The 72,089-nt window shown below is 46.2% G+C and overlaps 1 protein-coding gene and 1 long non-coding RNA gene across 2 annotated transcripts in view; both read left to right on the plus strand.

Annotated features, from left to right (window-relative positions):
• The first annotated feature begins 6,664 nt into the window (after positions 1–6,664).
• Positions 6,665–53,341, plus strand: LOC116979343 (interferon-inducible GTPase 5-like). The gene is made up of 2 exons (XM_033030948.1): positions 6,665–6,799; positions 52,141–53,341. Exons 1-2 carry the CDS (start codon positions 6,780–6,782, stop codon positions 53,339–53,341), a joined length of 1,221 nt encoding a protein of 406 aa, XP_032886839.1. The 5' UTR covers positions 6,665–6,779.
• Positions 53,342–71,106: 17,765 nt separating this feature from the next.
• Positions 71,107–72,089, plus strand: part of LOC116979283 — a 16,100-nt gene continuing 15,117 nt past the window's right edge. Inside the window, exons 1-2 of the long non-coding RNA XR_004413670.1 lie at positions 71,107–71,117; positions 71,797–71,805. This is a non-coding gene — a long non-coding RNA (uncharacterized LOC116979283). The remainder of the gene's footprint in view (positions 71,118–71,796; positions 71,806–72,089) is intronic.

Consider the following 72,089-nt stretch of genomic DNA (forward strand, 5'->3'; position numbering starts at 1 on the left):
AGCGGGTGCAGCAGCATCTATGGAGCGAAGGATAGATGCTGCTCCATAGATGCTGCCGCACCCGCTGAGTTTCCCCAGCAATTTTGTGTACCTTCGATATTCCAGCATCTGCAGTTCCTTTTTGAACACAGGTGTTTCCCAGAGACTGTGTTTACACAAGGGGCATTTAGGGAGGCAGTAACAAAATGCTGCAGATCAGGTTTAAACCAAAAATAGACACAAAGTGATGGGGTCACCCAGCGGGTCAGGCAGCATCTGTGGAGAAAAGGAATGGGTGATGTTTCAGAAGTCGGGACCCTTCTACAGACTGAGAGTAGAAGGTGGGGAGGGAACTGGAGGGGAGGTAGGGTGGGGGGGGGGGGGGGAGGTGAAGAGTTGGAGGTGAGAACTGACCAGGACATATCAGGGCTGGTAACAAATGAGCTCAGGCAGGGCGGTGCCCATTGTGTGCCGGGAAAGGTGTGATCTGAAGGGAAACAATGTGAACTATGGAGCTGATGAAACAACCAGGGTGGAGGATGGGGGGAGCGAAGGTGAGAGGAATGTTTGTAGGTTCATTTTAAAGTCTAATTCCTTTATTAGGAGATTAGTGGGCAAAATCAGGGCACATGGTATTGGGGGTAGAGTGCTGACATGGATAGAGAAGTGGTTGGCAGACAGGAAACAGAGAGTGGGGATTAACGGGTCCCTTTCAGAATGGCAGGCAGTGACTAGTGGGGTACCGCACGGTTCGGTGCTGGGACCGCAGCTATTTACAATATACATCAATGATTTGGATGAAGGGATTCAAAGTAACATTAGCAAATTTGCAGATGACACAAAGCTGGGTGGCAATGTGAACTGTGAGGAGGATGCTATGAGAATGCAGGGTGAATTGGACAGGTTGGGGGAGTGGGCAGATGCATGGCAGATGAAGTTTAATGCGGATAAATGTGAGGTTACCCACATTGGTAGGAAAACAGGAAGGTAGATTACTATCTAAATGGCGTCAAGTTGGGAAAAGGGGAAGTACAACGGGATCTGGGGGGTCCATGTTCATCAGTCTATGAAAGTAAGCATGCAGGTACAGCAGGCAGTGAAGAAAGCGAATGGCATGTTGGCCTTTATCATAAGAGGAACCGAATATAGGAGCAAAGAGGTCCTTCTGCAGTTGTACAGGGCTCTAGTGAGACCACACCTGGAGTATTGTGTGCAGTTCTGGTCCCCTAATTTGAGGAAGGACATTCTTGCTATTGAGGGAGTGCAGCGTAGGTTTACAAGCTTAATTCCCGGGATGGCGGGACAGTCATATGCTGAGAGAACGGAGCGGCTGGGCTTGTACACTCTGGAGTTTAGAAGGATGAGCGGGCATCTTATTGAAAACCAAAAGATAATTAAGGGTTTTGACACGCTAGAGGCAGGAAACATGTTCCCGATGTTGGGGGAGTCAAGAACCAGGGGCCAGAGTTTAAGAATTTAAGTAAACCATTTAGAATGGAGACGAGGAAACATTTTTTCCTCACAGAGAGTTGTGAGTCTGCGGAGTCTGCGGAGTTAGAGGGCGGTGGAGGCCGGTTCTCTGGATACTTTCATGAGAGAGCTAGATAGGGCTCTTGTAATTGAAGCACTTACTATAACAGCATTTAAAATACATTTGGATGTGTGTGTGTGTGTGTGTGTGTGTGTGTGTGTGTGTGTGTGTGTGTGTGTGTGTGTGTGTGTGTGTGTGTGTGTGTGTGTGTGTGTGTGTGTGTGTGTTTGTGTGTGTGCGTGCGTGCTTGCGTGCGTGCGTGTGTGTGTGCGTGTATGTGTGAGCGTGTGTGTGTGAGCGTGTGTGTGTGTGAGCGTGTGTGTGTGTGGGTATGTGTGTGTGTGTGTGTGTGTGTGTGAGCGTGTGTGTGTGTATGTGTGTGTTGTTATCTTGCTAAACCGTGCTTGTCTGTACAGGAAACACTCTTTCTCAGAAATATTTGTTTTCTCAGTTGCAGTTTCGTTTTCACTCCGAGGTCACAGTTTTGACCGGAATATCACAGTTAGAAACATGTCCAAACGTGTCCACCACACACACACACACACACACACACACACACACACACACACACACACACACACACACACACACACACACACACACACACACACACACACACACACACACACACACACACACACCGTTTCTTGATCACACCGTCTCCATCACAGGAAATAGACTATCCACTGGCATCTATTCTAATCCCACCGACCCCCACAACTATCGAGACTACACTTCTCCCCACCCTGGTGGCCGATTAGGAAAGGAGGAGATGCAGCGAGACCTGGGTGTCATGGTACACCAGTCATTGAAAGTAGGCAGGTACACAAAAATGCTGGAGAAACTCAGCGGGTGCAGCAGCATCTATGGAGCGAAGGAAATAGGCGACGTTTCGGGCCGAAACCCTTCTTCAGACTGATGGGGGGTGGGGGGGAGAAGGAAGGAAAAGGGGAGGAGGAGGAGCCCGAGGCCGGGGGGATGGGAGGAGACAGCTCGAGGCTTAAGGAAGGGGAGGAGACAGCAAGGACTAGCAAAACTGGGAGAATTCAACGTTCATGCCATCCGGATGCAAGCAACCCAGGCGGAATATGAGGTGCTGTTCCTCCAATTTCCGGTGTTGCTCACTTTGGCAATGGAGGAGACCCAGGACAGAGAGGTCGGATTGGGAATGGGAGGGGGAGTTGAAGTGCTGAGCCACCGGGAGTTCAGGTAGGTTATTGCGGACTGAGCGGAGGTGTTCGGCGAAACGATCGCCCAACCTCCGCTTAGTCTCCCCGATGTAAATCAGCTGACATCTAGAGCAGCGGATGCAGTAGATGAGGTTGGAGGAGATACAGGTGAACCTTTGTCGCCCCTGGAACGACTGCTTGGGTCCTTGAATGGAGTTGAGGGGGGAGGTGAAGGGACAGGTGTTGCATTTCTTGTGGTTGCAACGGAAAGTGCCCGGCGAGGGGGTGGTACGGGAGGGAAGGGAAGAATTGACAAGGGAGTTGCGGAGGGAGCGGTCTTTGCGGAAGGCAGACATAGGGGGAGATGGGAAGATGTGGCGAATGGTGGGGTCACGTTGGAGGTCTCGGAAATGGCGGAGGATTATTTGTTGTATTTGCCGGCAGGTGGGGTGAAAGGTGAGGACCAGAGGGACTCTGCCCTTGTTGCGAGTGCGGGGATGGGGAGAGAGAGCAGCGTTGCGGGGTATGGATGAGACCCTGGTGCGATCCTCATCTATGGTTGCGGAGGGGAATCCCCGTTCCCTGAAGAACGAGGTCCTCTTCCTTTTTCCTTCCTTCTTCAGACTGATGGGGGGTGGGGGGGAGAAGGGTTTCGGCCCGAAACGTCGCCTATTTCCTTCGCTCCATAGGTGATGCTGCACCCGCTGAGTTTCTCCAGCATTTTTGTGTACCTTCGATCTTCCAGCATCTGAAGTTCCTTCTTGAACAACATTAAAAGTAGGCATGCAGGTGCAGCAGCAAGTGAAGAAAGCGAATGGTATGCTAGCATTCATAGCAAAAGGATTTGAGTATAAGAGCAGGGAGGTTCTACTGCAGTTGTTCAGGGTCTTGGTGAGACCACACCTGGAGTATTGCGTACAGTTTTGGTCTCCTAATCTGAGGAAAGACATTCTTGCCATAGATGGAGTACAGAGAAGGTTCACAGACTGATTCCTGGGATGTCGGGACTTTCATATGAAGAAAGACTGGATAGACTCGGCTTGAGATAACACTAGGCAACAACAAACTCTTGTACCATTAAGTTGTAGAAACAGGAAGGTGCACAAGCTGTCAAAACCCGGGGGAACAACTGTTAAACTAAGCGCACAGAAGAGGTGGCTTGAGAAGGGAGAGATCCTGCACAATCAGTCGAGTAAGTGAATGGAGCAGCGTAGGAGCGGTGCCCATAGGCAGCTGCATGGATCGCTGGTGGAAGGAGACGATGGCATCACGCTGGGCCATGCCCAACCCCACTCCAGCACACAACCTACTGTCCACAGCTAGAGTACGATTAGACTGGATCGCACGCACAACAAGCATCTCACCTTGTCTCTGCACACGTGATAACACATAAAGCCACTAACTAAATAATGTCAGAGGTATTTCGGCCCGAAACGTTGCCTATTTCCTTCGCTCCATAGATGCTGCTGCACCCGCTGAGTTTCTCCAGCTTTTTTGTGTACCTTCGATTTTCCAGCATCTGCAGTTCCTTCTTAAACATCTAAATAATGTCATCAGGTCATAAGTGACTGGAGGAGAATTAAGCTTTTCGGCCCATCAAGTCTAATCCGCCATTATTGGGAGAGTCTGGGACTAGAGATCATATCCTCAGATTTTTGATTACCACAGGTGTCAGAGGTTATGGGGAGAAGGCAGGAGAATGGGGTTAGGGGTGAGAGAGATAGATCAGGTATGATTGTGGAGTCGACATGATGGGCCGAATGGCCTACTTTTACTCCGATCACTTTTGGCCTTGTGATCAAGTCTACTCCACCAATCAATCGTGGCTTATGGAAGGCCTGGTGTCAGAGGGAATGAAGCCGTTCCCGAGGGAAAAATGTGTAAGAAGAAACTGCAGATGCGGGTTTAAACCGAAGATAAACACAAACAGCTGGAATAACTCAGCGGGACGGGCAGCATCTCTGGAAAGAAGGAATGGGCGAAGTTTCGGGTCGGTCACCCATTCCTTCTCTCCAGAGTTACTGCCTGTCCCGCTGAGTTAGTCCAGCGTTTTTGTGGCAATCTCCCGAGGGAACGATATCGGTTATTAGAGTGTTGCAGAACTGGCGTCGGGGAGAGGAGGAAAACTTCATCAAAGTCGTAATATCCGTGGAGAACTTTTATCCCTGTATTATGTTCTGTATTATGTTGACATATCCTGTTGTGCTGCAGCAAGCAAGAATTGCATTGTCCTATCTGGGACACATGACAATAAATCCTCTTGACTCTTGTCTCTTGATTTCGCAATGGAGAATAATCCGGTTTCCCCCAAATCCCCAGGAACTTCAAACCAAAGATCCCAGCTTCAAACAGGCGCATTATTGCAATTGGTTCATGTAGGAACATGTGTCCAATCACATGAAAGCTACTGGGTGTGAGAGAGAGAGTGGGTGAGTGAGGCGGAGAGAGAGAGAGAGAGAGAGCTTGTTGTGTTCACCTTTCCCCTCCAGCGCCCACTTGCAAGAAGGCGGAGTGAGGCGGAGAGAGAGAACAACAGCAACCGAAAGCGAACGGGAGGGTAGAAGGAGAGAGAGGCGCGAGCCACACACTGCTTGTTGTGTTCATCTTTCCCCTCCAGCGCCCAGTTAATTTGCTATATTTAAGAGGGAGTTAGATGTAGCCCTTGTGGCTAAAGGGACCAGGGGATATGGAGAGAAGGCAGGTACAGGATACTGAGTTGGATGATCAGCCATGATCATATTGAATGGCGGTGCAGGCTCGAAGGGCCGAATGGCCTACTCCTGCACCTATTTTCTATGTTTCTATGTCTCTGTGGCAGAGAATTCCACAGATTCACAACTCTCTGAGTGAAAAGGTTTTTCCTCATCTCAGTCCTAAATGGTCTTTTTCTTAAACTGTGGACATTGTTTCGGTACCTGCTCATTTTGACTGATATCTATTAGTGGTAGCATTTACTGTACAGAAATAGACCATTCGGCCCAACTAGTCCCTGCCACATGTTGATGGTGGTGAATTTGCCACAGGTAACATTGTTGTCTATCAGATGTTTCAGTTTAGACACAAAATGCTGAAGTACTTCAGCGGGACAGGCAGCATCTCTGGAGAGAAGGAATGGGTGACCTTTCGGGTTGAGACCCTTCAGACTGATGTCAGAGGAGTGGGCGGTACAGAGATGGATGTAACAGGGATTTCCAGTCCAAAACACTGTTTTAACAAGGGGATTGTCACAGCGTTTCCAGTTACACACTAGCCAGTTATTGTATGAGGTTGTCAGTCACTGTTTCAAAGTACTGACCGATTTACAGACTACTTCTGTAGACCGACCCACAGAGACCTTGAATGTCTCCCATCTCCATTCACTACCAGTCTCTGTGTTCAACAAGTCCTCCTTCGATGGGGGGGTGGGGGGGCCCAATTCTCCAAACCTCCCGCTGTCAGGTTGAGGAAGGTGGGGTGAGACATCCCTGCTGTACTCAGGTTGATAAGTGAAAGGAGCAGAATGAGGCCATTCGGCCCATCAAGCCTACACCGCCATCCATCATGGCTGATCTATCTCTCCCTCTTAACCCCATTCTCTGCCTTCTCCCCATAACCCCTTACCCCCATAACGAATGAAGAATGTATCTCTGCCTTGGAGAAATCCATTGACTTGACCTCCTCAGCCTTCAGTGGCATTGATTTCCACAGATCCACCAGCCTCGAATTAAAACAAATTCCTACTCCTAAAGGAATGTCCTTTAGTTCTGAGGCTATGACATTGGGCCCAAGATTCTCCCACTAGTGGGAACATCCTGTCCACATCCACTCTAGACAGGTAAGTTTCAATGAGGTCCCCCTCATCCTTCTAAACTCCAGCACGTACAGGTCCATTTTCAGTAGATTGCATGAAACCCATCCTGATTAAGGGTGATTTTCCCAATAGCCTCAGGGATTTCTGGTATAGAACAAACCATCACTCACTCTCTCACTAATTTCCTCTTGAAGGAGCAGACTCACACATCCACGGACAAAGAGGAGCTCTGATCACCGACCTCACCTCAGCACAGCGCCGGGATCACTGGACCATCACACAGGCCGGCAGCGAGACACAGAGATCAGAAATGGGAGGAAGCAGTTCCAGGTAGGTCCGGACATGCCGCACCTTGTCACCCTGTCACCCCATCACCCTGTCACCCCGTCTCCCCATCACCCTGTCACCCTGTCCCCCTGTCTCCCTGTCACCCTGTCACCCCGTCTCCCGTCTCCCCATCACCCCGGGTTGAGATAGAGATATATAAAATTATGAGGAACATCGATCGGTATGGTGAATGGTCACTTGTCTTTTTCACAGGGCAAGTAATTAAAATCTGGAGGGTTTCCAGTTGAGGGGTAAAGATGACTGGTGGGTATTTGGAACCAGCTGTCAGAGAAGTGGTAGAGACAGGAACACGATCGTCATTTATTAGCCAAGTGGGTTTTGCAACAAACGAGGAATTTAGTTTGCCACACAGTCAAACCTAAAAAGCAACAAGACACACAACTATATACGAATGTGATATAAACATCCACCACAGTGACTCCTCCACATTCCCCACTGTGATGGAAGGCAATAAAGTCTTATCCACTTTACTCCTTTCCTCCTGCGAGCCAACCGCAGCTGGAGATCGAGCTCCAACGTTGGGGCGGTCGAACTCTTGCGGCTTGGAGTTTACGAAACCGGTCCCTAAGCAGGGTCCGCCAGCTTCACGATGTTAATGTCCGCAGCTCTCGCAGGTTGGAGCAACAAAGGCAGATCCCTGGCAAATGGAACGCCCGCTCCAAGATGGTAAACTCCGCAGTCTCCACGGTTTTGGAGTCGAGAAGTCCCAAACCAGAGGCCGACAACTCCACCATGTTAAGCTGCAGTGCAGACGGAGATACGACATGGAAAGAGTTGCATCTCAATGGACAATAGGTGCAGGAGTAGGCCATTCGGCCCTTCAAGCCAGCACCGCTATTCAATATCATCATGGCTGATCATCCCCAATCCTGCCTTCTCCCCATATCCCCTGACTACGCTATTTTTAAGAGCCCTTGCTGTTTCCAACATATTAATTCATGTTCAAATTGTTATATCCTATGAATCCAAAATTAGGAGACCAGTATGAAGAAAGTCACCGACCAGAAACGTCACCTATTCCTTTTCACCAGAGGTGCTGCTGACCCGCTGAGTTACTCCAGCATTAGTTACTCCAGCATCTTTGGCATAAACCAGCAACTGCAGTTCTTACCTAGACGATAGACAATAGACAATAGGTCTATTTCCCAACTTGACGCCATTTAGATAGTAATCTGCCTTCCTGTTTTTTCTACCAAAGTGGATAACCTCACATTTATCTGCATTAAACTTCACCTGCCATGTATCTGCCCACTCCCCTAACCTGTCCAAGTCACCCTGCATTCTCATAGCATCCTCCTCACAGTTCACACTGCCCCCTAGCTTTGTGTCATCTGCTAATTTGCTAATGTTACTTTGAATCACTTCATCCAAATCATTGATGTATATTGTAAATAGCTGCTGTCCCGGCACCGAGCCTTGCGGTACCCCACAAGTCACTGCCTGCCATTCTGAAAGGGACCCGTTAATCCCTACCCTTTGTTTCCTGTCTGCCAACCACTTCTCTATCCATATCAGCACTCCACCCCCAATACCATGTGCCCTAATTTTTCCCACTAATCTCCTATGTGGGACCTTATCAAATGCTTTGTGAACGTCTCCAACGAGGAAAGAGATAAAAACGTTTCCCCCACCACCCCCCACAAATACACAAACTAAAGATAAACTAAAAGATACATTTTACAACAAACTAAAAACACAAAGGATGAAAAAGACAAAGATGGCCCATTGGCGAGGCAGCCAACGTGCGGCGCCCCCTGGTGGTATAGACATTTGACACAGACAGGAATTGGAAAGGTTAGTGGGATATGGCCCAGACGTGGGTGAAAGGGATAAGCCCTGGTTGACATCCTGTTAACAGGGACGAGTTGGGCTGAATGGCCTGTTTCTGTGTTGGATGCTTTATGATTCTATGGCTGTGTTCTGTGTTGGCGCAGACACTCTGACAATCTGACAATTCATTCTTCTTTAGTTGAGACTGGGCATGTTGTGGAAGCCTCTATCACCTTCTGCAACCTATTCATGACTGGATGTACTGAGACCACAGAGCTTTGCATTAGTCCACGGGTTGTGGAGCCACTTTGCTCTGTTCATTGTTTGTCAAGAGCCTTCCGATTCCCTTCATTACAGATAGATGCATTCTTTGTTTGAGAAAAACATTTAAACGCTCCCCTTCTTGAGCAGATGTACCCTCACAAAGCAACTGTTCTCTGACTCTACCCAAACCTCACTTCACCAATTGACCCCAACACCTAAACCTGGGAACATACATGGTCATGTAAGTGGAGGCCTTCTTGGAGTGAGTGGATATTACAGTGAAGACATGCAGGTGAATGGAGGGAAGTGGTAGAGGAAGGATTAGTTGGCCCGATGTGGAAGGACAGCAGCTTCTGTAATGTGCTTGGGGACAGGTATCGATTGATCATGGAGACACCAATGTCTGGAGAAGCTCGGCCGGTCAGGCGGCATGTGTCGAGTGGCTGGGTTTCCTGTAATGAGACCAAGATCAGGAGTTCCATGAGTTAAAGCAAGGGTGACTATTCACAGTCAAAGTATATTGACTAACAGCAACAAATGAACAAACTGCAGGAGGAACTAAGTGGAACTGGTGCAGCCTCGACCCAAAATGTCCATCTTCCTTTTGCTTCCATACATGCTGCCTGACCTACTGACATCTTCTGGCATTTTTGTTTTGCACTAGATTCCAACATCTGAAGTCTCTCATGTCTCCACCATCAAGTGATCCATACCCAGGCACATTCCAGAATCTCACTCTGTACAGAATATCTGTTGCACTTTGTTCTGTTGCAGGAAAAGCATTTCAACCATAACTATATTTAACCTTATCATTGTGCATGTGTACAGAAGTACAGTGAAAAAAGCTTTGTTTAGCATGTTGTGTAATCAATAGGTCAGGTTGACATGAGGATATCTGGTAATGATGCAATGTGCAATGTATTTCGATGCTATTTCAACTGGAAACTATCATGGTTTCTTTCAGTCATGTTCTAACACATGTTTCCTTTCAGTCAACAGGTGGCTTAATCTGAGACCCCCACATTCTTCACACAGGAAGAGCTCAGCAAACTGAAGTCCGACTTCGAAACGGGTGGCGTGGAAAAGGTTCAACGTTTGATACAGAATAAGATCAAAGAACTGGACAAGACCGAGCTGAACATCGCCGTGACGGGAGAGACGGGTGCAGGAAAATCCACCCTCATCAATGCCATGAGAGGACTTTGTAGCGAAGATGAGGGAGCGGCTGAGGTTGGGACCACAGAAACTACAAAGTAGCCAACCGGATACCCCCATCCCACTCTGCCCAGTGTCCGCTACTGGGACCTGCCGGGGACCGGATCCCCACAATTCACCGCGGGTTCCTACCTGAGGAAAATGCAATTTAAAAAATACGATTTCTTCATCATAGTGTCAGCTACTCGATTCAAAGAGAATGATGCAAAACTTGCCAAGGAGATTAAGCGGCTGGGGAAGAAGTTCTATTTTGTCCGCTCTAAGATTGCCGCTGACCTTTATGCTGTGCGGAAGGAACGGAAGACATTTGATGAAAACGAGGAATTGGAAAAGATCTGGAGTGACTGCGTCAGTACGTTGGGAAGGTCAGGATCCCTGATCCCATCGTGTTCCTGATATCCAGTTTTAAACAGGATCAGTATGATTTTGATCAGTTAACTGAAGCACTGGAAGGTGATTTGTGAAAAGAAAGAGATTAGTTAAAACAAATGTAGGTCCCTTGCAGTCAGAAACAGGTGAGTTGATCATGGGGAACAAGGATATGGCGGACCAATTGAATAACTACTTTGGTTCCGTCTTCACTAAGGAAGACATAAATAATCTGCCGGAAATAGCAGGGGATCGCGGGTCAAATGAGTTGGAGGAATTGAGTGAAATCCAGGTTAGCCGGGAAGTGGTGTTGGGTAAATTGAATGGATTAAAGGCCGATAAATCCCCAGGGCCAGATAGGCTGCATCCCAGAGTACTTAAGGAAGTAGCTCCAGAAATAGTGGATGCATTAGTAATAATCTTTCAAAACTCTTTAGATTCTGGAGTAGTTCCTGAGTATTGGCGGGTAGCAAACGTAACCCCACTTTTTAAGAAGGGAGGGAGAGAGAAAACGGGGAATTACAGACCAGTTAGTCTAACATCGGTAGTGGGGAAACTGCTAGAGTCAGTTATTAAAGATGGGATAGCAGCACATTTGGAAAGTGGTGAAATCATTGGACAAAGTCAGCATGGATTTACAAAAGGTAAATCATGTCTGACGAATCTTATAGAAATTTTCGAGGATGTAACTAGTAGCGTGGATAGGGGAGATCCAGTGGATGTGGTGTATCTGGACTTCCAGAAGGCTTGCGACAAGGTCCCACATAAGAGATTAGTTTACAAACTTAAAGCACATGGCATTGGGGGTTCAGTATTGATGTGGATAGAGAACTAGCTGGCAAACAGGAAGCAAAGAGTAGGAGTAAACGGGTCCTTTTCACAATGGCAGGCAGTGACTAGTGGGGTACCGCAAGGCTCAGTGCTGGGACCCCAGCTATTTACAATATATATTAATGATCTGGATGAGGGAATTAAAGGCAATATCTCCAAGTTTGCGGATGACACTAAGCTGGGGGGCAGTGTTAGCTGTGAGGAGGATGCTAGGAGACTGCAAGGTGACTTGGATAGGCTGGGTGAGTGGGCAAATGTTTGGCAGATGCAGTATAATGTGGATAAATGTGAGGTTCTCCATTTTGGTGGCAAAAACAGGAAAGCAGACTATTATCTAAATGGTGGCCGACTAGGAAAAGGGGAGATGCAGCGAGACCTGGGTGTCATGGTACACCAGTCATTGAAAGTGGGCATGCAGGTGCAGCAGGCAGTGAAGAAAGCGAATGGTATGTTAGCTTTCGTAGCAAAAGGATTTGAGTATAGGAGCAGGGAGGTTCTACTGCAGTTGTACAGGGTCTTGGTGAGACCACACCTGGAGTATTGCGTACAGTTTTGGTCTCCAAATCTGAGGAAGGACATTATTGCCATAGAGGGAGTGCAGAGAAGGTTCACCAGACTGATTCCTGGGATGTCAGGACTGTCTTATGAAGAAAGACTGGATAGACTTGGTTTATACTCTCTAGAATTTAGGAGATTGAGAGGGGATCTTATAAAAACGTACAAAATTCTTAAGGGGTTGGACAGGCTAGATGCAGGAAGATTGCTCCCGATGTTGGGGAAGTCCAGGACAAGGGGTCACAGCTTAAGGATAAGGGGGAAATCCTTTAAAACCGAGATGAGAAGAACTTTTTTCACACAGAGAGTGGTGAATCTCTGGAACTCCCTGCCACAGAGGGTAGTCGAGGCCAGTTCATTGGCTATATTTAAGAGGGAGTTAGATGTGGCCCTTGTGGCTAAGGGGATCAGAGGGTATGGAGAGAAGGCAGGTACGGGATACTGAGTTGGATGATCAGCCATGATCATATTGAATGGCGGTGCAGGCTCGAAGGGCCGAATGGCCTACTCCAGCACCTATTTTCTATGTTTCTATGCTTCCTGTAAGGATTCCATCCCCTACTCCCAATTCCTCCGTCTACGCCGCATCTGTGCCCAAGTTGAGGTGCTCCATACCAGGTCAACGGAGATGTCCTCATTCTTTAGGGAACGGGGGTTCCCCTCTCCCATCACAGTTGAGGCCCTCACTAGGGTCTCCTCGGTACCCTGCAGCTCTGCCCTTGCTCCCCTTCCCCCCAGTTGCAACAGGAACAGAGTCTCCCATCCTCACCTTTCACCCCATGAGCCATCACATACAGCACATAATCCTCCAACATGTTCACCACATCCAATGGGATCTCACCACTGGCCACATCTTCCCATCTCCACCCCTTTCTGCTTTTCACAGACACCGTTCCCTCCGCAACTCCCTGGTCAACTCATCCTTTCCCACCCAAACCACCCCCTCCCCAGGTACTTTCCCCTGCAACCGCAGGAGATGCAACACCTGTCCCTATACCTCCCCACTCGACTCTGTCCAAGGACTGAGACAGCCTTTTAAGGGAGGCAGAGGTTCACTCTCACCTCCTCCAACCTCATCTACTGTATCTGCTGTTCCAGGTGTGGACTCCTGTATATCGGTGAGAGCAAGCGCAGGCTCGGCGATGGTTTTGTTGAACACCTCCGCTCAGTCTGCCTAAACCTACCTGATCTCTCGGTGGTGAAACACTTTATCTCCCCCTCCCATTCACACACTGACCTTTCTGCCCTGGGCCTCCTCCATTGTCAGAGGAAGGCCCAGTGCAAATTGGAGGAACAGCACCTCATATTTCACTTGGGCAGCTTACACCCCAGCAGTATGAACATTGACTTCTCTAACTTCAAGTAACCCTTGATTTCCTTCTCTCTCCATCCTTTCCCCTTCCCAGTTCTCCAGCCAGTCTCTATCTCCGACTACACTTTATCTCTGTTTACTTTGTTGTTCCCTTCTCCAGCTAACAATGGTCTATTCTGATCCGCTGGGGGAGACATGTTGGAGTAGTCGCACTTTTCCACGCTCCCGACCTGTTCACCTCCAACTTTTATTATAGCTCAGCCTAAGTTTTATAATTACCCATAAATATTTAAACACCATTGACAGCACCTCTCCACGCCGTAAAGATGCCAGGCAGAGGAAAGAAAGAGGAGCAAAAGACGGAAGACCGACGACCAGCACCGGCATGGCCACGCTAGCAGCCATGTTAACAGAGCACAAGGTATCGCTACTGGCAGAATTCAACGCAGCGTTCACCAAACTGGAAACGATGCTGGACAATATCCAGACCACAATTTTAGATCACCAACACCGTCTTTCATCATTAGAGACATTTGCCAATACCACCAGCCAAGACATACGAGCTATAGCGACAATGCTAACTACGGTGACCGAAGAGAACGCCAAGCTAAAGTCTAAGCTTATCGGCCTGGAACGCAGGAGTCGCCGAAATAACATAAGGATAGTCGGTCTCCCCGAGAACATCGAAGGCCCCCAAACAACAGCTTTTTTCTCTCAACTCCTGCTCGAGACTCTTGGCGAACACACACTGGAATCAGCCCCGGAGCTAGACCGAGCCCACCGTACGCTAACAGCTAAGCCAAGCCCTGGTGAGAAACCCAGAGCAGTTGTGATCTGCTTCCATAGATACCAGACCCGCGGGTTGGTAGTGCGTGAGGCTCGGAGGCAGAGGGGTAAACTGAAGTACAAGGATATACCGATCCACATTTTTGAAGACTACTGTCCCGAGATAGTTGAACAACGCTCCGCGTACCGAGACGTTATGAAGAAGCTGTACAACCTGGGTCTCAAACCCTCCCTTCATTATCCAGCCAAGCTGTTTATCATGGCCGGGGAAGGAAAGAGGCGACGGCTAACATCTCCTGAGGACACTCAGGATTTCATCTCATCTTACCGTCGACGCAGACCGGGACCCACAGACGACTGACTTCGCTCGGTACGTCTATATCCGAGTGGCACAGGGGTCCGGTTAATCTACGGTTACACTTTGGACTAACTTTAGCTTGACTGCTCTTAGCAACTAGCCATTGCTAGCGCTCGGCCTTGCTGATTATACTAGACCCCTGTCTCGAAATGTATGAGGCTGGTAAGAATTCACCACGATTCGTGACTATCTTATACCAACTTTTCCTTATAATGTTTATGTGTAATCATACTTGAAAGGTTCTTCCCCTGCACATGCTATAAAATTGGGCTTAAGGGACCCACTTTGTGGTTCGTGATCTGGTCTCTGCCTTCTTGTTTTTAGCAGCTGGCTGCTAACGCTGCCAGCATTCGGCTGGTTTGTTTACACTAGTCTTCCTAGCGGACTGTCTGTGGCTGATAAGAGCTCATTACAGCCAAGGCTGTGTTATACCAATCTGCTCCTACAGCGTTTTTGTTTAACAATACTTAACTGATGTTCTTTTGCCCTGCGCTTTAATCCAAGAGCCCAGTTTGCAACTCGCTAACGTCTCTAACGCTAACTCTTTCTTTATACCTTGTCGACTTTAAGATATACTATGTAATACCAAAGGAAGCTATTCTTGCTCCACTTATACATTGGCTTGCTTATTCAGTATCACCATTTTGTTAATTTGCTTTGTCTTATTATTACTATCATCATTACTACCATTACCATTAGTGTTAGCAATGACATTGGCAGTGCAACTATTATGGCAATTATTTCAACTTTGTATTTATTTATTTATGTTTATTTTATTTTATTTCTACTTTCTATTTTTCAAATTATTATTATCATAGTTGTTATTATTATTACTACACTCATTCCACTTTATGTTACTTTACTGACATTGAGCGATTTTGTTGCTTTGGGAGGTGGAAATATTGGGAGTTAAGATCGGATATCTCCATGCAGATGCGAGGACAACGCACCTTTGGTGCAATGGGCACTCAAGGTTCAGTTGGGACATGGGGGATCTCAGGTCCGGGGACTCAGGTTTGAAAGATGGTTAAGTGATATGTGTCCCACTTGTTTGTTGTGTGTATACGTGTTTATGTATCCTTTTTTTTCTTCTTTTTTGTTATTCACTCCTGTTCCCCCCCCCCCCCTCCCCCCACATGCCCTACTCTCGGCAGCTGGTTTCGATGCGCTCTTCCGTTTCGACTTGCAGTACTGCAGTGCTCTGCCCACTGGCTTGGATATAGCTAGGTATGGCCAACACAAACGACACTCTTAGATTTGTCCGTGGAACGTGAGGGGGTGGGAAGTCCTACCAAGTCTGACAGGATCTTGGCCCACTTGCAACAGCTCAAAGGCAATATATTTTTTATTCAGGAGACCCACCTTCGCAACAGAGAGGTAACACGTCTTAAGAGAGGCTGGATTAGCCAATTATTTCACTCGAAATTTAAATTTTTTTTTTTTTTTTTTTGGGCGGCGCGACTCACCCGTTGCAGCCTGTCTGTCTTTTTTTTTTTTTTTGTCTAGTTAAATGTAGTTGTTTGTGTTTTTTGATACTGGTTTTAAATGTGTATATGTGGGGGGTGGAGGGGGAAACCGTTTAGAATCTCTTCCCTGTCCGGGAGACCCGACCTTTTCCCTGTCAGGTCTCCGTTGTCGTTGGGGCCTAGCACCGTGGAGCGGCCTCCAACCTGAACGACCCGGGGGCTCGGGAGACTGCGGAGCTGCGGACTACTCACCATCGTGGGGCTGGCCGGCCTCGGAGCGTGGGGAGCGGTGGTGACTCGCTGCTGCGACTCGACTCCTGGGGCTCGGAGGCTCCAGCAACGCAGCCGCAGGTCCGGTGGACTGGGACATCGGGAGCTCGCGGGTCCGGGGGGAGAGAGAGACCGCTTCCCGGAGCCCGTGTCGCGGGGTTGGAACGACCCGGAGCGGTGTCATACATCGCCCGGCACGGCTTCATGGCCGTGGGACATTCCAGCGCCCGCCGGGGGCTCCAACTTCGAGACTTTTAGACCGGGAGCGGGGCCGTAAATCACCCGGCACGGCCTAAAATGGCCATGGGACTTAACATCGCCCGCCTGGGGCTTCGACATCGGGAGAGACATGGAGAACAGGGGAGAGAAAAGACTTTGCCTTCCATCACAGTGGGTCCACTCTGATGGATGTTTGTGTGAATTAAATTGTGTGTATGTCTAGGAAATTGTCTTTGTTTGTATGGCTGTGGAAACGGAGTTTCGTTTGGGCCTCACTGGGGCTCAAATGACAATAAATTGTATTGTATTGTATTGTATTGTATTGTATTGTATTGTATTGTATTGTATTGTATTGTATTGTATTGTATTGTATTGTATTGATAGGGCTAGGGGTACTACTATCCTGATTCGTAAGAACTTTATGTTCGAACCACAGATGTCATGGTGTCTGGCAAACTGCAAGACACACCTGTCATATTGGCCAGCATTTACGGTCCCAACTGGGATGACAGCTCATTTGTAACCAAATATTTTACATCTCTCCCAAATATTGAAAATCACCACGTCATTGTGGGTTGAGATTTTAATCTGGTCCAAGACCCTATACTGGACAGATCTTCGAACAAAGCCTCTACTTTAACTAAATCAGGTAAGACTCTGCATGCTTTTGCCAAACAATTTGGGCTCACAGACCCATGGAGATTTACATTCCCCACGACTAAATTATTTTCATCTACTAATAAAGCCAAGCTACGACTGCTTAAATCTAGGCAACACTTTTTTGAATCTGGGGATAAAGCTGGGAAGCTTTTGGCCCATCAGGCCAGAACCGAGGTGACTTCACGGCTAATTCCAGCCATTAGATTCAGTTTAGGGGAGATTCATACTGATCCTCTTAGAATTAATGAAGCTTGTTGTGGGCTACTATCTCCCTAATCCTGAAAAAGGAGAAAGATCCCTGCTTTGTAGTAGCTATAGACCAATTTCACTCCTGAATGTGGACCTTAAAATCCTCTCTAAAGCCCTTGCGCTCCGTCTTCAACGAGTGATGCCCTCTATTATCTTGTTAGACCAAACAGGGTTCATACCAGGCCGACAGTCTTCCCACAATACTAGGCGTCTCCTTAACATCATCCATTCACCAAGTAGTGAGACCCCGGAGATAGTGGTCTCCCTCGACGCCGAAAAAGCTTTCGACAGGGTCGAGTGGAGGTACCTATATGAGGCGATGGACAGGTTTTGACTCGGTAACAGTTTTATTTTTTGGGTCAGTCTATTATACTCGTCCCCGGTGGCCTCAGTACAAACAAACGGCACACTGTCGCCCCACTTCCCCCTTCAGAGAGGTACCAGACAGGGTTGCCCGTTATCACCACTTGTTTGCTGTCGCGATAGAACCCTTGGCGGTCTGGTTACGCTTAGAGAAGGGCTTTAAAGGTATTACACGGTTCGACACAACTCATAAAGTCTCATTGTATGCGGATGACCTGCTCCTGTACATCTCGAACCCAGTCAGCTCTCTCCCTGTGATTACGAATATTTTAGAACGGTTTGGCGCGTATTCTGGTTATAAACTTAACTACCAAAAGAGTGAGCTATTACCGATTAACTCATTGGCTAAGCATCTCCCTCGCTCTTTAACCTCATTCAAATGGGCAGAGGACGGGTTTCGTTACTTCGGCGTCTTTATCACAACACCCTTATCTGATATATTCAGCACAAACTTTCTGCCTCTGGTTGAGAAAGCCGAAAGAGATTTTGACCGCTGGTCAGTTTTACCGCTATCCCTCGTGGGCCGGATAAATCTGCTCAAGATGGTCGTCCTACCCAAATTCCTGTATCTTTTCCAGCACATCCCTATACTTATCACTAAATCTTTTTTTGATAAATTAGAAAGGACAATATCTAAATTTTTATGGGCTAGAATCCGAAAGGCGATACTGCAGTCTCCTAAGAGTGACGGCGGTTTGGCACTTCCTGACTTTAGGCGATACTATTGGGCAGCTAACTTGCAAAAACTCCTGTATTGGATGAATAATGATTGCGACCACCTACCGCCCTGGGTACACATGGAAAAGGTGAGTTCACATCTCCCGTTGCGGTCTGTTCTATGCTCCCAACTCCCACTTCCTATAACATCTGTGGGTGCAGGCCCAATTGCGTCCCTTTTGCTCAAGATATGGAGTCAACTCAGGAAAAACTTCGGTTTACACGGCCCTTCCATCTTGACCCCACTGCTTAAAAACCACATCTTTAAACCTTCAAGTACAGACCACGCATTCAAAACCTGGCATAGCAACGGTATCAGTAGTATCAAAAATCTATACAAGGATGGCATCTTTTTGTCTTTTGCGGAGCTCTCGTCCAACTATAGCCTCCCAAACTCCCACCTTTTTCGTTTTTTCCAGATTAGGGATTTTGTGAAGAAGACATTCCCCCATTTCCCAAATCGCCCCCCTGAAACCCTGACCGATACCATCATAGCTCTAGATCCCAACCGGAAGAAATGCATCTCTGTTTTGTATAACTTGTTAGGGTCGGTTATATTGAAACCTCATACCTCATTAAAAGCTGCGTGGGAGGGCGAGCTGAATACGAAACTAACAGACCAGCAATGGGACTCTGCCTTGGATTTGATCCATTCTTCCTCCATATGTGCCCGTCATGGCCTAATCCAATGCAAAGTCCTTCAAATAGTCCACTACACAAATGCAAGATTATCTAGAATTTACCCCGCTGTTAGGGACACCTGCAACAGATGTAATCAATCTCCTGCCAACCATAGCCATATGTTTTGGTCTTGCCCTAAGCTAGCAGCCTTTTGGAGGAGTGCTTTCGACTTGATAAGCAGAGCCTACGGCCAGACTATTCCTCCAAACCCACTGTCAGCCATTTTCGGTACCCCTCCCAACACCAACCTCTCTGTTGCGGTGAAACGGGTCCTAGCTTTTACAACCTTGTTAGCCCGGAGACTGATCTTGCTTAACTGGAGGCTCACCTGTCCCCCGACACACACCCGCTGGATTAAGGAGGTGCTTTACAATTTAAAGCTTGAAAAATTTAGGTTCTCTCTCAAAGGCTCTACCAAGACATTCCTAGATACATGGAACCCTTTCTTGGAACTTGTTAACTTGTCCCCGGACTCGGACTGAGTGCTCTCCACCATTGTTCTGCTCTACTGCAGCTGCTCTCCCCTTAACCCCCCACTCCCCACACTTATTTATTTAATTACTTACTTATTTACTGTTATTAGTGACCCCCCTTTTTTCTTTTTTTTTCTTTTAATTTTTTTTCTTTTTTTTTTTAGTACTTTTTGTTTCGTTTATCTTACCATATTTGTGTGGATGTGTATGTATGTGAGTGTTGTTTGTCCCCGTTTGGTTCCGACCTGATTTGGGTGGGTTGAAGGTGGGTAAGGGTAAGGGCTTTGAGGATCGTTTACATACTGTTGCACAATTATGCCTTGACTGTCACTGTCTGTTATCATTGTATGTATGCAAATTGCTGTGAAATTCAAATAAAAAGATTTAAATCAGAAAGGTCGAACAGCCTCCTCCTGCACCCATTGTCTATGTCCCTATGTCCCCTTTGATCTTAGATGTCCATATTTCGCTTGGGCAGCTTAGACCCCAGTGCAATGAACATTGACTTCTCTATCTATACAAGTAACCCTTGCTCTCCCTCTCTCTCCATCCTTTCCCCTTCCCACTTCTCCTATCAGTCTCCATCAGTTCATAACAAGGGGAGTTGAGAATAGGAGCAAAGAGGTCCTTCTGCAGTTGTACGGGGCCCTAATGAGACCAAACCTGAAGTATTGTGTGCAGTTTTAGTGTCGAAATTTGAGGAAGGAGAATAGACAACAGGTGCAGGAGGAGGCCATTTGGCCCTTCGAGCCAGCACCACCATTCAATGTGATCATGGCTGATCATCCCCAATCAGTACCCCGTTCCTGCCTTCTCTGCATATCCGCTGACTATGCTACATTTAAGAGCCCTAATTCTTGCTATTGAGGGAGTGCAGCGTAGGTTCAAAAGATTAAGTCCCGGGATGGCGGGACTGTTATATGCTGAGAGAATGGAGCAGCTGAACTTGTATACTCTGGAGTTTAGAAGGATGAGAGGGGTTCTTATTGAAGCATATAAGATTATAAAGGGTTTGGACACGCTACAGGCAGGAAACGAGAATAAGAGGTAAGCCATTTAGAACTGAGATGAAGAAACACTTTTTCACACAGAGAGTTGTACGTCTGTGGAATTCGCTGCCACAGAGTGCGGTGGGGGCCGGTTCTCTGGATAGTTTTAAGAGAGAGCTAGATGGGGATTTTAAAGATAGCGGAGTCATTGGATATGGGGAGAAGGCAGGAACGGGGTACGGATTGTGGATTGTGGATGATCAGCCATGATCACATTGAATGGCGGTGCTGGCTAGAAGGGCGGAATGGCCAACTCCTGTACCTTGCCTATTGTCTATGTCCGACTACATTTTATGGGGTCAATGAAAGAGCGTTCAGGTTGCAGCCCTGTTTTCACCAATCTTCCCACCACTAGCACAAGATGCACAAGAAGAACAAGACAGGCACCATTGTGCAGACGCAGAGAAGTGTGTTCAGCTCTGGCTGATCAACGTATAATCTTGTGCATGGATTAGATAAGTGCAAGACTACATTTTATCTCTGTTTGCTTCTTTGATCACTTCTCCCAGCTAACAATGTTATTTTCTACATTTGATCAAAATCCCCTTTATCCCATTTTCACACCTTACCCTTCCTTATCTATGCATCTCCCCCACTCCTGACTTCAGTCTGAAGAACGGTCTTGAACCGAAAACTGACCCATTGCTTCTCTCGAGAGAAGCTCCCTGTCCCGCTGAGTTACTCCAGCATTTTGTGTCTATCTTGTTCCCCCCCCCCCCCCCCCCCCCCGTGATGTATTCAGTCCATTGCCGGTGATCCCATTGGGCGGCACGGTGGCGCAGCCTTACAGCGCTTGCAAAAGAGCAAAGAGTAAAGAGTAAAGTCACCCGGCAACAAGTGAGCTCACACACATCTTGAACCTTATTGGATAACGTACATCAACCCATCCAAGTACTTGACACGGGGAGAGGGAAAGTCCAGACACACAGCGGACTGGAGTAGCGATCACAGCGGACGTTCACTGACGGAGTCTCCTCCTGAACCGAAGTAGGTAAGGAGCAGAATCGGAGCAGCGACACTGGAAACTGTTCAAAACACTCAGTGAGACAGGCAGCAGCCGCGGAGAGAATCAGTTGTCAGTTTCTGAGTTATCTCTCTCCAGAGATGCTGCCTGTCCCGCTGAGTTACTCCAGCTTTTTGTGTCTATCTCTAAGTTATCAAATGTGAGTGAAGTGTTTCAGCTCGAGGATCCATTGGCTGCCTGGGCTGCTGAACGTTTCCAGCGTTTGATGTGATTTTTATTTCACATCTCCAGTGCACTTGGTTTTCATTATCGGGATGAATTGAAGTGAGAGTTGGCAAAAGTGTTCACTGGGTTTGATCGACCAGGGCAGCAGTTGTGTGTGTGTGTGTGGGTGTGTGTGTGTGTGTGTGTGTGTGTGTGTGTGTGTGTGTGTGTGTGTGTGTGTGTGTGTGTGTGTGTGTGGGTGTGTGGGTGTGTAGCTAAACCTTGCGTGTCTGAACAGGAAACATATTTTCTTTCTCGGAAATATTTGTTTTCTCGTCTGCAGTTTCGTTTCCGCTCCGAATTCGCAGTTTATGTGAAACAAATCTCGCAGTTTGAAACGTGTCCAAATTGCACACTTCACGCAAACACACACACACACTCACATATCACACTCGCACACTTCACACGCTTCACACAAACACACACTTCACACACTCACACACACACATATCGTTTCTTGATCACACCGTCTCCATCACAGGAGCTTGAGTATCGATCACGGTAGTGATTGTGGGAGATTTCAATTTTCCACACATATACTGGGAATCACATTCTGTAAATGGGCTGGATGGTTTGGAGTTTGTAAAATGTGTGCAGGATAGTTTTTTGCAGCAATACATAGAGGTACCTACTGGAGAAGGGGCGGTGCTGGACCTCCTGTTAGGAAATGAGACGGGTCAGGTGGCGGAGGATGCGTTGGGGAACAGTTCGGGTCCAGTGATCACAATACCATTAGTTTCAATATAATTATGGAGAGGGTCAGAACTGGACCTAGGGTTGAGATTTTTGATTGTAGAAAGGCTAACTTTGAGGAGATGCGAAAGGATTTAAAAGGAGTAAATTGGGACATTTTGTTTTAAGGGAAAGACGTGGAAGAGAAATGGAGGACATTTAAAGGTGAAATTTTAAGAGTACAGAATCTTTATGTCCCTGTTCGGTTGAAAGGAAATAGTAAAAATTGGAAAGAGCCATGGTTTTCAAGGGAAATTGGACACTTGGTTCGAAAAAAGAGAGAGATCTACAATAATTATAGGCAGCATGGAGTAAATGAGGTGCTTGAGTATAAAGAATGTAAAAAGAATCTTAAGAAAGAAATTAGAAAAGCTAAAAGAAGATATGAGGTTGCTTTGGCAAGTAAGGTGAAAGTAAATCCAAAGGGTTTCTACAGCTATATTAATAGCAAAAGGATAACGAGGGATAAAATTGGTCCATTAGAGAGTCAGAGTGGACAGCTATCTGCAGAGCCTAATGAGATGGGGGAGATATTGAACAATTTCTTTTCTTCGGTATTCACCAAGGAGAAGGATATTGAATTATGTGAGGTGAGGGAAACAAGTAGAGTAGCTATGGAAACTATGAGATTCAAAGAAGAGGAAGTACTGACACTCCTGAGAAACATAAAAGTGGATAAGTCTCCAGGTCCGGACAGGATATTCCCTAGGACATTGAGGGAAGTTAGTGTAGAAATAGCAGGGGCTATGACAGAAATATTTCAAATGTCATTAGAAACGGGAATACTGCCGGAGGATTGGCGTACTGCGCATGTTGTTCCATTGTTTAAAAAGTGGTCTAAGGGTAAACCTAGCAATTATAGACCTGTTAGTTTGACGTCAGTGGTGGGCAAATTAATGGAAAGGATACTTAGAGATAATATATATAAGCATCTGGATAAACAGGGTCTGATTAGGAACAGTCAACATGGATTTGTGCCTGGAAGGTCATGTTTGACTAATCTTCTTGAATTTTTTGAAGAGGTTACTCGGGAAATTGATGAGGGTAAAGCAGTGGATGTTGTCTATATGGACTTCAGTAAGGCCTTTGGCAAGGTTCCTCACGGAATGTTGGTTAAGAAGGTTCAATTGTTGGGTATTAATGGTGGAGTAGCAAGATGGATTCAACAGTGGCTGAATGGGAGATGCCAGGGAGTAATGGTGGATGGTTGTTTGTCAGGTTGGAGGCCAGTGACTAGTGGGGTGCCACAGGGATCTGTGTTGTGTCCACTGTTGTTTGTCATGTACATCAATGATCTGGATGAAGGTGTGGTAAATTGGATTTCTAAGTATGCAGATGATACTAAGATAGGTGGGGTTGTGGATAATGAAGTAGATTTTCAAAGTCTACAGAGAGATTTATGCCAGTTGGAAGAGTGGGCTGAAAGATGGCAGATGGAGTTTAATGCTGATTAGTGTGAGGTGCTACATCTTGGCAGGACAAATCAAAATAGGACGTACATGGTAAATGGTAGGGAATTGAAGAATGCAGGTAAACAGATTGATCTGGGAATACTGTGCACAGTTCCCTGAAAGTGGAATATCATGTAGATAGGGTGGTAAAGAATGCTTTTGGTGTGCTGGCCTTTATAAATCAGAGCATAGAGTATAGAAGTTGGGATGTAATGTTAAAATTGTACAAGGCATTGGTGAGGCCAATTCTGGAGTATGGTGTACAATTTTGGTCGCCTAATTATAGGAAGGATATCAACAAAATAGAGAGAGTACAGAGGAGATTTACTAGAATGTTGCCTGGGTTTCAACAACTAAGTTACAGAGAAAGGTTGAACAAGTTAGGGCTTTATTCTTTGGAACGCAGAAGGTTAAAGGGGGACTTGATAGAGGTCTTTAAAATGATGAGAGGGATAGACAGAGTTGACGTGGATAAGCTTTTCCCACTGAGAGTAGAGAAGATTCAAACAAGGAGACATGACTTGAGAATTAAGGGACAGAAGTTTAGGGGTAACATGAGGGGGAACTTCTTTACTCAGAGAGTGGTAGCTGTGTGGAATGAGCTTCCAGTGAAGGTGGTGGAGGCAGGTTCGATTTTATCATTGAAAAATAAATTGGATAGTTATATGGACGGGAAAGGAATGGAGGTTATGGTCTGAGCGCAGGTATATGGGACTAGGGGAGAATACGTGTTCGGCACGGACTAGAAGGGTCGAGATGGCCTGTTTCCGTGCTGTAATTGTTATATGGTTATATGACTGACATATATTACCCCCACAACTATCTAGACAACACTTCTCCCCACCCTGCTTCCTGTAAAGCCTCTATCCCAGCAGTGGGGATCCTTTTCATGTTGGAATGTCGCATTAAGTTAGCTGTAATCAAATAAGGCCCCAAGAAAAAAACTTCAATTAGATATACTTAAAAATGTACATTATTTTGTAAAAATCTAACTACTATGTACTAACTGAAGAAAATGAAACTATTTTGTGAATTCTAAAGTTAACTAACCTTTTAATGACTTTGTTGTGGGAAAGGATTTAAATATTTGGTTGCAACATGGAGGTACGCAGTTTCAGCTGATCTTCTAGATGGGTATCCGTCATTTGTGAGCTTAAGAGCATCTTGGTTGGGGTTAGGTAGGAGAATGTAGATTCACAGCAAGAAAGCATTTTTCATGCATGTTGCCGAAGACATGGGTATTCTATTGCATTTTCTCCTAAATCTTTCTTAGCGTCAAATAAGGACTTGAAAATGTCATCTTCAGTGAGCTCAATCAATTCCATCTGTAGTTCTTTAGGAGCCTTGGAGACATCAACTAGGTGAGGTTGAAATGCTAATTTGAGTGTGATGTCATGATTCTCAAAGTCAGTGAATCTTTCATTGTATTTCTTTAATTAATAAGTCTATAACAGCTGAATATTCTTCAAATGATTCACATGAATCCTCCTGCTCATCAATGACCTTCGCTAACTGCGGAAAAAGTTAATCCGAAATTTCATCTTGAAGAAGAAGAGTTTTGCAAAAAGATAGGTTTATTTGGAAATGCTTGGATTTTTTGCCACTTATCATATATATACTTAGTTTTATTTTGCAAAGAAACATTCAAGTCATTTTGCTTTGACATGATATCACACAGAAATGCAGTATTTCTATAGAAACCTTCATTCAATAATTCACATTGCTGATTCTGTACCATAAAATTTAACTATCTGTTCTCGCTAAGATAACCATTTTGCTAACACTTGTCCCTGCGATATCCAACGCACTTTACAATGATACGGCAAATCCACACTGAATGCCTCATCGTCCAACCTTAGCATATTATGAAACTGACCATGCCGGGTTGCATTTGCACGAATAGAGTTAACAATACATAACTTGTTGCAAAGTGCCACTTGAAATAGTAGTTTCAACACAGAGAATTTGCTGATGTAGGATACAATGAAATGAGATCAGCAGGATCTGATAATACCTTTTTTATCTGTGCAATAAACCCTTCACGTTATCCTGTCATGGAAGGTGCTCCGTCTGTACATACACTCACTAGTCGGGGAGGATTATTTTGGTGAATCTTCTTTTATTCTTTGGTATTTTAAATATATTCATTTTAAGATTAAAATAAATATAATAAAAGATGACCAAAAATATTAATTCTACAAATTTTGGATTCATTCAAAAGGCCTCACTCAATGGCCTAGAAGGCCGCATTCGGCCTTAAGAGCTGCAGGTTCCCCACCCCTGCTCTATCCCCTACTCCCAATTCCTCTGTCTACACCACATCTGCACCCAAGATGAGGTGCTCCATACCAGGTCATCAGAGATGTCCTCATTCTTCAGATAATGGGGTTCCCCTCTCCCATCATAGATGAGGCCCTCACTAGCATCTCCTTGGTACCCTACAGCTCTGCCCTTGCTCCACCTCCCCCTCCCCACCCCCAGTTGCAGCAGGGACAGAGTTCCTCTTGTCCTCAACTTTCACCCCATCAACCATTGCATACAGCACATAATCCTCTGACATTTTCACTACCAACGGGATCCCACTACTAGCCACATCTTCCCATCTCCACCCATTTAGACGTTCAGCAGAGACCGTTCCCTTCGCAACACCCTGATCAACTCACCCTTTCCCACCCAAACCACCCCCTCCCCAGGTACTTTCCCCTGTAACCGCAGGAGATGCAACACCTGTCCCTATACCTCCCCCTCAACTCCGTCCAAGGTCCGTGACAGGTTTATCAGGTGAGGCAGAGGTTCACTCGCACCCCTTCCAACCTCATCTACTGTATCTGCTGTTCCAGGTGTGGACTCCTGTACATCAGTGAGACCAAGCGCAGGCTTGGCGATCATTTTGTTGAATACCTCTGCTCAGTCCACCTTAACCTACCTGATCTCCCGGTTGCGAAACACTTTAACTCCCCCTCACATTCCCACAGTGACCTTTCTGCCTGAGCATCCTCCATTGTCAGAGTGAGACCCAGTGCAATTTGGAGGAATAGCACCTCATATTTCGCTTGGGCATGGCAGATGCAGTATATTGTGGATACATGTGAGGTTAGCCACTTTGGTGGCAAAAACAGGAAAGCAGACTATTATCTAAATGGTGACTGATTAGGAAAAGGGGAGATGCAACGAGACCTGGGTGTCATGGTACACCAGTCATTGAAAGTAGGCATGTAGGTGCAGCAGGCAGTGAAGAAAGCGGATGGTATGTTAGCATTCGTTGCAAAAGGATTTGAGTGTAGGAGTAGGGAGGTTCTACTGCAGTTGTACAGGGTCTTGGTGACACCTCACCTGGAGTATTGCGTACAGTTTTGGTCTCCAAATCTGAGGAAAGACATTATTGCCATAGAGGGAGTGCAGAGAAGGTTCACCAGACTGAGTCCTGGGATGTCAGGACTTTCATATGAAGAAAGACTGGATAGACTCGGCTTGTACTCGCTAGAATTTAGGAGATTGAGTGGGGATCATATAGAAAACTACAAAATTCTTAAGTGGTTAGACAGGCTAGATGCAGGAAGATGGTTCCCGATGTTGGGGAAGTCCAGGACAAGGGGTCACAGCTTAAGGATAAGGGGGAAATCCTTTAGGACCGAGATGAGAAAAACATTTTTCACACAGAGAGTGTTGAATGTCTGGAATTCTCTGCCACAGAAGGTAGTTGAGGCCACAGTTCATTGGCTATATTTAAGAGGGAGTTAGATGTGGCCCTTGTGGCTAAAGGGATCAGGGGGTATGGAGAGAAGGCAGGTACGGGATACTGAGTTGGATGATCAGCCATGATCATATTGAATGGCGGTGCAGGCTCGAAGGGCCGAATGGCCTACTCCTGCACCTATTGTCTATGTTTCTAACTACAAGTAGCCCTTGCTTTTCCTCTCTCTCCATCTTTTCCCCTTCCCAGTTCTTCAACCAGTCTCTATCTCCGACTACATTTTATCTCTGTTTGCTTTGTTGCCTTTGGCCAGTTTTCACACTCCCATATCTATGCATCTCCGTCTCTCCTGACTTCAGTCTGAAGAAGGTACTCGACCCGAAACGTTACCCATTCATTCCTTCTATCCAGAGATATTCCCTGTCCCGCTGAGTTACTCCAGCATTTTGTGTCTGTCTTGTTTTCCCCCCGTGATGTATTCAGTCCATTGCCGGTGACCCCATTGGGCGGCACGGTGACGCAGGCAGCGGTAGATTTACTGCCTTACAGCGCTTGCAGCACCAGAGACCTGGGTTCGATGATCGGATTTACCTATAAACTAGACAAGCTTAAGCTTAGGACCTCGAGGTCTAGGGGGGCATCTGGCCAAGGCAGGACACCTACCGTTCAACTCTATCTCTCCATCTCTCTCTCTCCATCACCCCCCGCTATCCGTGTCCGGGCCGCCCGGCTACGCTCGATCCTCATCTAAATCCGGCCCTGGTTCGATCCCGACTACGGGTGCTGTCTGTACGGAGTTCTCACTGTGACCTGCGTGGGTTTTCTCATTGTAGGTATAACTGCCTCCTAGTGGTCTCTTACCGAAACGTAAGGACTACCTGAAATTAGAGAAGTCAATGTTCATACCGCTGGGGTGCAAACTGCCCAAGCGAAATATGAGGTGCTGCTCCTCCAATGTACGGTGGTCCTCACTCTGGCCATGCTCCACCTCTTCGTCTTTCTTCTCCCCCCCCCCCCCCCCCTCACATCAGTCTGATGAAGGGTTTCGGCCCGAAACGTTGCCTATTTCCTTCGCTCCATAGATGCTGCTGCACCCACTGAGTTTCTCCAGGACATATCAGGGCTGGTAACAAATGAGCTCAGGCAGGGCGGTGCCCATTGTGTGCCGGGAAAGGTGTGATCTGAAGGGAAACAATGTGAACTATGGAGCTGATGAAACAACCAGGGTGGGGGATGGGGGGAGCGAAGGTGAGAGGAATGTTCGTAGGTTAATTTTAAAGTCTAATTCCTTTATTCTGCAGATGCAACTTGTTCCTGAGAATCACTGGGAGATTCAAAGCAAGTTACTGTCACAGGGTTTTATCCCAACACAACTAGAGAGCAGTCCTGAACCACTATCTACCTCTCCCGGGGCCCTCTGACTATCTTTGATCAGACTTTACTGGCTTTACCTTGCACTAGACGTTATTCCCTTATCGTGTATCTGTACATTGTAAATGGTTCAATTACAATCATGGATTGTCTTCCCGCTGACTGGATAGCCACACAACAAAAGCTTTTCACTGTACCTCGCTACACGTGATAATAAACTAAATTGAACAGAACTGAATTAAGCTGGAAAGAGCGCAGAGACGATTTAGGGGAATGTTTCCAGGACTCGAAGACTTGAGCTCTAGGGAGAGGTTGGGCAAGCTAAGACTTTATTCCTTGGAGCGCAGGAGGATGAGGGGTGATCTGAAAGATGTGTATAACATCATGAGGGAAATTGAGGGAGAATCCACGGTCTCTTACCCATGGTAGAGGCTTAGGGTTAAAGTGAGGGAGGAAAGATTCCATTGGAACATGAGGAGCCACTTTATTACTCAGAGGGTGGCGGGTCTGTGCAACGAGCTACCAGAGGAACTAATTGAAGCAGGTACTATATCAACATCTAAAATACATTTGGACAGTGGTATGGATGGAAAAGGTTGATAAAGGTATGGGCCAATTGTGAACAAGTGGGACTAGCTTAGATGGGGCATTGTGTTGGCACGGACCAGTTGGGCTAAATGACGTATATTGATTAAGAGGGATATACTTTGCAGCCTTACATACACCTCTGCTACAGAAAGAACCACCAGCAACCTCTCTGCTTTCCTCTAGGAGAACACACACAACTGAAGACAAGGAGGAGCCCCGGTGCCCAGACCTCTCCCCCCCGGGCAGTGCTGGGACCACTGGATCATCACACAGGCGAGACAAGGACAGACACAGAAGGAGAATGGGAAATGCCAGCTCCAGGTATGTCCGGATATATCACACAATGTTACTTCTCCACCTCTCCTCCCTCACCTCAAGCACAGCGCTGGAGTAACTCAGCGGGTCAGGCAGCATCTCTGGGGGACAGGGGGCATTTCGGGTCAGGACCCTTCATCACTCTGATTGTGATTGGAGGGAGGCGGTTGGATGAGGATTGGCGGCAGGACTAAGTCAGGCAAGTGATAGGTTGATAGATGTTGGGGGGTGGGGGAGGGGGGTGATGATTGAAGGAAAGCTGGTGATGAAAAACTGAGATAAGGAGAACTCGTGGGATTGGGGCCGAATGTAATAATTCCGCTCCTAGGCCAAGAGAAGAGGCGTGAGATGGGAAGCTGGAGGAATGGATATAGGTGAAGGTGATGGGGGAAGGGGGAAAGGGCGGGATTGTGAGATAAATGGTGTGTATCCAGGTGGAACAATGGGAAGAGAAGAGGGAAAGGGAGAGAAGGTGCTTGTCCTTTATTTCAGTTGGTGTTATTTCAACTGGAAACATTCACCGAACATGTTTCCTTTCAGCCAACAGGCGGCTCAGTCTGAGACCCCCTCATTCTTCACACAGGAAGAGCTCAACAAACTGAAGTCCAAGTTCACAACTGGTGGTGTGGAAAATGTTCAACCTCTGCTGGAGAAAAAGGTGAATGAACTGGACAACACCGAGCTGAACATCGCCGTGACGGGAGAGACGGGTGCAGGAATATCCACCCTCATCAACGCCATGAGAGGGCTTCGTAGCGAAGATGAGGGAGCGGCTGCGGTTGGGATGACTGCAACTACAATGGAGCCAACCGGATACTCACATCCCACTCTGCCCAATGTCCGCTACTGGGACCTGCCGGGGACCGGATCTACACGATTCCCCGCAGGTTCCTACCTGAAGAAAATGCAATTTAAAAAATACGATTTCTTCATCATAGTGTCAGGTGGTCGATTCACAGAGATTTATGCAAATCTTGCCAAGGAGATTAAGCGGCTGGGGAAGGAGTTCTATTTTGTCCGCTCTAAAATTGACAATGACCTTGATTTAATGCGGCGGGAACGGAAGACATTTGATGAAGAAGCAGGAATGGAAACGATCCGGAGTGACTGCGTCAGTAAATTGGGAAAGGCTGGGATCCCCGATCCCAATGTGTTCCTGATTTTCAGTTTCAAGAAGAATATGTATGATTTCCCTCGGTTAATGGAAGCACTGGAATATAAAGAACTCTGTCCTGTCCCTTCACAAACTCAGTGTGGAGGTTATTCGGAAGAAAGGTGAGATATTGAAGAAACGTATCTGGATGTTGGCGATCATGTCGGGAGGAGTGGGAGCGATCCTGGTCTCGTGTCTCTCTGCCGCCTGTGACACGGCGATATTGATTGGAGCGATAATCGATTTCCGTGAATGTCAGTGTCTGAATGATGCTGACCTCCGCAGATTGGCCGAGAGAACAGGCACATCCGTGGAAAAGCTGAAAGGCACAGATTATTATCTAAATGGTGTCAAGTTGGGAAAGGGGGGAAGTACAATGGGATCTGGGGGTCCTTGTTCATCAGTCAATGAAAGTAAGCATGCAGGTACAGCAGGCAGTGAAGAAAGCGAATGGCATGTTGGCCTTTATAACAAGAGGAGTTGAGTATAGGAGCAAACAGGTCCTTCTCCAGGTATACAAGGCCCTAGTGAGACCACACCTGGAGAATTGTGTGCAGTTTTGGTCCCCTAATTTGAGGAAGGACATTCTTGCTATTGAGGGAGTGCATCGTAGTCTTGCAAGGTTAATTCCCGGGATGGCGGGGCTGTCATATGCTGAGAGAATGGAGCGGTTGGGCTTGTATACTCCGGAATTTAGAAGGATGAGAGGGTATCTTATTGAAACATATAAGATTATTAAGTGTTTGGACACACTAGAGGCAGGAAACATGTTCCCGATGTTGGGGGAGTCCAGAACCAGGGGCCACAGTTATTACAGAGAGTTGTGAGTCTGTGGAATTCTCTGCCTCAGAGGGCGGTGGAGGCCGGTTCTCTGGATACTTTCAAGAGAGAGCTAGATAGGGCTCTTAAAAATAGCGGAGTCAGGGGATATGGGGAGAAGGCAGGAACGGGGTACTGATTGTGGATGATCAGCCATGATCACATTGAATGGCCGTGCTGGCTCGGAGGGCTGAATGGCCTACTCCTGTACCTATTGTCTATTGTCTATTGTCTAAAATCAACCGCTGCTGTGAGAAATAACTGCACAAGTAGTAGGGATGGGTTTGGGTGCGGCTCTCTTTGCTGTTTCTGTCGTTGAAACCGTTTAATACAGTAGTTCTTAACCTTTTTGGCCCCACGACCCCATCAGACATTCTTGCTCAGTACCATGATCCTAGAAACAAAAATTGTAAAACCCAACCGGATTTATTAAAACATGTCTGCCAATACTCAGTCAATGGGGTGGCTGAATCGCTTCGTAGCCACCAGGCGATCAAAACGAGGACCAATGCTCAACAGGCAGCACCTCATGTCAGCGTCAATCACAAGCCTATTGCGTACCTTCGTCTTCAGAGTTACTATGGTTGAGAATCCAACCTCACAGCGATAGGTTGAGGGGGACTGGACCAATAGGATGAGGCCCCTCTTCGAAAGAACAGGATAGTCCTTCACATGCAGCAGAATATCATAGAAACATAGAAAATAGGTGCAGGAGTAGGCCATTCCGCCCTTCGAGCCTGCACCGCCATTCAATATGATCATGGCTGATCATCCAACTAAGTATCCTGTACCTGCCTTCTCTCCATACCCCCTGATCCCTTTAGCCACAAGGGCCACATCTAACCCCCTCTTAAATATAGCCAATGAACTGGCCTCAACTACATTCTGTGGCAGAGAATTCCAGAGATTCACCACTCTCTGTGTGAAAAATGTTTTCCTCATCTCGGTCCTAAAAGATTTCCCCCTTATCCTTAAACTGTGACCCCTTGTTCTGGACTTCCCCCAAATTGGGAACAATCTTCCTGCATCTAGCCTGTCCAACCCCTTAATGGGGCTTTTTCACGGGGCGAGTTGACGCAAGATGTCACCAGAGTGAAGTGGTCGTGGTCCAGCACGAGTCTCGCACGATATAACGGGGGGTAGATAAAGAGTTCCCACGGTACTCGGCATTTCTGTTATTTGTGCGAGTGACTTGTCCGTCTCCCGAGCTTTCCCGTTAAATCTTGAATGAACATCGTGAACTACACGTGACACAAATGATGTCACATTTTTTTTCACACACTATAAATATCCTCCCTTGGTTGAATTGGCTCATTTGGAGACATGTTTTACTGTGTATGTGGGAGACACAGATGGACTGAGCACAGTACCTCGGTCTTACTGTGTGTGGGAGAGGGGGAGAAAGAGACGTACACTCACAGAGGCAGAGTCTCTCAGCCTGTGTAAGAGGGAGGGAGAGAGAGAGAGAGGCACACACAAGGTGGATGTGAAATCTCACCTGCCTGTTTCAGTGACAGACACCCGCCGCCAGTAAATGAAGACACCCCCATCTGTCTCCCCCTCCTCTCCCTCGACTCCCCCACCTTTCCCTCCCAACTCCAGTCCCGTCCCGACCCCCTGGGAAACTGAATAGAGCAACAATATAGATATAGAAACTGAAACAATATAGAACCTGAATAGAGCAACATGGCAAAAACATCTCTGACACGCTTTACCCCCTTTCTTTGAGATTATCTGGGAGCCATCTCTGCAAGTGTTCCTGTTAAAAAGATTATCCAACAATGACAATTAGGTGGGACGTCCTCGAAGGACACATGTTCCCTTGTCGATATTGAGACCACCGTTTTTACTCACCTTCTGTCCCCTCTGTCCAGCTTCCGGGTTTACCGTTCGCAGGAGTTCCCACGCGCTATATCTCTAAAATCTGAAGTTAGGTAATGTCTAAAGGAACTGCAGACGCTGGTTAATGCTGGTTAATACGCACAGAAGGACACAAAATGTTGGTGTAACTCAGCAGGTAAGTCAGATGTGGGAAGAAAAACATAAAAAGCTGGAGTAAGTCAGCGGGTCAGGCAGCATCTCTGGAGAATCGGAACTTTTCTTCAGACAGCCTAATCGGAATTGAGTCTGAAGATGTGTCTCGTCCCGAAACATCAGCTATTTTTCTCCAGAGATGCTGCTTGACTCGCTGAGTTACTCCAGCTTTTTGTGTCTGTCTTCGGTTTAATCCAGCATGTGCAGTTCACTCCTTACACGGGTCTCTGTACAACATTGATTGGTAGCGTTCCGGACCCTGCTTCGGAAAGGCATCGATCGCTAGTCGGCGAGGACTCCGACCTGTATCTCTCAAAGAAGTACATGTGAAAAATTTCTCACGGACCATAAAAATGCGTAACCTTTCAGTAAAGTCCCTTTTAAAGTCCCTTTTAAAGATTATAGTTATTTTCTTGAATCTCATTAACATAACTCATGAATAAGTTGATGTCCATATGCGGATGCAAATCTTTATTTTTATTTATTTTTTAAATTCAATCCCACAGAAGACAATTTTTACTTACCTTCTGTCCCCTCTGTCCAGCTTCCGGGTTCACCGTTCGCAGGAGTTCCCACGGTACCCGCAAGAGTTATTACGGATATCGCACTGGCCACTACGTCCATATAATGTTGCAATGCTCAACCACAAGTGTACAAGTCACTCTTGGAGAAATTCAAACTTTCTTGAATTTTCTCCCGAGTCACCAAGATACACGATTACCTGCCGTTAGCGCTACGGTGGTCCACGGTGGTCCACGAATGCCGTACTGTTATCGCACGAGGTTCCCACGATGTTAAACTCTGGTTAACTCTTGCGTCAAGTCGCCCCGTGAAAAGGCCGCTTAAGAATTTGGTAAGTTTCTATAAGATCCCTCCACAATCTTCTAAATTCTAACGAGTACAAACCGAGTCTATCCAGTCTTTCTTCATATCCCCAGGGCCAGATAGGCTGCATCCCAGAGTACATAAGGAAGTAGCCCCAGAAATAGTGGATGCATTAGTGATAATTTTTCAAAACTTTTTAGATTCTGGAGTAGTTCCTGAGGATTGGAGGGTAGTTAATGTAACACCACTTTTTAAAAAGGGAGGGAGAGAGAAAACGGGGAATTACAGACCAGTTAGTCTAACGTCGGTAGTGGGGAAACTGCTAGAATTAGTTATAAAAGATGGGATAGCAGCACATTTGGAAAGTGGTGAAATCATTGGGCAAAGTCAGCATGGATTAATGAAGGGTAAATCATGTCTGACGAATCTAGTAGAGTGGATAAGGGTGAACCTGTGGATGTGTTATATCTGGACTTTCAGAAGGCTTTCGACAAGGTCCCACATAAGAGATTAGTATACAAACTTAAAGCACACGGTATTGGGGGTTCAGTATTGATGTGGATAGAGAACTGGCTGGCAGACAGGAAGCAAAGAGTAGGAGTAAACGGGTCCTTTTCACAATGGCAGGCAGTGAGTAGTGGGGCAGCGCAAGGGCCGGTGTTGGGACCGCAGCTGTTTACAATATACATCAATGATTTGGATGAAGGGATTCAAAGTAACATTAGCAAATTTGCAGATGACACAAGGCAGGGTGGCAGGGTGGCAGTGTGAACTGTGAGGAGGATGCTATGAGAATGCAGGGTGACTTGGACAGCTTCGGGGAGTGGGCAGGTGCATGGCAGATGAAGTTTAATGTGGATAAATGTGAGGTTATCCACTTTGGTAGCAAAAACAGGAAGGCAGATTACTATCTAAATGCCGTCAAATTGGGAAAAGGGGAAGTACAACGGGATCTGGGGGTCAGTCTATGAAAGTAAGCATGCAGGTACTGCAGACAGTGAAGAAATCAAGGAGCAAAGAGGTCCTTCTGCGGTTGTACAGCGCCTTAGTGAGACCACACCTGGAGTATTGTGTGCAGTTTTGGTCCCCTAATTTGAGGAAGGACATTCTTGTTATTGAGGGAGTGCAGCGTAGGTTTACAAGGTTAATTCCCGGGTATTTACGATATATATTAACGATTTGGACGAGGGAATTGAATGCAACATCTCCAAGTTTGCGGGGTGACACGAAGCTGGGGGGCAGTGTTAGCTGTGAGGAGGATGCTAGGAGGCTGCAAGGTGACTTAGATAGGTTGGGTGAGTGGGCAAATGCATGGCAGCTGCAGTATAATGTGGATAAATGTGAGGTTATCCACTTTGGTGGCAAAAACAGAAAAGTAGACTATTATCTGAATGGTGGCCGATTAGAAAAGGGGGAGCTGCAACGAGACATGGGTGTCATGGTACACCAGTCATTAAAAGTAGGCATGCAGGTGCAGCAGGCAGTGAAGAAGGCGAATGGTATGTTAGCATTCATAGCAAAAGGATTTGAGTATAGGAGCAGGGAGGTTCTACTGCAGTTGTACAGGGTCTTGGTGAGACCACACCTGGAGTATTGCGTACAGTTTTGGTCTCCTAATCTGAGAAAGGACATTCTTGCCACAGAGGGAGTACAGAGAAGGTTCACCAGACTGATTCCTGGGATGTCAGGACTTTCATATGAAGAAAGACAAGATAAACTCGGTTTGTACTCGCTAGAATTTAGAAGATTGAGGGGGGATCTTATAGAAACTTACAAAATTCTTAAGGGGTTGGTCCAGATGCAGGAAGATTGTTCCCGATTTTGGGGAAGTCTAGAACAAGGAGTCACAGTTTAAGGATAAAGGAGAAATATTTTAGGACTGAGATGAGGAAAAATATTTTCACACAGAGAGTGGTGAATCTTTGGAATTCTCTGCCACAGAAGGTAGTTGAGGCCAGTTCATTGGCTATATTTAAGAGGGAATTAGATGTGGCCCTTGTAGCTAAGGGGATCAGGGGGTATGGAGAGAAGGCAGGTACAGGATACTGAGTTGGATGATCAGCCATGATCATATTGAATGGTGGTGCAGGCTCGAAGGGCCGAATGGCCTACTCCTGCACCTATTTTCTATGTTTCTATGTTTAATCCATTCAATTTACTTAACACCACTTCCCGGCTAACCTAGATTTCACTCAGTTCCTCCATCTCAATTGACCCCCGGTCCCCTGCTATTTCCTGCAGATTATTTATGTCTTCCTTAGTGAAGACAGAACCAAAGTAGTTATCAATTGGTCTGCCATGTCCTTGTTCCCCATGATCAATTCACCTGTTTCTGACTGCAAGGGACCTACATTTGTGTTAACTAATCTTTTTCTCTTCACATATCTATAAAAGCTTTTGCAGTCTGTTTTTATGTTCCCTGCCTGTTTTCTTTCATAATCTATTTTCCCTTTCCTAATTAAGCCCTTTGTCCTCCTCTGCTGGACGCTGAATTTCTCCCAGTTCTCTGGTAGGCTGCTTTGTCTGGCTAATTTGTAGGCTTCATCTTTTGTTTTGATACTATCCCTGATTTCCCTTGTTATTCACGGATGCAATACCTTCCCTGATTTATTTTTTTTGCCAATCTGGGATGAACAATTGTTGTAGTTCATCCATGCAGTCTTTAAATGCCTTCCATTGCATATCCACCGTCAACCCATTAAGAATCAATTGCCAGTCTATCTTGGCCAATTCATGTCTCATACCCTCAAAGTTACCTTTCTTTAAGTTCAGGACCCTTGTTTCTGAATCAACAATGTCACTCTCCATCCTAATGAAGAATTCAACCATATTATGGTCACTCTTGCCCAAGGGACCACCCACAACAAGACAGCTAACTAACCCTTCCTCATTACTCAATACCCAGTCTAGAATAGCCTGCTCTCTCGTTGGTTCCTCTACATGTTGGTTTAGAAATCTATCCTGCATACATTCCAGGAAATCCTCTTCCTCAGCATCCTTGCCAATTTGATTCACCCAATCTATATGTAGGTAGAAGTCACCCATTATTACTGTTTTACCTTTGTTGCACGCATTTCTAATTTCCTGTTTGATGCCATCCCCAACTCCACTACTACTGTTAGGTGGCCTGTACACAACTCCCACTCGCGTTTTCTGCCCCTTAGTGTGTCGCAGCTCTACCCATATCGATTCCACATCCTCAAAGCTAATGTCCTTCCTTTCTATTGCGTTAATCTCCTCTCTAACCAGCAACGCTAGCCCACCTCCTTTCCCTTTCTGTCTATCCCTCCTGAATATTGAATATCCCTGGATGTTCAGCTCCCAGCCTTGGTCACCCTGAAGCCATGTCTCTGTGATCCCAACTATATCATAGTCATTAATAGCCATCTGCACATTCAACTCATCCACCTTATTACAAATGCTCCTTGCATTGAGACACAAAGCCTTCAGGCTTGTTTTTACAACACTCCTACCCCTTATACTATTATGTTGAAAAGTGGCCCTTTTTGATTTTTGCCCTGGATGTGTCTGCCTGCCACTTTTACTTTTCACCTTGCTACCTATTGCTTCTACCCTCATTTTACACCCCTCTGTCTCTCCGCTCACACATTTACGAAACCCTTTCCCTTTAACACCATCCTCAACTATCCCATTTGACACCGCACCCCCCTTATTCAGTTTAAAACCACCCGTGTAGCAGTGGCAAACCTGCCTGCCAGAATGATGATCCCCCACCTGTTAATATGCAATCCGTCCCTTTTGTAGAGTTCCCCCTTAAGCCAAAACAGATCCCAGTGATCTAAGAATATAAATACCTGCCCTGTGCACCAGTTCCTCAGCCACACGTTCAGGTCCCGTATCTCCCTGTTCCTGCTCTCGCCAGCACGAGGAACTGGAAGAAATCCGGAGATAACAACACTGGAGGTCCTGCTTGTTAGCATTTTTCCAAGCTCTCTAAAGTCACGCTGTGGAATATTCATCCCCTTCTTTCCGACATCGTTTGTGCCGACATGCACTACCACTTCCGGCAGTTCACCTTCGCCCTTGAGGATTTTCTGCACTCTGTCCGTGACATCCTGGATCCTGGCACCAGGAAGGCAGCACACCATCCTCGCATCCCATCTGTTGCTCATATCATTACTCGTAACCGAGATTCAACTTTTGGCTGCGTCATTCGAAAGGGAAATCTGCCTGAACTTGTTTGACTGCTGTTCCCCCAGCACCAACTTCCCTGCTTCGAGAAGGCATGGCTTCATAAGCTGTTCACCGATGGTGTGAAGTTTCTTAATCTGTGCGACTCGATAAGGAATCGGTATGAGGCCTCCAGGGCCGAATCATTATGATGAGCGCAGTGATCCATCGAGTTGATGCGGGAACCCTTGAGTGCGGCTTCTTTTCTTTTGAAATAGTCCCCGCCCTTCCCCGCCAGGTCGCTGTGACAAGACTCCAAATGGATCTTCAGTTTGCCGGACTTCAAGCTCTCGTGGCTCAAAACCTTGGCACAGATAACACTTTGTGGCTTGACCACGGATGATTCAACAATGCTAGTGAAGCCGAACTTGAGAAATGCTTCACTATACGTGGGCTTCTTGGCAGACATGGTTCACAACACACAGAGTGCGTGTGTGTATACGTACGGGCATACGTGAATAAAATACTCCCGCATCAATTCGACGGGTCACAGCGCTAATCATAATGATGCGGCCCTGGAGGCTTCATACCGATTCCTTATCGAGTCGCACGGACTAAGAAACCTCACACCATCGGTGAACAGCTTATGAAGCCATGCCGTCTCGAAGTAGGGAAGTTGGCGCTGGGGGAACAGCAGTCAAACAAGTTCAAGCAGATTTCCCTTTCAAATGACACAGCCAAAAGTTGAATCTCGCATATGGGTAATGATATTCTGAGGCACGTGGTGAGCTCTGTGAAGAGTAGACCAATGTATTGACTGCAACTGGATGAGTCAACAGAAGTTGACTCATGTTCCCAACGGCTAGTCTATGTTTGTTACCTCGATGGAGAAAGCAAGAAGGAGGAGTACCTGTTCTCGGAGCCATTGGCCACTCGGGGAAAAGATGTGTTCAGAATGCTGGAAGCCTTCCTCATCAAACATGAGCTTGGCTGGGAACGCCTAGTTGGGGTGTGTACAGATGGGGCACCTTCCATGCTCAGATGCAGATCTGGCTTCAAAGCTTTCCTGAAGAATGCCACTCCCCATGTCTCCTTCACCCACTGCAAGATACATCGCCATGCTTTAGTGATGAAGACTCTCCCTCCTGGTCTTCGAGAAGTGGTTTCAGATGTGGTGAAGATTGGGAACCACATCTGAGGAAGCGCAACAAACACAAAAATCTTCAAAGCGAAGTGTGAAGAAATGGGCGCCGATTTCACTGTTCTGATATTCCACACAGACGTGCGTTGGCTTTTGCGTGGTAAAGTTCTCAATTGTGTGATTCGACTTCGAGAGGAAATAGCACTGTTCTTGGAGAGAAGGAGAATCAGCTTCATGAAAAGATGCAGGATTATCTGTTCGTGATGAAGGTTGCTTACTTGGCTGGCTTCCTCGCCGAGGTGAATGCCTTGAACCTGTCACTTCAAGGAAACGTCCCAATGCTACACACGGCTCGTGACAAAGTGGCCGTGTTCAGGAGGAAGATTCACCTTTACCAGAGAAGAGTCCAGGTCGGTGACACGACTATCTTCCCTGAACTTGTTTGACGGCTGTTTCCCCAGCACCAACTTCCCTGCTTCGAGAAGGCATGGCTTCATAAGCTGTTCACCGATGGTGTGAAGTTTCTTCATCTGTGCGACTTAATCTGTGCGATTTATCTTCACCAAGATGACGACTCTCCTGGATGCTACACCAGGTGCTGAATGCCACTTCTACGATGAGATCTCAACCCACCTTCTGGCAATTAGTGAAGCCATCGAACGTTACTTCCCCGGACTGGACGACCACTCTCGTGAGGAGTGGATCATCCTTTTCCATTGAAGCCGGTGCCATCAGCGATACTGACGTGGCTGCAAAGGTTGAATTTTACCGAATTTGTGAAGTTGCACAGCTCAAGAGTTACTTCATGGAACAAGAGCTCGCCACGTATTGGGTGAAAGTGAAGGACAGTCCTGTTCTTTCGAAGGGCCCTGACACAATTGGTCCAGTCCCCCTCAACCTATCGCTGTGAGGCTGGATTCTCAACCAGAGTAACTATGAAAACAAAGGGTCGCAATAGGCTTGTGATTGATGTTGAGATGAGGTGCTGCCTGTCAAGCATTTGTCCTCGTTTTGACCGCCCGATGGCTACGAAGCAATTGCAGCCACCCCATTCACTGAGTATTGGCAGACATGTTTTAATAAATCCGGCTGGGTTTTTGTCAATTTTAGTTTTGGCGGTCACGGTATTGAGCAAGAATGTCTGATGTGGTTGTGGGGCCAAAATGTTTAAGAACCACTGATTTAAACCATATATTATTATACTATATAAATTTGTCAGTCTCCCTACCTGCTTCCACTACCTGCAACCTCCGACAAGAACCTGCAACCACCGGGAACCGCACGGAAAGCATGGGTGGGGCGCAAAGTCTCCAGAGGTTTCCGTTCAGGTTTCCTAAGCGGGACAGGGGTTAAAGGCATCTTCCACTGACAGGAAAATGCCTAACCCTAGCCCTAACTCGCCCCCTTCCATTGCTGCCCACGTTGGAGCTGAAGCCGCTTTGGAACCAGCTGCGGGCACCGTACGCGTGGCCGCTCGGTGAGTTCACCTCGGCCAGCATGTGGATCATCGTGGTGATGATGGTGGGAAGCAGCACTGCCCTGCACGCTGACGGGACGCCTTCAGCACCCCCATAGCACTGGCTCCGTCAGTCCACCCGCTCACTCGCTGCAACAACGGCCTAACAACTGCCCGACCGACCCTTCGCAGAACTCACAGGCCTCCTGACAGCCTGACCGATACCTTGTAGAAATAACCGGCCTCCCAACAGCCCGACCGAACCCTCACAGCAATAGACAATAGGTGCAGGAGTAGGCCATTCGGCCCTTCGAGCCAGCACCGCCATTCAATGTGATCATGGCTCATCATCCCCAATCAGTACCCCGTTCATGCCTTCTCCCCATATCCCCTGACTCTGCTATTTAAAGAGCCTTTTCTAGCTCTCTCTTGGAAGCATCCAGAGAACCTGCCTCCACCGCCCTCTGAGTCAGAGAATTCCACAGACTCACCACTCTATGTGAGAAAAAGTGTTTCCGCGTCTCCGTTCTAAATGGCTTACTCCTTATTCTTAAACTGTGGCCCCTGATTCTGGACTCCCCCAACTTTGTGAACATGTTTCCTGCATCTAGCGTGTCCAAACCCTTAACAATCTTATATGTTTCAATGAGATATCCTCTCATCCTTCTAAACTCCAGAGTGTACAAGCCCAGCCGCTTCATTCTCTTGAAAAAGCTACTTTTATAACTACTAAACCAGGTTCGCTTCTTAATAAACAGACACCACACAAACTGTTTGGTAGACCAGATCAAAACTTTACTTAACATCGGCCGATGGAAGGAGGGAGGACTCCAGTCAAGTGACCATTACAGACACTTGACCGTCCTCCGTTCACCTTCTCTGAACAACAGAATTACATTGCCTTAAATAGGGTTTTTTTGTCCCCTTAGCACATTTCAGACATTAGTCATGGTCAGAGGTACAGGAAAGGGTTTCCACAGAATGCATCACATCAAAGGTCTTTTGTTTACATAGTACAAGATAACATTGGCCATTTGGTTTACGACATTTTATCTTTCCACTTCCCTGTTCCTCTCTCGTCCTTCATAAACATTGGCTATTTGGATAAGGCCATTTTATCTTCACAGAGATCACCCTAGCTCTGTCATTTGGTCCTTCATAAACATAGGCCATTTGGTTTATGGCATCTTACTTCACAGATATGACTAGCTGTTTCTCTCTTCCTTTCTCGCCTCCTCCCCCATAACATTGGCCATTTGGTTTATGGCATCTTACTTCAAAGAGATCTCTCTAGCTTCTCCTCTCTGCTTGTCACTTGGGAGACAATGTTATAGGATTTATTATCTCACACACAGCAACCTGAGGCAAGCCTAATTTGAGACTAAATATAAGCTGCAAGCTAGCCCAGAAGCCAATTTAATATCTTCTTATATTTTAACTAAAATTCAGCTTCATCATTCCATCCTTTTATCAAATTTTTGATAACAACTACAGTCCTTGCTGAGTACATACGAAAGACCATAACATCTCATCAGACAAATTAATAGTACACTAGTAACACAATCATTTCATAGTGGGCAATCGTTCCACAAGTCCCTCCAAACATTTTAAATGGCCACCAACCTCCCCCGAACGTGACACTAAGATACTACCATAGGACAGGAAAAGGATCATAAAAATTGCTCAGCCTTTATTCGGCTTCGCTTGGAATTCCCCGTGTGCTGGTGTAACTGGTTCATGCTTCTCTTGTGTGGCACTGCATTTGCAACATGACAATGCCTGTCACAAATATACTGTTTCCTAAAAATACACCAGTGCCTTGGTTGTGGCAAAAACAGGTAGATTTAACTGGCCTTTGCAGACCTCTTACTGTCTGTAGTCAGGTATCTTTGCTGCGCTTGTCATGTTTGACTTCAATCTTGTTTAAAAGGAGGTGTGTACCATCCTTTAAATGTGGGTTAGTCCGCAAGCTTGCCATTCTGAAGAAAGTTCAGTCCATGTGGGCTGGGCCACCCCAGAATAAAGGGAGCATCCATAGCCCATCGTCCTTGTTTCCACAAACTGTTCACAGTCAATCAAATGTATCCAGCGACGATGATCTTCAATCTTTACAGCAGTTCATGTTGTTAGCAACACTTGGTTGTTCTTTTCAATACAGTCTCAATTTCTTCTTGTCCCAGCACCATCATCGTATAGCTTTTATGGCTTCCAGCAAAGCTCCTCCATCCTGAGAATGTAGATCTGGCAAGACATGGGTTAATTGCCGTCCATACATAATTAGTTAATTGCCCAGGGCCTGTAGGTGGCTTCCCCCCACTCTCCAGGGGGTGGACACAGCAGCTTTTCCTGTATCAATAAAAAGTTGTGAATCTTGTTCCCAGCTGAGTTTCTCCAGCACTTTTGTCTTCCTTTGATCCTCGTATCTCAGTTCCTTCTTAACACTTCCCTGTGAACTTATTCTTTAATCCAATTATATCCGAAGAGGCTCTCCCCACCTAAATACTCAATTCTCCAAATATGTTCTCTTCCCCAATCTACTTCCCTCAAACCCCCTTTTGTAAGTCATAAGACAATTTTTCATCTACCTAATTTCCCTCACACAGCACATGCTTCAACATCTTTTTGTTTGCTTGAAAACAGTAATCTTGCTTCATTTGCATTTTAAAAGACAACCTCTGTTATCATATCAAAACAATCTTTCCCACTCAGAATCAGTAATCAATAATACATTTTCTTTTTCTCTGTAATTTTGACATTTCCAATCTCATTTAACACTTTAATCGGGAAGAGTCTTTTAAAAAAAACTTGGTTCAAAAGACTTATAATCAACCAACACATTTTATCATTCGAGTATAGCTCCGCCCCCCATTCATGCCTGTTTCTTAACGGAGCACACCATAAACTGTCTGTCCCATTTGCATTTTAAAGGACAAACTTCTTAAAGTGACACACAACTTTGCTCATTGCTTTGAATTTCACACATTCCACATAAAAAAACATTGTTTTACAAGCAGTACATATACAAAAACATTGTTTTACCAGCAGTATATAATATTTCATCTTCAAAGACGTCTCTTTGTAATTTACTTTCCCTTTTTCTGACAAGAGTTCTGTTTACCAAAATCCTGGTTACCTAACCCTAATTGGACATTGATCCAGATCATGATTAGTCAGACTCCCCTTGATTTTTCAGTCTCCCTAGCTCTTTCCTCATTTCTCCATCAAATTTTCCTTCATCCCCAATTTTTTATAACATAGTTGCCTGTCAGAAAAAGGATTTACCTCCGGGGTAATTTTATTTTGCAATCCTCATTGACTCTTTCCACCATCCCAGATGCCTGTGGGTGGTGTACACAGTGAAATTGCTGTTGAATATTACAATGTGCACATATTTCCTTATTAATAGTGGTTAAAATGAGGACCATTGTCTGAGTTTATGACATTAGGTAGGCCAAACCTGGGAATAACTTCTCTTAACAACAATGTTACCATAGTTTCAGCAGTATTATTAGTGGTTGGTAGAGCTTCACTCCACCTGCTAAATAAATCTAAAATCACTAAGCAATATTTATAACACTGGGCCCTTGGCATTTCAATAAAATCAATCTGTATGCATTCAACCGATCGTGATGGCATTGGCGTCACCCCTGAGGGTATCTTAAATGATTTGCCTGGATTACTTTGTTGGCAAATTTTACATTCAGAGGCCTGCCACCACGTTTCCTTTGTTATCCTATCATTCCCTCCTTACCAGCATGGGTAAGACGAGTAAAAATGTATCGAATACACCAACTTGTCCAAGCGGGGTGTGCTGAATCAATGGCACAGCCCTCTTGTTTCCATAGTTATATTATATATATAAGAGGCGTCCCTCTGTAATGTACATACCTCCTTCATGTTTGGCAGGACCGTTCTATTTGCTAGCATCTGTTTAGCTGCTGACACTACGCATTTGGATGTACAGGCTGCCCTGTTTGGATACACTATCAGCAAATTCATTGTCCTTTGCTATAGGGTCCCCAGCACCAGTGTGTGCAGTACATTTAACAATGACCAGCTGTTCTGGTAGCATCAATGCGTTAAACAAATTACGCACAGAAAGGCATTCCCCTGCTCCCAATCCTGGGGAGCTTTGTAAGGTCAGAACTTCGAGGTATATGGATATTACTGACGGAACTGTCCCAGGTAAAGATGCCATTGCTACTGGTAGGACATAGGGAGGTGGACATCTCCCAAGATTATCTAACTCCTCATCTTCATTACCAAATAGGGTCGTCGTGCCAGACATGAAGTCTCCTCCAGAGGATTTACCAGTACTGGATTTATTTTTTACTAACCATCACCTGTTTCTCACCTCCTGTCTGTCTTTTAATTATTTCCTCTTGTTCCTCTGCCCACTGGCATTCTAGTTGCAATACGTTCCATCCTTTCCTAGTGCTTTCCTTGTTTCTTAACTCTATACCCTTCTTACATACAGTATCCATCTAACTTCGAACTCTACTTTCCTCATGCTTCTCCTCTGTTCCTGCTTTCCATGTTTTAATTCCTTTCTTCCATTTCTTTCCTGTCTTCCTTTCCCATATCAACATCTCTACATTCCATGTTCCCCCTACTGGCCAGGCTTCATCCATTAACCATTTGGTCAACTTGTAACTTAACATTCTACATTTCTTATTATACCTAGGATTCAAATAACACATATGTTGGACTGTTATCCAGAGCATTCCCCATAGATAGATAGAAAGAAAGAGGAAGAGAAAGAGAAAACAGACTTCTTAATTCCGAATCGTTCCAAATATATCAACCAGGCCGACTCGCTACTCGAGACCCCAGTTTCTCAATTTGGCTGACTTTTTAACTCTTTAATATACGACCCAAGTGTCTCAACGAAGCCGACTCGCTAACCAAGACCCCCGTTTCTCAACCTGGCAGACGTTTTATCCCTTAAAATAAGCCCCAAGTGTCTCAACGAAGCAGACCCGCTATCCGTGACCCCCGTTTCTCAACCTGGCAGACTCCTTAACTCTTAAAATAAGCCCCAAGTGTCTCAACGAAGCAGACCCGCTATCCAAGACCCCCGTTTCTCAACCTGGCAGACTCCTTAACTCTTAAAATAAGCCCCAAGTGTCTCAACGAAGCAGACCCGCTATCCGTGACCCCCGTTTCTCAACCTGGCAGACTTCTTAAATCTTTAATATACAACGCCACTTATTTCTGAATCCGACAACTCTTCAGATGTCTCAATAAGCCAGACGCACACCTCAACCCCCCATTCTCAACCCGACAAATCACGGATGTCTCAATGAGGCCTATGAGCCCTTAGTAGAGATAGATTAAAAAAAAAAAAGAAAACAAAGAGAGATAGAAAGAGAAACCGCTCAAGTCCTTCTTAAAAATATACACAAGCCCTTCTTAAAAATACATGCACAATTCTGTCTTAAAAATACATACACAATCCCTTCTTAAAAAAACATATAAAGCCCAACTGGTCTTACCTTTGTCTGTTTCTAAGAACCTCGGCAGGGAACCAATTCAATGTCTGCTGAAGGATCACAGATGTTCCCGGGAGTTTCTAGGGAGTCGGTCTTACAAGGGGGCCGATAGAGCTCAGTTATCTCCCTTCCAATCCCGGCAACCTCCGCAACCTCTTTCACAGTCAGCTGTTGATGTGGTCCCAGCGAGGCCTGCATAACTACGCCAATGAAAAAGCTACTTTTATAACTACTAAACCAGGTTCGCTTCTTAATAAACAGACACCACACAAACTGTTTGGTAGACCAGATCAAAACTTTACTTAACATCGGCCGATGGAAGGAGGGAGGACTCCAGTCAAGTGACCATTACAGACACTTGACCGTCCTCCGTTCACCTTCTCTGAACAACAGAATTACATTGCCTTAAATAGGGTTTTTTTGTCCCCTTAGCACATTTCAGACATTAGTCATGGTCAGAGGTACAGGAAAGGGTTTCCACAGAATGCATCACATCAAAGGTCTTTTGTTTACATAGTACAAGATAACATTGGCCATTTGGTTTACAACATTTTATCTTTCCACTTCCCTGTTCCTCTCTCGTCCTTCATAAACATTGGCTATTTGGATAAGGCCATTTTATCTTCACAGAGATCACCCTAGCTCTGTCATTTGGTCCTTCATAAACATAGGCCATTTGGTTTATGGCATCTTACTTCACAGATATGACTAGCTGTTTCTCTCTTCCTTTCTCGCCTCCTCCCCCATAACATTGGCCATTTGGTTTATGGCATCTTACTTCAAAGAGATCTCTCTAGCTTCTCCTCTCTGCTTGTCACTTGGGAGACAATGTTATAGGATTTATTATCTCACACACAGCAACCTGAGGCAAGCCTAATTTGAGACTAAATATAAGCTGCAAGCTAGCCCAGAAGCCAATTTAATATCTTCTTATATTTTAACTAAAATTCAGCTTCATCACTCTCAGCATTTGACAGTCCCGCAAACCCGGGAATTAACCTTGTAAACCTACGCTGCACTCCCTCAATAACAAGAATGTCCTTCCTCAAATTAGGGGACCAAAACTGCACACAATACTCCAGGTGTGGTCTCACTAGGGCGCTGTACAACCGCAGAAGGACCTCTTTGCTCCTTGATTTCTTCATTGTCTGCAGTACCTGCATACTTACTTTCATAGACTGACCCCCAGATCCCGTTGTACTTCCCCTTTTCCCAATTTGACGGCATTTAGATAGTAATCTGCCTTCCTGTTTTTGCTACCAAAGTGGATAACCTCACATTTATCCACATTAAACTTCATCTGCCATGCATCTGCCCACTCCCCCAAGGAGTCCAAATCACCCTGCATTCTCATAGCATCCTCCTCACAGTTCACACTGCCACCCTGCCTTGTGTCATCTGCAAATTTGCTAATGTTACTTTGAATCCCTTCGTCCAAATCATTGATGTATATTGTAAATAGCTGCGGTCCCAACACCGACCCTTGCGGTACCCGACTAGTCACTGCCTGCCATTCTGAAAGGGACCCGTTAATCCCTACTCTTTGTTTCCTGTCTGCCAACCACTTCTCTATCCATGTCAGCACTCTACCCCCAATACCATGTGCCCTAAATTTGCCCACTAATCTCCTATGTGGGACCTTATCAAATGCTTTCTGAAAGTCCAGTTACAATACATCCACTGGCTCTCCCTTGTCCATTTTCCTAGTTACATCTTCAAAAAATTCCAGAAGTTTAATCAAGCATGATTTCCCCTTCGTAAATCCATGCTGACTCGGACCGATCCTGTTACTGCTATCCAAATGTGCGGCTATCTCATCTTTTATAATTGATTCCAGCAACTTCCCCACCACCGATGTCAGGCTAACTGGTCTATAATTCCCCGTTATCTCTCTCCCACCGTTCTTAAATTGTGGGATAACATTAGCTACTCTCCAATCCACAGGAACTGATCCTATGTCTATAGAACATTGGAAAATAATTACCAATGCATCCACGGTTTCTAGAGCCACTTCCTTAAGTACCATGGGATGCAGACCATCAGGCACTGGGGATTTATCAGCCTTCTGTCCCATCAGTCTATCCAACACCATTTCCTGCCTAATGTGGATTTCGTTCAGTTCCTCCTTCACCCAGATCCTCTGGCCACCACTATATCAGGAAGATTGTTTGTGTCCTCCTTAGTGAAGACGGATCCAAAGTATCTGTTCAACTCATCTGCCATTTCCTTGTTCCCCATAATAAATTCACCTTTTTCGGTCTTGAAGGGTGCAACTTTTGTCTTAACTAATTTTTTCCTCTTCACCTACCTAAAGAAGCTTCTACTATCCTCCTTTATATTCTTGGCTAGCTTACCTTCATACCTCATCTTTTCTCCCTGTATTGTCTTTTTGGTTATCTTCCGTTGTTATTTAAACATTACCCAATCCTCTAGCCTCCCGCTCATCTTTGCTACGTTGTACCTCTTCGCTTTAATTTTTATACTGTCCCTGACGTCCCTTGTCAGCCATGGTCGTCCCTTTCTCCCCTTGGAATCTTTCTTCCTCCTCGGAATGAACTGATCCTGCACCTTCTGTATTATTCCTAGAAACACCTGCCATTGTTGTTCCACTGTCATCCCTGCTAGTGTATCTTTCCAGTCAGATTTGGCCAGCTCCACCCTCATGGCCTCATAGTCCCCTTTATTCAACTGTAACACTGACACCTCCGAGCTACTCTTCTCCCTCTGCAATTGTAGATTAAACCTGACCATGTTATGGTCACTGCCTCCTAATGGCTCATTAACCTCGAGGTCCTTTATCAAATCCGGTTCATTACATAACACTAAATCCAGAATTGCCTTCTCCCTGGTAGGCTCCAATACAAGCTGTTCTAAGAATCCATCACAAAGGCACTCTACAAAGTCCCTTTCTTGGGGTCCAGTACCAACCTGATTTTCCCAGTCTACCTGCATGTTGAAATCTCACATGACAACCACAGCATTACATTTGCAACATGCCAATTTTAACTCCTGATTCAACTTGCGCCCTATGTCCAGGCTACTGTGTGGGGGCCTGTAGATTAGTCCCATTAGGGTCTTTTTACCCTTAAAATTCCTTAGTTCTATCCATACTGACTCCACATCTCCTGTTTCAATGTCACCCTTTGCAAGGGACTGAATTCCATTCCTCACCAAGAGGACAACCCCACCCCCTCTGCCCACCTGTCTGTCTTTTCGATAGGAGTGAATCTTTTGTACTTTTCCTGTAGCCACTTCATCTTTAACTCCATCGTTATACTCCCAATTTGTCAATCCCCCCCCACGATTTTGTTTAAACCCACACGTGTAGCCCTAGCAAACCTGCTTGCCAGAATGTTGGTCCCACTCCAGTTAAGGTATAACCCATCCCTTTTGTACAGATCACTCCAACCCCAGAAGGGATCCCAGTGGTCTATAAATCTAAATCCTTGCTCCCAGCACCAGCCCCTCAGTCACACATTCAGTTCCCCTATCTCCCTGTTCCTGTCCTCACTGGCTCGTGGTACTGGAAGCAATCCAGAGATAACCACCCTAGAAGTCCGGCATTTCAGTCTTCTTCCAAACTCTCTGAAGTCATGTTGGAGAATCTCCTTCCTCTTATTCCCGATGTCGTTTGTGCCCACGTGCACAACTACTGCCGGCTGTTCACCTTCTCTCTCTCTCTCTCTCTCTCGAATGTTCAGAATTTGACTCGTGACATCCTGAACCCTGGCACCAGGGGGGCAACAGACAATCCTCGCATCTCGTCGGCCGCCACAAAATCTCCTGTCCGCTCCTCGACCACTAGGGCTCTGCCCGATGTCGGTCTCGCCGGTCGAGTCCCATCTCTAGGATTGGAGCCACCGACGTGTCTGCTGCTCAGCGTTCTGTGGGGGTCTCACCATCCTTCTGACAGCCCGACCGATCCTCCACAGCATCCGCCGGCGTGCCGAAAAGCCTGACCGACCCTGACCCTAATACTGACCCTGATGCTGACTCTAATCCTGACCTTAACCCTGACCCTAACCCTGACCTTAACACTGACCCTGAACCCAATACTGACCCTGACGCTGACCCATACTCTAACTCTGCCCCTGACCCTAATACTGACCCTGATCCTAACCCTGACCCTAACACTGACCCTGACACTAATACTGACCCTGACCCTAAACCTAACACTGACCCTAACACTGACCCTAACACTGACCCTAACACTGACCCTAACACTAACCCCGACCCTAACACTGACCCTAACACTGACCCTAACACTGACCCTAACACTGAAACTAACACTGACCCTGACCCTAACCCTGACCCTAACCCTAACACTGACCCTAACACTGACCCTGACCCTGACCCTAACCTTAACCCCAATCCTAACCCTACCTGCTCATTTGTTATTCATAATTTTTATTTAACAATTCACATCGAAACTTTATAAAGATAAATCAATTGAAAAACAAAATGATCAGCAAATTTAGCATTACCTTCATTCCTTGGAAACCTTGTTATTGCTATTGATGTAATGAGGAGGCAGCCATGATCCCAGGGTCCTCGCTGCCTAGAGACCATAAAACAAAGTGCAGGATTGGTCAATTTGCGTCCGACCTCAATGTCAAACGTGCATTGATTGGACAATTACTACTCGGAAAATTGGAAGTTTTTCTCATATTTCAACAAAATATGCATGTTTTGTTCTTGACGGGTTTCAGGAATGATTTATATAATATTTTTACACAATATGTTAAAACATTCAGGTAGTTCTGTGAGTTGGGTCATGAACCTGAACGAAAAAGCTCCTCGGCCCACAGCTTATATCTATAAGTTATCAAATCTGAGTGAATTGTTTCAGCTCGAGGATCCATTGGCTTCTTCAATTGACCCTTCTTCACTCTGATTGTGTTTGGAGGGAGGCGGCTGGATGAGGATTGGGGGCAGGACTAAGTCAGGCAAGTGATAGGTTGATAGATGTTGGGGGGTGGGGGAGGGGGTGATGATTGAAGGAAGGCCAGTGATGAAAAGACTGAGATAAGGAGAACTCGCGGGATAGATGGGCCGAATGGACTAATTCTGCTCCCAGGCCAAGAGAAGAGGTGTGAGATGGGAAGCTGGAGTAATGGATATAGGTGAAGGTGATGGGGGAAGAGGGAAAGGGCGGGATTGTGGGATAAATGGTGTGTATCCAGGTGGAGCAATGGGAAAAGAGGGAAAGGGAGAGAAGGTGCTTGTCCTTTATTTCAGTTGGTTTCATTTCAACTGGAAACTTTCACCGAACATGTTTCCTTTCAGCCAACAGGCAGATCAGTCTGAGACCCCCACATACTTCACACAGGAAGAGCTCAGCAAACTGAAGTCCGAGTTCGAAACGGGTGGTGTTGAAAAGATTAAACCTCTGCTGGAGAAGAAGGTGAAAGAACTGGACAACACCGAGCTGAACATCGCCGTGACGGGAGACTCGGGTGCAGGAAAATCCACCTTCATCAACGCCATGAGAGGCCTTCGTAAACAAGATGAGGGAGCGGCTGCGGTTGGGACCACGGAAACTACAATGGAGCCAACCGGATACCCACATCCCAATCTGCCCAATGTCCGCTACTGGGACCTGCCGGGGATCGGATCTACACGATTCACCGCGGGTTCTTACCTGAAGAAAATGCAATTAAAAAAATACGATTTCTTCATCATAGTGGCAGTTAATCGATTCACAGAGAATGATGCAAAACTTGCCAAGGAGATTAAGCGGCTGGGGAAGGAGTTCTATTTTGTCCGCTCTAAGATTGACGCTGACCTTGATTCAATGCGGCAGCAACAGACGACATTTGATGAAGATGCAGAAATGGAAAAGATCCGGAGCGACTGCGTCAGTCAGTTGGGAAAGGCCGGGATCCCCGATCCCACCGTGTTCCTGATATCCAGTTTTAAGAAGAATATGTATGATTTCCCTCATTTAATTAAATCACTTGGAGCTGGTTTACCAAATGTAAAGGAATCTGTCTTTGTCCTGGCCCTTCCCAACCTCAGTGTGGAGATTATTCGGAAGAAAGGTGAGGTGTTGAAGAAACGTATCTGGATGTGGGCGATCATATCGGGAGGAGTGGGAGCGATCCCGGTCCCGGGTCTCTCTGCCGCCTGTGACATGGGGATATTGATTGCAGCGGTAATTGATTTCCGTAAATGCCTGTGTCTGAATGATGCTGCTCTCCGCAGATTGGCCGAGAAAACAAGCAAGTCCGTTGAAGAGTTGAAAGCCGCAGCACAATCAAGCCTACTGGAAGAAATAACTGCACAAGTAATAGTAAGGCTGCGTTTGGGGGCTGTCGCCGTTACTGTTTCAGCCATCGAAGCCGCTCTTTACGTTGCCCCAGGCGTTGGTTCCGTTTTTGGAGCCGGGTCATCATTTCTGATGACCTACATGATACTGAATGATGCGCTGAAGCTTCTGATGGAGACCGCGGAGAAGGTGCTCGCTGTTGCCAAAGGCGCCCATTAACCGCTCTGTATCAATATATATCCCGTCAGTTCACGTTGTGCTGGGCTTCATACTTTGAAGAAAGCTAACGCCAAATCATGCGCTAATTCTACTCGAACTGATTGCTGTTTGCTTGGAGCTGTGCGTTAGTCCGCCTAGGCCCACGTGATCTCCCGTTTGCTAAATACTCCCCCTCCCATTCCCACTGACCTTTCTGTCCTGGACCTCCTCCACTGTTAGAGTGAGGCCTCCCACAAATTGGCGGAACAGCATCTCATATTTCGCTTGGGGAGCTCACAAATCCGCGGTACGAATATTAATTTGTCCAATTTCAAGGAGCCCTTGCTATCCCTCTCTCTCCACCCTCCCCCATTCTAGTTTTCAGACTGGATTTACTGACGTCCTGATTTAATGTTTACTGATTGAATGCCTCCTTGTCACCTTCCCCAGGGCTAACAACGACACATGCCATTCTACATTTCCCTTCAGTGGCGTCCCCTTTGATCTCTCGTTTTCACACCTTACCCTTCCATAGGGATGTTGCCTGTCCCGCTGAGTTACTGCAGCGTTTTGTGTCTGTCTATGACTCTAGCCCGTTTGTGTCCCTCAGAACGTCCCGCCAAGCAACAATAAACCAGTTCTCATTCAGCAGCAAAACACTCCAATGCATTTACTTTGGTGTCAATGTGAACTGGAAAGTCAGCGCCTTCATTAGGTTGTGACTGGCAGCGAGTGTCTGGGAAGGACGTTTCACTCCAGGACGGGAAACTTCCAGTGTGGGGGAAAGTGGGAACGCATCTGAGAACCTGTCACTTGTCTTATTCCCAGTAATCTTCACCAAGGTGAAGGAGCGGAGATACATCTGCAAGAAGACCAACTCTCTGTGAGGGAACTGGGACCATGTCTATCATCTACAGCTCCAGACAAAGAGATATGGAGAATGTTTAGAACTGATGAGAATGACCCGCCTGAAATACATCCCACTGGAATGTGGGCGGCACAGTGGCGCAGCGGGTAGAGTTGCTGCCTCACAGCGCCAGAGACACGGGTTCAATCCTGACTACAGGGGCTGTCTGTTTGTGCATGGGCTTCCACCGGGTGCGACGGTTTCCTCCCACACTCCAAAGACATACAGGTGTGTGTGTCAATTGGCTTCTGTCAGCATTGTAAATTGACCCTAGTGTGTAGGATAGTGCTAGTGTACGGGATGATCCCAGAGTACTTAAGGAAGTAGCCCCAGAAAAAGTAGATGCATTAGTGATAATTTTTCAAAACTCTTTTGGAGTAGTTCCTGAGGATTGGAGGGTAGCTAATGTAACCCCACTTTTTAAAAAGGGAGGGAGAGAGAAAACGGGGAATTACAGACCAGTTAGTCTAACGTCGGTAGTGGGGAAACTGCTAGAATCAGTTATTAAAGATGGGATAGCAGCACATTTGGAAAGTGGTGAAATAATTGGACAAAGTCAGCATGGATTTATGAAAGGTAAATCATGTCTGACGAATCTTATAGAATTTTTCGAGGATGTAACGAGATGTGAGACACCAAAATAAAACAAGAATGCAAACTCTAATACTAAAAACCAATAAGAAACAGAAACTAGATCAAACGCGAGACCTGACACACCTAAAGAATATATCAAGGATTAAAGGACTTATGTCTCAGCAGGATTTGGAAAAACTTGTTCATGCATTTATCTTCAGCAGGCTCGACTACTGTAACAGTGTCTTTACAGGTCTCCCTAAAAAGTCGATCAGACAGCTGCAGTTAATTCAGAACGCTGCTGCTCGAGTCCTCACTAAGACCAACAAAGTAGATCACATTACTCCAGTTCTGAGGTCTTTACACTGGCTTCCTGTCTGTCAAAGAATTGATTTCAAAATACTACTGTTGGTTTACAAAGCACTGAATGGTTTAGGGCCAAAATACATTTCTGATCTTCTGCTTAGCTACGAACCACCCAGACCTCTCAGATCGTCTGGGACAGGTCTGCTCTGTGCCCCCAGAGTCAGAACTAAACATGGAGAGGCAGCATTTAGTTTTTATGCACCACATATCTGGAACAAACTCCCAGAAAACTGCAGGTCTGCTGCAACTCTCAGCTCTTTTAAATCTAGACTGAAGACTTTTCTGTTTGCCGCTGCCTTTCAGTAAACAATACAATTTATTAATTACCTATATTGCACTGTAACTTCTATTCCTGGTTTTATTCTATTTTAAATATTTTATTTGATTGCTTTTAATTTTGTAATTATTTTATCTGAATAATCTAATAATCGTTTTACATCTAAATGTCATTTCATATGTGTTTCTTTCCAATGCTTATAATGTTTTATGTAAAGCACTTTGAATTACCTTGTTGTTGAAAGGTGCTATACAAATAAACTTGCCTTGCCTTACTGAAGCAGTAATGTGGGAAATGGGGTTCCCAGATGTTTGGGGAATCTGGCCCCGTTGACATTTATTTATTGACTGGACTAAGTGGGACCCGTTGGGTCCCATTCTCACACAGGAGGACTGGACCCCAAACGTAACATTCCACCTCTCCACCAATTCCAATATTCCGCCACTCACACATAGCCCCCAACCTGATGGGTTCCCGTTGTGATACCCCTGATCCCCCCTCCTCCCCTCCCCCCCACCACTCTGCCCCTTGCCCCCGACCAGTGGGGGGAGACTGCTGCCCCCTGCCGCTGCCATGGCCTGCCGTGAGGGGGTGTGAGGGGATGGGGGTGTGTGGGTGGGGTTGGTGAGCCCCGCCAGTACCCGACTCACTCAATCCCCCACTCTCAGTCCTCACTTCCCCAGGATCTCGAGCTTGCAGCAATCAGGCAGGCTCCGTGCTCCGGCCAGCTTCTGGACTCACAGTTCACTGACTCACGGCTTCTGGACTCACAGTTCACTGACTCACGGCTTCTGGACTCACAGTTCACTGACTCACTCACAGCTTCTGGACTCACAGTTCACTCACTCACGGCTTCTGGACCCACAGTTCACTCACTCATGGCTGCCAGACTCACAGTTCACTCACACGGCTTCTAGTCTGGACTCACAGTTCACTCATTTACGGCTTCTGCACTCACAGTTCACTCACTCAAGGCTTCTGGAATTACAGTGCACTGACTCACAGTTTCAGGACTCACAATTCACTGACTGACGGCTTCTGGGCTCACAGTTCACCCACTCATGATATCTGGACACAGTTCACTCACTCACGGCTTCTGGATTACCAGTACATTCACTCACGCCTTCTGGACTAACAGTTCACTCAATCACGAATGCTGCACTCAACTCTCACTCACTCACGACTTCTGGACTCACAGTTCACTAACTTACAAGCTTCTGGAATCATAGTTCACTCACTCATGGCTTCTGGACTCACAGTTCACTGACTGACGGCTTCTGGACTCACAGTTCACAGACTCTCAGCTTCTGGACTCACAGTTCCCAGACTCACGGCTTCTGGACTCACAGTTAACTCACTCACGGCATCTGGACTCACAGTTCACTCACTCACGGCTTCTGGACTCACAGTTCACCCACTCACGAAAGCTGCACTCGACTCTCACTCACTCATGGCTTCTTGACTCGACTCTCACTCACGACTCACGCCCGGCTCCAGGACTTTATTCTCCTCGCCCTGGTGATTGACAGCGAGTGCCGGAAGGAGCGTTATCTTCCTGGCGACTGACAGGCGAGAAGACCAATCTACTGATCTCACGATTTTTAAACCTTCATAACTCATGTAATATTCCACCTATGAACCTGGTGCGGTTGGAGCAGAGGGAAACGGTAAGGTGGCAAAAAAATCCTGGCGATATAGGGTACCGTTTTTGCTCCAATTTAAAAACAACGCAAACCAGAAGAGGACAAGATGAGAGTTTTAGTAATAGTATAGATAATTAAAGTGTTAGGTTTAAAAACCCAATCTGATGTGGGGGATCCGTGCATCCGTGTCTTTCCGAATAGGAAACCATGGATGACTACGGAGGTCCAGCGTCTTCTGAAGGAGCGGGACTTGGCCCACAAATCTGGCAACAAAGAACTGTACAGCGCTGCCAGACACAACCTTAAGCGGGGCATTAATTCAGCTAAAATGTCCTACAAGGAGAAGATCGAGGACCATTTCACCTCCAGGGATACAGCACGCATGTGGCAGGGAATACATTGATACTTAAATTTTGGAAAAATACAACCATACCAACTGTTAAAATGTGGATTAGGAATATGATGGACATAGCACGCCTTGAAGAAATGAGACTCCGACTAATAGATAAATATGACCAATTCTTAAGGAGTTGGTCTCCTTTCATCGACTTTTTGGAATCATGTGATGCAGCGGTACCATAAGGATTGCTGATTTCAGTTCATGACGTGGATAGATCTACATCTCCGAATACAGATTTGAAACATTCTCTTTTAAGGGGCCTTCTCTTCTATTTTTACCCTCCACTTTTTATTTTTATTTAAAAATTTTTTTTTTTTTATATACACACTTCACGTTTTTCTATTCTCTACCATCTATTTTTCCACTTTTTCCCCTTTCTATTGTTTTCTTTTTCTTGTCTTGCTTACTTCCTCCTCATAACATAAAACTAGAGGTTGTACATAGAATGGATTACGGTATGACATAGTTGGTACCTAAAATTAGGTTCCACTGTACTGTTTTGTACTGTACCAACTTCTAATAAAATAAACAAATAAAAATAAAGAAATAAATAAAAAAGAACTGTACAGCGCTGCCAGACACAACCTTAAGCGGGGCATTAATTCAGCTAAAATGGCCTACAAGGAGAAGATCGAGGACCATTTCACCTCCAGGGATACAGCACGCATGTGGCAGGGAATACATCACCTAACAAACCTCAGGGGCAGCAGGGACCCTCCGACAGCTGCAAATACATCGCTGGCAGAGGAGCTCAACCACTTTTTTGCCCGTTTCGAGAGAGGTCCGAATGAAAGGACCTCTCTCCAACTGCTGACCAGCCACTTACCCTCCAGTTAGAGGAGGTAAAGCGGGCCCTGAGAACTGTTAATGCTAGTAAGGCTGCTGGCCCGGATGAGATCCCAGGCAGGGTGCTCCGGGACTGTGCTCACCAGCTTGCTGGGGTATTCACGGACATTTTTAACCTTTCCCTAGCACACTCCTCCGTGCCAAAGTGCCTGAAAACCACCACTATCATCCCGGTGCCCAAGCAGACAATCATCAACTCCCTCAATGGCTACAGGCCCGTTGCTCTTACATCTGTAGTCTCCAAGTGCTTTGAAAGGCTGGTCCTAGGTCACCTTAAATGATCTCTCCCCCCCTCACTCGACCCACACCAGTATGCATATAGGGCTAATAGATCTACAGAGGATGCCATAAACACTGTCCTCCATGCTGCACTACAACACCTAGAGGAGAAGGGGTCATATGTCAGGATGCTTTTTGTTGATTACAGCTCAGCTTTTAATACAATCATACCCAGCAAGCTGATCACAAAAATGCTAGACCTTGGCCTCAGCAGTCAACTGTGTCGATGGATATTGGACTTTCTCAGTGAACGCCCACAGACGGTGAGACTTGGACCCTACACCTCGACATCCCTGACCCTCAGCACAGGAGCACCGCAGGGCTGTGTGCTCAGTCCGCTCCTCTACGCCCTATACACACATGACTGCTTGCCCCATCACCCCGCAAATAGGATCATAAAATTTGCGGACGATACAACCGTGGTGGGGCTCATCTCAAATGGGAACGAGGTCGCCTATAGAGAGGAGGTGCACAGACTTTCTGAGTGGTGCGCTCACAACAATCTCTCTCTGAACACTAAAAAGACAAAGGAGATCATCACTGATTTCAGACGACATAGAGCGGAGCTCAGGCCACTGGAGATAGGGGGCGAGGAGTGGAGAGGGTGCCTAGTTTTAAATTTCTGGGGATCAACATCAGTGAGGATCTTAAATGGTCTGTGAATTCTGCTGTAGTTGTAAAAAAGGCGCAACAGAGACTTTACTTCCTCAGAACACTGAGGAAGGCCCATCTGTCTGCTAAACTGCTGGAGTCTTTCTACCGCTGTTCGGTAGAAAGCATACTGACTTACTGCATAACTGCCTGGTTTGGGAACTGTTCAGCAGCTGACAGAGCAGCTCTCCAGAGGGGGATAAAAACTGCCCCCTCTGGAGGACATTTACCACTCCAGATGCCGCAGCAGGACCTGTAATATCGTGAAAGACGTTACACATCCTTGTCACCACCTTTTCACACTGCTGCCCTCAGGAATAAGGTACAGGTCGCTAAAGTCACGCACTGCCAGACTCAAGAACAGCTTTTACCCATCAGCAATCTTGGAACTGAACTGTCTCGGGAGCGGGTTATGGGGAAGGAGGGGGGTGGGAGACAGTGTTAATTTATGTAAATGTGAATCCATGGGTGGGTTTGGGGAGGGAGGGAGTGTAAAAAATATGAGTATGTGAATGTTTGAAGTTCTTTTAAATGGAGAGACACAGTAATCTCCAAAGATCATAGAGGAGCAAGATAGACCACTCCTCCGAAATCCAATGGACTGACGTGTAGTACGTGACGGAATGTCACGGCCGCCATTTCTTTAAGCGACACGCGACTTCCGGTATGCCACCCGCTGTGATCCAAAGCGAAGATTATAGAGCTCCTCTATAATCTTTGATCCAAAGCAAAGATCTTCGAGTATCTTGTAGCGGGAACAGCCCCCTCCTTTGCGTAGTTTCCCTTGCATTGTATTGTGCAGTTTCCCTTTAACACACACTGCACAAAATTAAATTTAACGTATATATATTTTATATATTTTATATGAATGTGTCTGTGTGTGAGAGGCAAGTTAGAGATAATAAAGTTTATTCTCATGGATCAGAAGCAACTTTGATTTAAATAATCACTATTAATTCATTTGCCTTGTAAGATGATGTGCATAAACCATAAAGGCAATTATATATATAATTATATAGTAATAATAAATATATGCAGATATATATATTTATACACATACATATATATACACATACATACATACGTATACACATACAAATGCACACATACATATGGATACATTTATATGCATACATACACACATATAAACATATATATACATACATATATACACACATATACATATACATGCATATATACACATACATGCATATATACACATACATATATATTTATACACATGATCATTTTCCAACGATCAATAGATTTACGATCAGTGGATTGGAGGATAGCTAATGTTATCCCACTTTTCAAGAAAGGAGCGTGAGAGAAAACGGAGAATTACAGACCAGTTAGCCCGACTTTGGTGGTGTGAAAGATGCTGGAGTCAATTATTAAAGATGTAATAATGGGGCATTTGGATAGCAGTAAAAGAATTAGTCCAAGTCAACATGGATTTATGAAAGGGAAATCATGTTTGACTAATCTTCTGGATTTTTTTGCCGCAAGGCTTGGTGTTGGGGCCGCAACTGTTTACCATATATATTAATGATTTGGAAAGGGAATTAGGAGCAAAACTAATGCATACATACCTACATATTTAAATTCATCTGATAAGTTGGTCAAATAACATGGGCACCTTCTTGCTTTTTTTGAGACATGGATTTTTTAAATGTGAATGTCTCATAACAACACATTTGTGGGTCAGCAGTATTTTGTACCAACCCCCACAATTTCAAATAATTGTAAATTGAACTTCTTAACTTCGGTAGGCGGCGCGGCTCACGTCTGCAGCGGCCTCTGCAGTCCGTCTGCGTTTTTATTATTTTATGTCTATGTTTTTATGTAGTTTTTGTTATTTTTGTTGGGGTATGTGTGTGGTGGGGTGGGGGTGGTGTGGGGGGGTTGGGGGTAACTTTTAAATCTCTCCCTGCACGGGAGACCCGACCTTTTCTTTGTCGGGTCTCCGTTGTCGTTGGGGCTGCAACGAGGAGCGGCCTCCAACAGGAAGACCGGGGGCTGTGGTGCCGACTACTCACCTCACCGTCGCGGAGCTGGCCGAGTCCAGAGCGGGTGGAGCTGTGGTGGACGCTGCTGCGGCCCGACCTCCGGAGATTCGGTGGCTGCAACTGCGGGTTTGGCGGACGGCGGCACCGGGAGCCCGCGGGTCCCTGGAGGGAGACCGCTTTTCGGGGCTTCCACAGCGGCGACTTCTCCCGCCCGAGTTGCGGGGTTGAAGAGCACCTGAGCGGGGCCTTACAGCACCGCCCCGCGCGGCTTGGAATGGCTGCGGGACTCTGCGAGCGCACGCCGGGGGCTCTAACACCAAGACCCGGTGTGCGACCTTGCATCACCCGGCGTGGCTTTAATGGCCACGGGACAATCGCCATCGCCCGCCGGGGGCTTTGACTTTGACTTTGACTCTGACATCGGGGGGGAGAGTGCAGTGGAGAGAGAAGTTTTTTTGGCCTTCCATCACAGCAATGTGATGGATGTTTATGTAAATTATGTTGTGTCTTGGGTCTATTTGTTTGTAATGTATGGCTGCAGAAACGGCATTTCGTTTGGACCTCAAGGGGTCCAAATGACAATAAATTGAATTGTATTGTATTAAACAAGGAAAACAATTTTTATTTACATCATTTTGTGTGGCTGTCAAGGTGGCTGTGTTGACTGTATTTATGAGACTGCCGGGCAGTATCACTGTGAATGGCGGTGGCTGTGTGTTTTAATGCAAGTGTGAAAAGGAGAGTAAATTTAAAGAGACAATGTGAGAACCATCAGGGTTTCATCCAAGAACCAATTTAAAGGCAAGGTTCCATCAATTACAGTATTTTAATTGAAAATCTTACTCTTAATATTCTTCCTAATTAGGCTTTTTGTGTTCCCTCTTGAACCTTGTGTCTCCCAGAGCCTCTGGGGAGGTTCTGGAGATACAATAATCCAATCTTGAGGCAAATAACCATCTTTAAAACTGGCATTGCCTGCCTTTAATTCTACATTCTCCGAGGATGCTGGATGCCGCGATAATCTCTTGCAACAAGTACAGAAAGGCAGGCAACTGCAAAAAGATCAGAGAGGAAAGAGTATGGAATCATAATCAGATTTTATTTGCCATGTTTTGCAACATACGAGGAATTTCATTGGCCAGGTCAGTCATACAATTAAAAGCAACAGCACTCAAAAACACATTTTAATACGGACATTCACCACAGTGACTCCTACACATTCCTCATTGTGATGGAAGGCGAAATAAAGTTCAAGTCCCTTCCTTTTGTTCTTCCTCGGTCGGGGGCCTCAAGCCCCCCGTTCAAACTCCGTTCAATGGTGAACTCCTCTTGGTCTCCAGGCCTATAGTGCTGCACAAATCACTGCACCACATGCATCTATTTATTCCCTTTTCACATGGTTCATGCAGCTGGATATTAACTTGCCGACATGGAAAGAGATGCAGTGAGCATTCAATAGTTCAGACTTCTGGGTGAATTAAGGGGCTGCTTGATGGGCTGAGGGTTATCGAGATTGTCTGATTGTCATTCTTTTGGAAGAACTGATGGAAGTTCTTATGGAAAAGCTGATGAATTGACTACGGGATGAGCTGGTGGGCTCGAGGATTGCTGGATGAGTGTTCTAGAAACATAGAAAATAGGTGCAGGAGGAGGCCATTTGGCCCTTCGAGCCAGCACCGCCATTCATTGTGACCATGGCTGATCAGCCCCAATCGTGCCTGCCTTCTCCCCATATCCCTTGATCCCTAGCCCCGATCTATCTAACTCTCTCTTAAATCCACCCAGTGATTTGGCCTCCACTGCTCTCTGTGGCAGGGAATTCCACAAATTCACAACTCTCTGGGTGAAAAAGTTTTTCTCTCACCTCAGTCTTAAATGGCCTCCCCTTAGTTCTAAGACTGTGGCCCCTGGTTCTGGACTCGCCCAACATTGGGAACATTTTTCCTGTATCTAGCTTGTTCAGTCCTTTTATTCATTTATATGTTTCTATAAGATCCCCTTGCATCTAACAAGAGTGTTTTATTGTCATGTAGAACAATTTCCTGCATCTAGCTTGTCAGATAGAACAATTAAATTCTTACTTTCAGCAGCACAACAGAATCTGTAAACATAGTACACTGTAGACAATATGATAAGATACCCCCTCATCCTTCTAAACTCCAGTGAATACAAGCCTAGTCTTTTAAATCTTTCCTCATATGACAGTTCTGTTAGGTTATTTGATGGTTAGGACAGGTTTAGAGGGGTATGGGCCAAATGCAGGCATGTGGGACTAGTGTAGATGGGACATGTTGGCCAGCGTGGGCAAGTTGAGCTGAAGGGCCTGCTTCTAAGCTGTGAGACTCTATGACTAGGTGATCTGTTGAGGCTGGTGGTATGCCATGAGGAACAATGGGCATGGACCTTTGTAAACCACCACCTGGTTGAGTCTCCTTGAGTCACCATCGGCATTGATAACATCAGTCAGGGGTTGATGATCTGCAAAAAACAAGTTGGTCTCATTCTTGTTCTCTCATGCGATACAGGCAGCAGATCTGAACTGCCTGTGTTTGCCCTCTTGGCTGTCTTGTCAAATTACGCTGGAGATTAGAGTCACCCCTGAAACAAACAGTGCCTTGTGATCCACAGGGGAAAAAATAAAATCTAAATGCAGAACAATGGATGGTTTAAATCAAAGAAAATGATACAAAGAGGCCATTAGAGCAATACCGATCTAGGAAACTGAGAGCAGATTTTACAATGCATTTAAACCTCTCCCATTTTTATGAGATGCATTCCTGGAATATGTAGGAAGTTTATTGTAACCTAGTGCCCTCGTGGATTAAGGGCGGCATGGTGGTGCTGCGGTAAAGTTGCTGCCTTACAGTGGGTGCTGTCTGTACGGAGTTCGTAGGTTCTCTCCATGACTGAATGGGTGTTCTTCGAGATCTTCGGTTTCCTCCCACACTCCAAAGACATACAGGTTTGTAGGCTTGGTATAAGTGTAAATTGTCCCTAGTGTGTGTAGGATGGTGTTAGTGTGCGGGGATCGCTGGTCAATGCGGACGCGGTGGGCCAAAGGGCCTGTTTCCACGCTGTATCTCTGAGAGCTGAGAGCTGCCAACTCTCACGAAGAGGTAAGGGAGGGAGAGAGGGAAGGGAGGGAGAGAGGGAAGGGAGGGAGATCGAGAGAAGAGAGGGAGAGAGAGAGAGAAATAAAAGCAAGGATAAGCCATCTAAGTTCACACCACCATCAGTAAGATAATTGTTGATCCTGCACCTCAACACCTTATTCCCACATTCTCTCCATTATCCTTCATCCTTTTCGTATTTGAAAAAAATATCTCTCCTTTCAAGGACTCGACTTCCACCATCTCACGCGATCAAGAATTCCAAGATTCCCAGCCCTTGAGTGAAGAAACTGCTCCTTGTCTCATTACTAAATATCATTACCCATATTCTGAGACTTTGGCCCTCATTCTAGATCACCAGACCAGCCGCAATCTCCACCCACGAGTCCAATCTAAACAGAGGTAGACACAAAATGCTGGAGTAACTCAGTGGGTCAGGCAGCATCTCTGGAGAAAAGGAATAGGTGACATTGCAGGTCGGAAGCCTTCTTCAGACTGCGTTCTGACACTTCTACTTCTTCTTCTTCTTCTTGCGTATGGCGTGCACAGCCTAAAGTTGTAGGACAACTTGTTCTATTTGATCTTATTTGACTGTGCACACCGGGTTGATTGCATTTGTCGAAACAGGGCGGACCACGTGAAGGTTGCAATCTCCCACCCCGTGTTCTGACACCAAAGAGCAAAATGGCCAACGTAGATACAATGATAAATATATCGCCATTTGCATTAGTTTTGTGCAGTTAACAAATCACAATTTCACACAATGTACATAAGAGGGCAGTTATTTGACAAATACTCTGCAGTTCGGTGCAGGAGATCTTGTCGACGAATATTCTGGACCCACTGTTGACATCTGAAATTACAGGAGATATCATTTAGGATTAACTAATAAGAAAAAAGATGATCATAACTACATGCCTGAACAATGGATGATATATCACTTAAATGCAATTGTTTGCAGTTGTGTGGAGAGACCTGTATATTGAAGATGCTTTTTGCCTTTAATATGTCGATTTACCTTAAATGTAGAAGAGCTTATTAAAATCTTCTTACAAAGACCATTAAGTATTTTCTTTCTATCCTCTTTTGGACCCAAGGCATAGCAGAGCTGCCAACTCTCACGAAGAGGTAAGGGAGGGAGAGAGGGAAGGGAGGGAGAGAGGGAAGGGAGGGAGATCGAGAGAAGAGAGGGAGAGAGAGAGAGATCGAGAGAAGAGAGGGAGAAGGGGGGAGAGGGAGAAGGGGGGAGAGGGAAAAGGCGGGAGAGGGAAAAGGCGGGAGAGGGAAAAGGCGGGAGAGGGAAAAGGCGGGAGAGGGAAAAGGCGGGAGAGGGAAAAGGCGGGAGAGGGAAAAGGCGGGAGAGGGAGAAGGGGGGAGAGGGAGAAGGGGAAAAGGGGGGAGAGGGAGAAGGGGGGAGAGGGAGAAGGGGAGAGAGGGAGAAGGGGGGAGAGGGAGAAGGGGACTAGGGTGAGACGGACAAGGGGAGAGAGGGAGAAGGCGGAGAGGGAGAAGGGGGAGAGGGAGAAGGGGGAGAGGGAGACGGGGGAGAGGGGGAAGGGGGGAGAGGGAGAAGGGGGAGAGGGAGAAGGGGGGAGAGGGAGTGGAACGATAGCACATTATAACGTGCAGCCGTCCCATTCTGACCAAAGATTATAGAGCAGAGCTCCTCTCGTATCTTTGATTGCGGCCGCTGCCGCCGCCGAACCCCCCGGCCCACCATTGCACCCAGAGATGATAAAGCAGAGTTGTATAATATTTGTTTGCACCCTTCTTCACGGCGGGCTTGTGATCTTTGCTTGTGATGTATCGACAATTCGAGGGACATAACGGGTAACAGCCGCCGCGTTCTCGGACTTGAATCTGAGCTCGAAAAATCTCGTGGTCACTGGGCCTAATGTGTCCCGCGGGCCATGTTTTGGAGACCAATCCCTTACAAGAACAAAACCAAAAACGTACAGAAGTGTTAAATTTGTCTTTATTATTATGGTGAGTAAAGATCTATTAAAAATAAGTCTACTAACTTTCTAATGTACCGACAAACCTAGTTTCACAATGGCCGTTGATGGGAGAACAGAAAATAACATTTTCACCACAGAATATCGACAAAAAATAATAATAATATTTTCTTACCTTTCTTTTTTATTGGGGAACCTAAAGAATGACAGGTCTGGTCGTTTAGATTTACGATTAGAACAATTGATAGCGGAGCAGTGAGATGAAGATTTACATGAGGACGCCATGACAGCCCAAAAAAATGCTCAATAAAATGGCGTCGACAATCACACACGTGATACTACGCGTTTTTCGAGGAGTGGTCTATCTTGCTCCTCTATGATCTTTGGTAATCTCGTTGTATGTGACACATGCAATGACAATAAAGCATTCTGATTCTGATTCTGATATTAGACTTAGCTCTTGGGGCAAATGGAATCAAGGGATATGGGAGAAAGCAGGAACAGGGTACTGAATCTGGTTGATCAGCCATGATCATATTGAATGGCGGAGCTGGCTTGAGGGCCAAATGGCTACTCATGCACCTATTTGGTGGGGGCGCTGCAATGGTGGCAGCCTTGTCAGCAGCGCGTTAGTTTTTTAAACTTTAAATTTTTTTTAGTATGTTTTAAAGTATGTTTTTAATGTTTCTTTGTGTGTTTTGTGTGGGGGGGTGAGGGGGAAACCGTTTTGGCCGCCTCCTCCATGGAGAGGCAACTTTTTCCAGGTCGCCTCCCCCGTGGCCTAACAGCAAGGATCGGCGCGACCTTTCCCGGAGACGCGCCCGGGGCTTCAGCGGCGGGCGCAGCGTGGACTCTCGGCGTGGAGCGGGTGAGCCCTCGTTGGGGCTCGCTGGAGGGGAGCGCTCCGTTTCGCTGGCCCGGGGCAGCCGGCAGCCTGAAGCCGCGGTCTGCACAGCTCCAGCTGGCGCGGCGTCTACACCCTCGTGGGGGACCCGGGGGAAGAAGAAGCCATCACTGCCGGCCCGCGGCCAACTTCTACCGTGGGCCCGGGGGCGACTTACCATCACCCCTGGAGGGGAGCTTCGACCGCCGGCCCTGCGGTCTGCGGTGCTTCTGGCTGCGGCGCGGCGGGAACTTTAAACTTTAAATCTCGACCGCCGGCCTGCGGCCTACACCAACTTAAAGCCGCGGTCTCCGGTGGGGAAGAGCCGATCCTGGACTTACCTGGACTTGTACCATGTCCTTTTACCATCTGGATGCCCGCAACAACGACTGCGGAGGGTGGAGGTCCCGACCACGGGGGAAAATGGAGGAGGACTGGTCAAATTGTGTGCCTTCCACCACAGTGATGAATGCTGCGGTGGATGTTTATGTTAAATTTTTATTGTGTTTTGTGTGTGTTCTTTATAATTGTACCGCTGCTGACATATTCATTTCACTTGCACTTTATGTGCAATGTGACAAATAAACCGTATTGTATTGTATTGTATTTTCCTCTTGGATGTCCAAATATCGCAGTGGAGCTGAGTGGGAGACACCTGCCACCTGCAGGCGATGGTGGAGACTGCAGCTTTCCTGGCACTGAGCTGATGTGCATTTTTCATGGGAAACAAGGAAATGGCAGAACAGATAAACGAGTACATTGGTTCTGTCTTCACTAAGGAAGACACAAACAATCTCCCGGAAATACTAGGGGACCGATGATCCAGTGGGAGGGAGGAACTGTAGGGAATCTACATTAGTCAGGAATTGGTGTTAGGTAAACTGTTAGGGCTGAAGGCAGATAAATCCTCAGGGCCCGATGGTCTACATCCCAGAGTACTCAAGGAAGTGGCCCTAGAAATCATGGATGCATTGGTGATCATTTTCCAATCTTCTCTCGACTCTGGTGGAGTGGAGGGTAGCCAATGTAACTCTACTTTTTAAGAAAAGAGGGAGAGAGAAAACGGGGAATTATAGACCAGTTAAGGGGCTGTCCCACTTGGGCGACCTAATCCGCGGGTCCAGAAGGGCATCTTCGACCTTCAAGCTCGAGGGCCCTTGCCTGGAAAGCCTCGAGCTGGATCGACCGACCAGACACACACACACACACACACACACACACACACACACACACACACACACACACACACACACACACACACACACACACACACACACACACACACACACACACACACACACACACACACACACACACACACACACACACACACACACACACACACACACACACACACACACACACACACACACACACACACACATCGCAAAGGCGGGGGCCAGGGAGAGCGGAGGAAGGCTGTGTGAAATTCAGACCTGCGATGAAGAAGAAGGTAAAACAGCTGCACAGTAATGGTGTCCTTTAGAGAGCGCAGAGAGGAGTGGTGGGGGGGGGGGGGGGGAGAGGGGAAGAGAAGGAGAGAGAAGGGCAGAGAAGGGCAGAGAAGGAGAGAGAAGGGGACAGAAGGGGGGTGAGGGGGAAGGGGGGAGAAGAGGGGAGAAGGAGTGAAGACACTTTTAAGATGTATAATAAAATTTAACGGGCATTTTACCTACTGGTCAGTTTTCCCTGGTCCTGAAAACTCCAATGAGCCAATCAAAATGCCCGGTCAGCGAAGGAGATTGCCTATGGCTGCCCTCGACTGCCTGCAACTAAATAGTGACCCCACTCCACTGCACTACGAGTTAAAAGTACCCATGCCGGCCAAATTTTACTCACGGAAAATTCTTCAACATGCTGAAAATATTTCCCGCAACCTAGCTGAGGCCACAAGTATTCGGGAACTTCCCTCGAGCAAGAAGGAGAGTTCCAGCCACCTCATAGGACGTCCCAGGACCACGTGTCGACCATGCTGTGAGTTTGAAGGTCGAAGCCACTCTTCTAAACTCGCAGATTAGGTCGCCCAAGTGGGACAGCCCCTTTAGTCTTACATCGGTAGTGGGGAAGATACTTGATTATTAAAGATGTTATAGCAGTACAGTTGGAAAGCAGTGACATGATTTGTCAAAGTCAGCAATTATTTATGAAGGGGAAATCATGCTTGACTAATCTGGAATTTTGTGAGGATGTATTAAGTAGAATGGATAAGGGAGAGTCTGAGGATGTGGTGTATCTGAACTTGCAAAAAGCCTTTGACAAGGTCCCACACAAGAGATTAGTGTGCAAAAATAGAGCACATGGCATTGGGGGTAAGGTATTGACAAGGATTGGCAGGCAGGAGCCAAAGAGTCCATTTCAGAATGGCTGGCAGTGACTAGTGGAGTATCGCAAGGCTCGGTGTTGGGACACCAGTTTTTACAATATACTAGACCAAGTGGACCCGTTGGGTCCCATATTCACACGGGAGGGCTTGTCCCCAACGCAATATTCCACCTCTCCACCAATTCCAATATCGGTGGCCAGTGGAGGGGACGAGGATTTCTGGAGCGATAGTATGGGTGTTGTGGGTTGAAAGGACTTGATTCCAGAGAGCTAAATGTGAGGTTCTCCACATTGGTAGCAAAAACAGGAAGGCAAATTACTATCTAAATGGCGTCAAGTGGGGAAAAGGGGAAGTACAACGGGATCTGGAGTCTTTGTACATCAGTCTATGAAAGTAAGCATGCAGGTACAGCAGGCAGTGAAGAAAGCGAATGGCATGTTGGCCTTTATAACAAGAGGAATCGAGTAAAGGAGCAAAGAGGTCCTTCTGCAGTTGTACAGAGCCCTAGTGAGACGACACTTGGAGTATTGTGTGCAGTTTTGGTCCCCTAATATGAGGAAAGACATTCTTGCTATTGAGGGAGAGCAGCGTAGGTTTACAAGGTTAATAGCGGGACTGTCATATTCTGAGAGAATGGAGCAGCTGGGCTTGTACACTCTGGAGTTTAGAAGGATGAGAGGGTATCTCATTGAAACATATAAGATTGTTAAGAGTTTGGACACATTAGAGGCAGGAAACATGTTCCCGATGTTGGTGTAGTCCAGAACCAGGAGCCACAGTTTAAGAATAAGGGGTAAACCATTTAGAACGGAGATGAGGAAATACTTTTTCTCACAGAGAGTGGTGAGTCTGTGGAATTCTCTGCCTCAGAGGACAGTGGAGGCGGGTTCTCTGGATGCTTTCAAGAGGGAGCTAGATTGGGCTCTTAAAAATAGCGGAGTCAGGGGATATGGGGAACGGGGTACTGATTGGGGTTGATCAGCCAAGATCCCATTGAATGGCGGTGCTGTCCCAAAGGGCCGAATGGCCTACTCCTGCACTTATTGTCTATTGTCTATTGTCTATTTCATTTCAAGCAGAGTGTAGGCGACCAATTCATTTCATTTCAAGCAGAGTGCAGACTCACAGTTCAGTTCAATTTTAAACATTCATAACTTTTTTTATTATTTCACCGATCAGAAAAAACCTTGGTGCGGTTGGAGGAGAGGAGCACGGTGACGAAGATGGGGAAAAAAATCATATCTACAGAGGGTAATGTTTTTTCTAAAATGTATTTAAAACGTAGGCAGGAAGTGGTCAAGATGAGATTTTTAGTAATTGTATAGATATTAACGATTTAAACAAGGGAATTAAATGTGACATCTCCATGTTTACGGATGACCCAAAACTGGGTGAGCTGGATTAGGATGCTATCAGGATTCTATGAGGCTGCAGGGTGACTTGGATAGGTTGGGTGAATGGGCAGATGCATAGCAGATGCTGTATAATCACGGGTGAACATCTGGGAAGATCGGCGGGGAGGCTGACTGGACTATGGTACCTTCGTCAACTTTGGTGCCACTATGTTGTGTTGTGGTTGTGTTGTGTCGTGGACTTCTGTGTTTGTGCTTTTCTTTATTTTAATATGTTTTATTTATTTATTATTTATTTTTATGATACTTGACTGTAAGGAAAGTGTATTTAGTTGTCTCTAATATGAGATAATGACAATAAATTGAATACAATACAAATTGAATACAATACAATAATGTGGATAAATAGAAACGTAGAAACATAGAAAATAGGTGCAGGAGGAGGCCATTCGGCCCTTTGGGCCAGCACCGCCATTCTTTGTGATCATGGCTGATCGTCCCCTATCAATAACCCGTGCCTGCCTTCCCCCCATATCCCTTGACTCCACTAGCCCCTAGAGCTCTATCTAACTCTCTCTTAACTGTCTCTTAAATGTGAGGTTATCTGCTTTGGCAAGAACAGCAAGGCAGATTATTATCTGAGTGAAGTCAGATTAGGAATAGGGGAGGTGCAGTGAGACCTGGGTGTCCTTGTACGTCAGTCCCTGAAAGTAAGCATACAGGTACAACAGGCAGTGAAGAAAGCGAATGGCATGTTGATCTTCATTGCGAGAGGATTTGAGTTTAGGAGCAAGGAGGTCCGACTGCAGTTGTACGGAGCCCTGGTGAGACAGCACTTGTGTGCAGTTTTGGTCTCCTAATTTGAGGAAGGATATTCTTGCTATTAAGGGAGTACCGCGCAGGTTCACCAGGTTAATTCCCGGGATGGCGGGACTGACATATGATGAAAGAATGGGTCGACTGGGCTTGTATTCATTGGAATTTAGAAAGATGAGAAGGGGACCTTATAGAAAGATATACAATTCTTGAAGGATTGGACAGGATAGATACAGGAAAAATGTTCCCGATGTTGGGGGAGTCCAGAACCAGGAATCGCAGTTTAAGAAGCCTGCCTCTGGGTCCGACCGAGCAGGGCTGAGCATCAAAGGTTATGGGGAGAAGGCAGGAGAATGTGGTTGTGAAGGAAAATAGATCA

Source organism: Amblyraja radiata, chromosome 12 (genome assembly GCF_010909765.2).
Source record: "Amblyraja radiata isolate CabotCenter1 chromosome 12, sAmbRad1.1.pri, whole genome shotgun sequence".
Taxonomy (NCBI): Eukaryota; Metazoa; Chordata; class Chondrichthyes; order Rajiformes; family Rajidae; genus Amblyraja; species Amblyraja radiata.

Coding starts and splice junctions, on each gene's coding strand:
- LOC116979343 (XM_033030948.1), top strand. CDS start 6,780: ATGGGAGGAAGCAGTTCCAG. Junction 6,800..52,140: donor ATGGGAGGAAGCAGTTCCAG/GTAGGTCCGGAC, acceptor GTTTCCTTTCAG/CCAACAGGCAGATCAGTCTG.